The 70671-nt window shown below is 33.4% G+C and overlaps 10 protein-coding genes across 11 annotated transcripts; 6 read left to right on the top strand and 4 right to left on the bottom strand.

Moving 5' to 3' along the window:
• The first annotated feature begins 5255 nt into the window (after nucleotides 1–5255).
• LOC122589171 (acid phosphatase 1-like) lies at nucleotides 5256–6857 on the top strand. Its single transcript, XM_043761423.1, has 3 exons — nucleotides 5256–5752; nucleotides 6275–6484; nucleotides 6572–6857. Exons 1-3 carry the CDS (start codon nucleotides 5376–5378, stop codon nucleotides 6747–6749), a joined length of 765 nt encoding a protein of 254 aa, XP_043617358.1. The 5' UTR covers nucleotides 5256–5375; the 3' UTR covers nucleotides 6750–6857.
• A 15904-nt stretch (nucleotides 6858–22761) lies between these two features.
• On the top strand, nucleotides 22762–25086 carry LOC122589852 (putative kinase-like protein TMKL1). The gene is made up of 2 exons (XM_043762171.1): nucleotides 22762–23360; nucleotides 24345–25086. Exons 1-2 carry the CDS (start codon nucleotides 22868–22870, stop codon nucleotides 24848–24850), a joined length of 999 nt encoding a protein of 332 aa, XP_043618106.1. The 5' UTR covers nucleotides 22762–22867; the 3' UTR covers nucleotides 24851–25086.
• Nucleotides 25087–25113: 27 nt separating this feature from the next.
• On the bottom strand, nucleotides 25114–26034 carry LOC122586501 (F-box protein At5g07610-like; the record flags this gene model as incomplete). Its single annotated transcript, XM_043758483.1, has 1 exon — nucleotides 25114–26034. A coding segment is annotated over one exon (843 nt), but the record flags the coding sequence as incomplete, so codon positions are not given.
• Nucleotides 26035–28260: 2226 nt separating this feature from the next.
• Nucleotides 28261–30166, bottom strand: LOC122589654 (F-box protein At5g07610-like). Its single transcript, XM_043761975.1, has 2 exons — nucleotides 30114–30166; nucleotides 28261–29743 (listed from the first exon to the last, which is right to left on the bottom strand). Exon 2 carries the CDS (start codon nucleotides 29610–29612, stop codon nucleotides 28380–28382), a length of 1233 nt encoding a protein of 410 aa, XP_043617910.1. The 5' UTR covers nucleotides 29613–29743; nucleotides 30114–30166; the 3' UTR covers nucleotides 28261–28379.
• Nucleotides 30167–34160: 3994 nt separating this feature from the next.
• On the bottom strand, nucleotides 34161–35390 carry LOC122588055 (F-box protein At5g07610-like). Its single transcript, XM_043760199.1, has one exon. The coding sequence runs from the start codon at nucleotides 35388–35390 to the stop codon at nucleotides 34161–34163; it is 1230 nt and encodes a 409-aa protein (XP_043616134.1).
• Nucleotides 35391–37498: 2108 nt separating this feature from the next.
• Nucleotides 37499–44604, top strand: LOC122589163 (8-amino-7-oxononanoate synthase). Its single transcript, XM_043761412.1, has 11 exons — nucleotides 37499–37826; nucleotides 38653–38795; nucleotides 38901–39008; nucleotides 39428–39663; nucleotides 39760–39801; nucleotides 40002–40089; nucleotides 40533–40666; nucleotides 41310–41398; nucleotides 42246–42396; nucleotides 42972–43040; nucleotides 44257–44604. Exons 1-11 carry the CDS (start codon nucleotides 37595–37597, stop codon nucleotides 44381–44383), a joined length of 1419 nt encoding a protein of 472 aa, XP_043617347.1. The 5' UTR covers nucleotides 37499–37594; the 3' UTR covers nucleotides 44384–44604.
• Nucleotides 44605–45578: 974 nt separating this feature from the next.
• Nucleotides 45579–52383, top strand: LOC122588664 (ceramide kinase-like). 2 transcript variants are annotated; one of them, XM_043760821.1, is made up of 12 exons: nucleotides 45579–46027; nucleotides 46932–47087; nucleotides 47604–47771; nucleotides 47871–47963; nucleotides 48032–48124; nucleotides 48599–48821; nucleotides 49525–49612; nucleotides 49700–49849; nucleotides 49927–50028; nucleotides 51086–51424; nucleotides 51829–51895; nucleotides 51983–52383. In XM_043760821.1, the coding sequence occupies exons 1-12, from the start codon at nucleotides 45860–45862 to the stop codon at nucleotides 52118–52120; spliced, it is 1785 nt and encodes a 594-aa protein (XP_043616756.1). In that variant the 5' UTR covers nucleotides 45579–45859; the 3' UTR covers nucleotides 52121–52383. The 2 variants fall into 2 exon arrangements, with proteins under 2 accessions (XP_043616756.1, XP_043616757.1); XM_043760822.1 differs by having other exon boundaries at nucleotides 45580–46027; nucleotides 49528–49612.
• Nucleotides 52384–54870: 2487 nt separating this feature from the next.
• LOC122587232 (autophagy-related protein 3) lies at nucleotides 54871–62211 on the top strand. The gene is made up of 10 exons (XM_043759343.1): nucleotides 54871–55242; nucleotides 56868–56938; nucleotides 57816–57932; nucleotides 58012–58178; nucleotides 59358–59443; nucleotides 59615–59666; nucleotides 60329–60394; nucleotides 60995–61122; nucleotides 61486–61589; nucleotides 62012–62211. Exons 1-9 carry the CDS (start codon nucleotides 55082–55084, stop codon nucleotides 61580–61582), a joined length of 945 nt encoding a protein of 314 aa, XP_043615278.1. The 5' UTR covers nucleotides 54871–55081; the 3' UTR covers nucleotides 61583–61589; nucleotides 62012–62211.
• A 1500-nt stretch (nucleotides 62212–63711) lies between these two features.
• LOC122587058 (60S ribosomal protein L15) lies at nucleotides 63712–66031 on the top strand. The gene is made up of 4 exons (XM_043759128.1): nucleotides 63712–63788; nucleotides 63938–64104; nucleotides 64862–65059; nucleotides 65617–66031. The coding sequence occupies exons 1-4, from the start codon at nucleotides 63785–63787 to the stop codon at nucleotides 65860–65862; spliced, it is 615 nt and encodes a 204-aa protein (XP_043615063.1). The 5' UTR covers nucleotides 63712–63784; the 3' UTR covers nucleotides 65863–66031.
• A 1162-nt stretch (nucleotides 66032–67193) lies between these two features.
• Nucleotides 67194–68632, bottom strand: LOC122588054 (QWRF motif-containing protein 7). The gene is made up of 5 exons (XM_043760198.1): nucleotides 68084–68632; nucleotides 67759–67995; nucleotides 67555–67644; nucleotides 67361–67468; nucleotides 67194–67238 (listed from the first exon to the last, which is right to left on the bottom strand). Exons 1-5 carry the CDS (start codon nucleotides 68630–68632, stop codon nucleotides 67194–67196), a joined length of 1029 nt encoding a protein of 342 aa, XP_043616133.1.
• Nucleotides 68633–70671: the final 2039 nt, after the last annotated feature.

Below are 70671 nucleotides of genomic sequence, written 5' to 3'. Positions count from 1 at the left end.
AAACAAGTCGACATAAATTAGTTGAAGAGGTAATATACTAACCTATCTATGCGAGATCATTTAAAAATATGGTTATTTGTTTTTACGAGAGATAGTGTCTGCGCGTTGCAGCGTTGAGATGGTGGAGGTGATATGTCAAGTCATATAATATGATAGCCAAATGCCTTAGCCGTACGGGCTCCGCCATCGGATTTAAAAATTCGTCGAAGATATATTGAATGACATCTCTAATTAAAGAGCATGAAATTTTAAGAACACCCATACAATTTTTATAATTTATTGATATACGGCTTTTGAGATAAATTTTTTTGAATAAATTAGAGAAATAAAATCATTTATGGATGAAAGAGATAAAATAACTGGTTGAGATTTGAGGAAAACGAAAAAAATGAGTGGTTAAGATTTAAGGTTATTATAGATATATTAGGTATAGATGTTTAAATTAGTGAATAAAAAATAGGAGAATTTTTGGTAGTTCAAATCATATTTTTTTTATAAAAAAAAGGTAAAATGCTTTATAAGATAATATTAGATAAAGTCTTTACTCTTTACCTTTAAGCATTTGTATAGTTTAGAAGAGAAGTAAAATAAATTATATATATATATATATATTGAAAAGTTATTTTGAGAACTTGTAAAAAGGCAAGAACTTTTTAAAATCAAGCTTAATCCTTAATTATTGTTTACATGATAATTGTTTTTTGATTGTTTTTGAATTGTTTAGATGAAATTTTATATTTTACAATTATGTAGAAACATAGATTATCATCCATTATGCAATTTTTGGAGACATGAATTTTATGATCACATATGCACGAATAACGTTATGATCACATGTATGCAGATCGATCATATGTATGCAAGTATTTTTGTAAAATAATATTTTCATGAGATTGGTGATGATCAAATGTATATAGATGGTTATATGAACATTTTTAAACAATTATATAACCATTTGAACATGTGTAAGCAATCATATAGTGAATAATTTGAATTTAAAAAGGGTTCTTAAAGGTTCTTGCCTTTTTAGGGTTTTTAAAATAACATTACCCTATATATATATATATATATAAAATTTGACTTGGCTATGTTTAATATATTAATATTAATTAATAATTTTTGTATGCATGATCTCTTAAACATAGGTTGAACACACGATTGATTTATTTCTTTAATGCTATTGCACGCAATGTCAAATTGTCAATAATAATGCTACATTTTTCCGCTTGTGAAACGTCACTAGGTCATAGATACTCTCAAACGCATCCTTATTTTCACATCCTAAACGGGTTCTAAGATACTTAAAAGAATGTTTTTGTTGAACAATGTCAATTATATCTATCTCTGTCTCTATTCCCCAAAAGGGCATTTTTATTTTTATTAAATTATGTCTTTGAATTATCATTTACATTTATTTTAATAATTAACACTTTAAGCCCTTATCTTTTTAAATATTCCACTATCACCTTTACATCAACCTACACCATTTGAGACTTGACACCGCCACTACCAGAAATAATACCGTCACCGACAATATTAGACCGCCGTGCCCACTAACGCCGCCACATTGTGCGGGTACTAAGCTGGTGATATTTTAAAAGTATACTTTTTGTTGATTATATTTATAAGTCGGCTAATTTAAATCATATTGTAAACTTTATTATCACATCCGACCTAATATAATAACTAAACAAAGAGATGAATACAAAAGCGAATTGTCAATTTAGTTTTTAAAGCTATGTCCCCCAACCCTACTTTAATCCACTTGATGTCTACAGACTACAATCATACACATTGTATGATTTTTTTTCTCTCCTAAGTCATCAAGTTGGAAAAAGAAAGAGCCAAACTATGATATGGATAGGTTGTTAGTGAACAACTTAACGATATGTTACACACCAACACATACATCATCATGGGGCCTTATTGTATCTTAAATGAGAGTTTTAAGATATCTTTATTTTTCAAATTACCCATATACACCAGCGGATTTAAGAAGATTCAAGATTAATCGTTACTAGGGTCTTTGAGACCGTGACTCGATAATTTCATTTAGGTGAGGAAAAAAGGAACATGTCGGATTAAAAATACAAACATGAAAATAAATACGGTACATATATACTACTGTATTAAAGAAGGGTTGAATCTAATGTTCATTGTGATTAACTTTGCAGGCTGTTTTATAACTTCTCTTATCATGACCTTTCTTCACTGGTTTACTCACCCTATTGCCTTTTAGGGTTTACAACGAAAATTTTTGTGTTTGAGCTTCTTTGAAGACAGTGTGTAAATGTATATGAAATATAATAGGTAAAGTAAAAAAAGAAAAAGAAAATTATAACCTTTCATGAATATAACTATCAATATATTTAAATGAACTTTTATTCTTGTTATTTTATTTGTTTTATTGCAAATCATCATCTAACATATAACCTAAAAACAGCCTAAAAGGTGAATAATCATTTTAGTGATTTACTAAAAAGTCTTTAAAGTACAGGTTACGAGCAATGTGGGAGAAAAATGGCGACTGGTGAGCAGTGGCGGTACTAAAGGGGGGGCAAGGGGGTCCAATGCCCCCCTCTAAATTTGAATTTTGGCATGTATTTTTAAATTTTTCATAAATTTTTAAAGAATTTCTATAGGTTTTTAACATTTTGCCTCCTTTTAGATTATTTTTCATAATTTTTCTAAGTTTGCCCCCTTTGGAATTTTTTTCTGATACCACCTCTGCTGGTAAGAGCAACGATACAACATGTAAAAAGGGTAGCTTAAGCATTTCAAAGGACATGTCAAATATGTTTTTCATATCCATAAATTGTAAATTATAAATTGTAATAAGTTAAACAGATTATTAAATCAGCTATTGTAGAAGAAGGTATGTTTAACCAAATGAATAAAGAAAAGTATAATTAATATTGAATCTAATATCGACATTCTACAATATGAATATATGATCGAAGATTAATGTGAAATTGTGAACCTTACGTTACAGAAGCCCGTAAGGCCGTAAATATATAATACTACTGGGCTTAAAAGTGAGAAGGCAAGAAAATGATAAACAATATTGCAGGTTTATATATAGGCCATACAGCTTAACTCATTGGGCTTTCAATTGGTTATCTGCAGCCCAATTTCTTTCTAAATGGTCTGCCGTTTCCCATTTATAAGATGATTGATTTTGGACATTTCTTTTATTATTTTACTCGTACCCCGACACCAATGTTTAGAATGAAACTAAGACTTCTTAAAAAATCTACTATCAATTTATCGCATAAATATGGAGACAAAAGTGTATACAGATTCATATTTAGTGGTTAGGCGTAATATATTTTTTCACAAAACATGTGATATTTGATATTTTATAGGTGAATATCTTAGTAGTGGTTCGAAATGATTAAATGATCACAGAAATATCTTAGTCAGAGTTTATATATCCGGTCGAAAATTTTGTAATTCCATATACCCAAGCAAAAAAAAGTCTTTTCCGTTTATAGGTTATGTAAAAGGTGTAAATTGGAAGGAACACTTCGATCCCCAGAAACCGTCATGGTTCCGATACGTACAGACCGCACAATCCGTATTCCATTGAAACCCCTCTACCAAATACCATCACAATGGAATAAATCCTCATGCTTGCAGGCCAAGAGACTCGAACCTGAGCCCCATGATTGTGTAAGGGTAAACATGGTGGGGCCCGACTTTGTAGGGAACGACTGGCCACTGGGCTATTAACCCAATGGTTTTTCCGTTTATAGGTTTTATATATCTATGTGAATAATTTAGAAAAACAATTATTATTATTATTTTAAAGATGTGGATCATTTGCTTGCAACAAGGGGATTCAGCTTACGTTGTCTTAATCGGGTCCGCGCTAGAGAGCCTCCTCACACTCAATACCTAGTAGGAGGAGAAACTCCTAATTAAACCGTCCGAAAGTATGACATTTAATTGGGATAAACCCTGCCCATCTGCAGGACTCAAACCTTATTCACTGAAAGACTTAATTGTGAAATTCTTTCAAATGTTATCTCTATGTCTCGAACTCAAGACCTCCGACATGTAAAACTGATTATTTATTTACTTGTCTTGTACTAAACATGTATTGTTGAGGTAGTAGTTTCCATTATCCATCGTGACATCTCGTAAGATAAAACTCGTATTAAACAACTGTCAACTTAGAAAACCACAATCATGATACGTGTCAAATTAAAGACTTGCCATTTGTAACAACTTAGATTGATCAAAGTCAAAGACATTACAAGTTAATATTTACATCATTCAATTCGAGAATAAATCAAACATGTTAGGACTTAGGAGTAAATCATAAACATAAAAAAACTTTTCGATGAAAATTGAACCCATGACTATTAGTTATTCGGGCCTCCTTATATTACCGAAATATCCACTTGAACCAAGCTATTAAAAAAAATATAAGAATGTGTATATGGATTGAACGGGAAATGGTTTAATATGCCGTTAAACCAACATAATAAATGCAATATCATTATAAGTAACGGATAGCCAATGGGTTAAAAACCGGCATTCTGAAATCCTGCAATGATGCTTAGATGCTGGGAGACCAGGGTTTAAGTATGAGCAGACGATGTTTTACTTCCATTTTAACACCGTGCCTTCTGTAGCGGTTAAAGTGGTGGGTTTTCCCCCATGTGATCCCTGACTTCGTGGGTCGGTCGTTAGTGACTGCCTGCCCGTATGGATGTAACGGCTAGCCATCCCGTGATACGAACGTTAAAAAAATTTATAAGTAATGGTTAATAATATAAAATGTTACTATTTGTTTGTGTTTACACGAGGTCAAAACTAACATTACCATATAATCAAAATTGATTGCGTAAACTTTGGTTCACAACAATTCATATGTTTAGGCCGTTCAAGTTGACCTTACAAGTTACAACCGACATACATTAAACAATATAGATTCGGTGAAGACATTTGTTATAGTTAACATTGTTAAGCAATACTATAAAAGTCTCGATCAACGATAAGGATCTAAAGTTCAAAAATAAAAAACTATGAACCTAATATAATTGTAATAATCCTCTTAACTATAATGACATGTGAAAAAATAATTAGGGATAAGATTAGGAAAGAAAATTAATCACATGTCAACTTCTTAATGTTTTAAAAGGATTATTAGACTATTTAGTTAATATTATTATTAATAAAAACACGCATACATAAAAAAATAAATAAATGGTATATGCGTTTAGCACGCCCATTCATTCTCTTTACCAAAAAGTCTTTCACTGTTTGAAACAAAGAAAAGAATATATTTGCCTTAACAACTAATCCATCTATCCTTCAAATTTTGTTCATAAATTTCTAAAAGCCAATACAAGTTTTATTTCATTGACATGAATTTCATCAACACTTTTATTATATTCACGTGTCTCATTTCATGGGCATGTTGTCAAGAACATATAGACATAGAACAAGTTCCAAGAATCTTGGAACACAAGCAAGAAGTTTGGTTACGTTGTAGCAGCTGGAGAATCGCAGCCGAGGCGAATAATCTAAGTCCATGGAAAACGGTCCCGGAAGAATGTGTTGAGTATGTTAAGGAATATATGTTGTCTAAAAGATATGAGATTGATCTTGAAACTGTGTCCAAGGAAGCTTTGGAGTTTGCCAAGAGTTTTGAGTTGAATGGTGATGGAATGGATGCTTGGATATTCGATATCGATGAAACTTTGCTGTCGAATTTGCCTTATTATGCACAACATGGTTATGGGTAAGTATTACTCATAAATTGTGGTTTGTGAATTTCATTTAGAATGTGGGGGTTTTAATTGATCATATATTGGGGTTTTTTGGGTTTTGATTTTGTACTACTTTTTTTTTGGTCGAATTAGTATGATATGTCCTGTTGTTGTTTTCTTTATGCACTTAGCATATAATCTAACTTATCTAAGCATAGGATTATATAATATGAAATTAGGTTTTTGATTCTGTTGAATTATAAGATTGAATTTGGGTTGGGTTGACCAGCTAAAATTTTTAGGTTGTTTAGTACGATTTGGCAAACTTTGACCCATTTCACCTGATTCCATATTAGCTAGTTTTGTTAGTCTTACCCGTTTAACGACCCATTTACTTACAAAGTTATCAAATTTCTGCATCTAAGTATGATAATCCATGGATAAATAGTGTATGCGGATGATTTCTGCTACAAACCAATCCCAGTTAAGGCAATTGAAAACTAGACTGCAAGATCATGATCTTATAAAAATGATGTCATTTGTTGATGTCACAGGTCAGAGATTTTTGACAGTAATCAATTTGACATATGGGTCCTTGAGGGAATGGCACTGACGATTGAACCTAGCTTGAAGCTGTATGAGGAGGTCTCAAAGCTCGGGTTTAAGATTCTCTTGTTGACAGGACGCACTGAGAGCAAGAGGAGTATTACCGTAAATAATTTGATGAAGGCGGGATTTGAGAATTGGGACAGACTCATTTTGAGGTAAAATTTAAGGCTTTAGTAACAAAAAGTATTATACTATCCAAGTTCTTTCATTCTTCTGTACTAATCATGCTTGAACTTTTACAGAGGTGCTGAAGACCATGGAAAGACTGCAGAAGCATTTAAGTCGGAAAAGAGAAAAGAGATCATGGAAGAGGGGTTTCGAATTATTGGAAATTCAGGTGATCAGTGGAGTGACTTATTAGATTCAGCAGTCTCATTGAGATCATTTAAGCTTTCAAACCCCATGTACTTTATATCTTGATTGTTCGGACATTTTTTATTGTGAGAAATTGAGAATTGTAAAGATTTGAAATGAACTTAATATATATGCTATGTGGGAACGGAATTCCAACTGAAACATTTTCGGTTATTTTGTATGCTAGATTAGCGATCCCCGTATGACAGATACAAAGTTTTACATTATTTGAAAGCAATATTCAAGTATTACATTTTCTCTTTTAAAGTTATATGTTAATGAAGTCGTAATGCATTCGTGTTGGATGAACTATAAGAAACTAGATAGTTTTGGTTCTATCCATGGAACTGTACGAATACTGAGTCGGAGCCTACAGTTATATGAAATTAGGTTATTTAGGTATTGTGATTTCTCCCAGAGTCCCAGTCTGGAAATGATTGAAATCAAAAGAGTATGCTTACTTCTTCTACAAGAGTTTTGACGTTTTATAAGTATTGACTCCCAATCTAAAAAAATATGTAACCTGATCTTTTTTACTTTTGATCAACATGAAAGAGTGAAATTGGGTACCAGCAGTATAGAGTTGAAGATTCGCAATATTGAACCTACAACCACAAGACTCTGATTATATGAACTAGATGTTGACCAGAGGTGGCAAACTGGGTGGGTCGGGACTTGGGAGGCATGAGTAGTGTATCTTAGCTCTGCAATTCGTTAAAAAACAGAAGCAAATGATTCAGAATACCTCTGATAGAGCATAAAAGAGTTACAAACTAGAGCATTTCAGAGAAATTGTGATCACATTTCTGCACATCCCCACACCCACGGCCTCACTAACTACACTAGTAGTGGTCACTACACTAACTAGGAATTACAAAGGTCAATTCTAATCAGAAAAGTCAAACTAAAAATCACCCTACTAACTTGGTTTTACATCACATATTCCGACTGATTGAAATGGAATTGGGTCAACACAGTTACATGGGTTATCATTAGTAATCGACTTGTGTTGGTTTTGTTGGCATATGATCATATTATTATAAGTCGCATGTCCGGGAATAATTTAAGCCTACGGGGTCACACGAAATGACACGGTAACCCGATAATAACAATTGATATATTAAAGTAATATATTAATTAGTTTGATCACGAAATAATTAATTAAACGTAGTTAAAGGATTAATTATATTTAATTAATTAAAAAGGAGGGTTAAAATGTGAAAATTGGAAAGTGGACTTGGACCTAAGTCCATTAGGGGAGGCCGACCATATTAAGGCTTTCCATAGCCTTGATGTTGCTTAATTTCCAAGTAATGTTAACCTAATATTACACTATAAATACAAAGGTTAATTCAAGGTTTTTCATTCATTCAATTCACAAACAAATCCTCTCTTCTCTCTCCCTTCTTCTTGTTTCGGCCGAACTACCCCTCTCTAAGGGTTTTTCGGTTTTCGACTTTAGTTTAAGGGTTATTAAACAAAGGGTTGTTTAGGTTCGTGATCGGGGTACTAGCATACATTATTCGGGGTGTCTAGTGTGCGATCGTAGAGGGGTTTTGCTTTAAACCCTAAGCATAAATAATAATCTTATTATTATTTTCTTATTGGATCTTTGCATATAAGGTACACGTCTCAATTCTCTCTTTGTTAATTAATGTGATTGCATATATGTTTCGATTTCTTCCGTTGCGCTTATTCGTGATCTTGTATGTTTATGTTCATATATTCTAACAGTGGTATCACGAGCCACATATGTGATCTATTAATTACAAAGATCAAAACTTGAAGGGGGGTTTAAGGGTTGGTTGATTTTAATTAATTGTTAAATAATTAAAAGGTTGTTTTTCTTATTTTTAATTAATTTAATCGGATCTTGATTAAATAAAAATTAGGGTTTTTGTTTAATTAAAGTTTTAACCTTGTTCAATGGAGATTGAAACCCTCAAACAAGTTTTGATTGTGAATTGATATAAATTATGTGATGAATTGCATGATTATGTGTATCGTTTATTTAATATTGTTAAATAAATAGTAAAATCACAAGAAATTCATGCAAAATTTTATTGTGATTTTACTGGATATATAAAGAGTTATATTACGCAAAGCATGTTGATCCAATAATTAGGGTTAATTATTAGATAATTATGTGACAATGTGATTTTGCGTGTAAATTTTCTGATGTGCGACAGTTTACTAGAAAAATCATATAAAATAATCTGTAATGATTTAGAAGTTGTGCTTTGGACTGTAGAAGCCCAACACATAGGGCTACAACTTTGTAGTTTTGGTCGAAAGCTGAATCGGACCAGAAACAGGTGTAAACTGGTCATCAAGCTGCTGGAAATTTCCAGACAGCATGTATATGTGTTTTATTTGCAACTTGATTTGTTTAAAGGCTTACGCAATCAAGGTAACTTGATGCATGTGGTCCTCTTCTTCGGAAGGGGGAGCCGGAATTGAACTTTTGTATCAACCATAGTGATCATGTTTAGGTGACCCACCTTAACTTGTTACTTGATTAAATAGTTCGGTAATTAGTAAGTTTATTAATTTTTGTATTTTGTTTATAAGTTGTATAAAGGTGATGCAAAAATTGGTTTTGAAAATAAACTTGACTAAGAACTATCGAAATAGAGATTTCATTAATAAAATTGGAGTCTTGCAACCTTGAGATACACCGGCTCACCCATTTGAACAAACTCTAAGAGAGGTATAAGTCGGAGTGCGCTAGCCTTCTAAAAGAGCGGGTTTTTAAATCGCGTTTATCGCATACCTTTGCCCTTGCGCTTCTTTGTGCGTTCAAATGGAGCTACCGAGCTCTCTTGTGTTATAAGACTATAAAAATGATTTTATTAAATATTATGTTTCGAAGATTATGCATGAGTCTTCAAAACATAAACTTTTGATTCACATCAAATGCATTACCCATTTAAAGTTAAGTCAATGCCACCCACTTTGCTAAGAACACTTGCCAGTGCTTTTTGCTCTACGTGAGACGTAGGTGAATTGTATCTCTTCAAGGTGGATTACCACTCATTGTGAGACAGCGGTGGACTATCTACATGTTCTTAATTGAGCGTCTTAAAACGAGTTAAGAGGTGAGACCTTAACCCGTGGCATAAGATGGGACAAAACATGTTTACAAAACACTTAATACCCCTTTACAGTGTTATTGTAAGTCCCATAAACCTAGGAGTTGCATGAATGCAATTATCGATTACCTTTTGAATTCCGTCATTTCTAGCAGATCAACTGATGAAATGATTGTATGTCAAGTTGGATCCTAGCCTTAGTGAAAGTAATTTGTTAGATGAATTTAACAAGGGTAAAATTACATTTCTTAAGGATAATTATCGGAATACTGATAATTGAACTTTTTGTCTGTTTTGTAGATGGCAACAATCAATACCACTCAAAACATACATCAATCGGCGTTCAGGCTGATGTTGGAAAGGGAAAAGCTTTTTGGACCGAATTTCAATGATTGGTATCGTCAGCTCCGGATTGTTTTGAGAGCTGAGAGAAAGTACCAAGTCCTTGAAGAGCCAAGACCCGTTGCTCCTGCTGCCAATGCTTCTACTGAAGCATTAGCGGAATATGCGGCTGCATATGATAGACATAATGAGGTCGCTTGTCTGATGTTGGGAAGCATGAATGCTAACCTACAAAAGAAATTTGAGCATTCATTTCCGTGTGATATGCTTACTGAACTCAAGTCTATGTTCGAGAAGCAAGCTGGCGTGGAGTTATACGATCTAATCGATGTACTTCATGACTTGCGACATGAACAAGGAACACCGGTGAGCGCTCATATCCTTAAGATGAAAGGATACTTTGAGCAGTTGGAAAGGTTGAATTATCCTTATGCAAAACAAGTACATATTGGTCTGGTTCTCAAGTCCTTATCTAAGGATTTTGAAGAATTCGGACGCAATTATACTATGCATAGCATGGATAAAACCGTTCCGGAACTTCTTGCAATGGCTGTTGAATTTGAAAAGAAGTTACCAAAGAAAACTGCTACTCCCAATTGTCTCATGATAAAGGGGGGTAAGGTCCAAAAAGGCAAACAACCGAAGGGAAAGGGCAAGGCTGACGGTAAAGGAAAGCAAGTTGCTGCTCCTAAACCTAAGAAGACCCCTCCGGCGAAGAAGGAACATCCCGCTAAGAACCTACCTTGTTACCATTGTAATGAAGTGGGTCATTAGAAGCGGAATTGTCCCAAGTATCTTGCTGAGTTGGAGAAGAAGCAGCCCGGTACGTCCAGGACTTCAGGTATATTCTTCACCATTGAGTTATATTCATTTTCTAAGCGGAATTCATGGGTTTACGACACTAGGTGTGGTACTCATATCTGTAATTCTTTATAGGGGCTTAGAAGAGGAAAGAAACTGAAGCTGGGATCTTTACAACTGTTCGTGGGAAATGGCCTACCTGCAGCTGTGGAAGAGATCGGCGATTATCATTTGGTTTTACCTAGTGGTTTAATAATTGTCTTGAACGATTGTCATTATGCACCTTCTATTACTAGAGGTGTTATTTCAGTTTCTTTGTTGAAAAACAACGGTTACGTTAATGTCTTTAATGATATTGGAATTTCAGTTTCTCGAAATAATGTTCATTATTTTGATGGAATTGCTTGTGATGGTATTTATGAAATTGATATGCGTGGTTGTGATTCAAAGGATAATTCAATGTATCAAGTTAGCAAACGAGTCAAGTCCACCTTGGACTCGACTTATCTTTGGCATTGTCGGCTTGCTCATGTTGGCAAGAAACGCATTGAAAGACTTCAAAGGGACGGTGTCTTGCAATCAAATGATGAATCATTTGAAAAATGCGTGTCTTGTGTTTCTGGAAAAATGACAAGGAAACCTTTTCCAAATAAACCGGAAAGGGCTAAAGATCTACTTGGACTAATACATTCAGATGTATATGGCCCATTTAGACATGTGTCAAGGAAAGGTGCTAGCTATTTCGTCACTTTTACGGATGATTTCAGTCGTTATGGTTATGTTTACTTGATTAAGCATAAACATGAAGTATTTGAAACATTCAAGGAATTTAAAAGTGAAGTGGAGAATCAACTCGGTAAAACCATCAAGATCCTCCGTTCGGATCGAGGTGGTGAATACTTAAGTCAAAAGTTTAAGGATTATCTTAAAGCTTGTGGAATAGTTCAACAGCTTACTCCTCCATATACTCCTCAACACAATGGTGTTTCGGAGAGGAGGAATCGAACCTTGTTGGAAATGGTTCGATCGATGATGATTCATACGACTCTTCCTTTTTCGTTTTGGGATTATGCCCTTGAGACTGCTGTTCGCATTCTCAATATGGTTCCAACTAAGAAAGTTGACAAGACACCGCATGAATTGTGGCATGGGAGTGTTCCTCAATTGTCTTACTTAAAGGTCTGGGGATGTGAGGCGCTCGTGAAACGAGATACGCCTGACAAGCTTGCACCTAGATCTGTCAAGTGCATCTTTGTAGGATACCCAAAGGAAACGATGGGTTACTACTTCTACTTTCCTACGGAAAACACTGTCAAGGTTCATCAATATGTTGAGTTCTTTGAAAAGAAACTCATATCTCAAGAAGACAGTGGGAGGATTGTTGAACTTGATGAGCATCAAGAAGATGTGTCAACTTCTAAAGATACTAGCAATCTTCAACTTGGGGGGGGGGGAAATGTTCAAAGAGATGAATCTCAAGATGAACTTCAAGTTGAAGATGAAGCGATTCCACTTCGTAAGTCCTCAAGGACTATACGTGCTCGTGAAAGATTAAATCTTATGATTGAGTCTGAACAACACGTGGTAGGAGATTTGAATGAACCTCCTAATTTCAATGCTGCATTATCAGATCCGGAATCTGAAAAATGCCTTGAAGCTGCGAATGTGGAAATGAAATCCATGAAAGACAATCAAGTCTGGAGCTTGATTGATCTTCCACCAAATGGTAGAACCGTTGGGTGTAAATGGATCTTCAAGAAGAAGACCGACATGGATGGAACCCTATAAAGCTCGTCTTGTGGCGAAAGGTTATACTCAACTCTTTGGAGTTGATTATGAGGAAACCTTTTCTCCGGTTGCGGACATTAGAGCTATTAGGATCATCTTAGCCATAGCGGCGTACTATGACTTTGAGATATGACAAATGGATGTCAAAACCGCTTTCTTGAATGGTTTTCTAGACGAGGAAGTCTATATGGACCAACCTGAAGGTTTTGTCGATCCAAAACATCCCAACAAAGTATGCAAGCTTCAAAGGTCCATTTATGGACTAAAGCAAGCATCAAGGAGTTGGAATAAAAGGTTTGATGAAGAGATCAAAAAGTTTGATTTTGTTCAGAATCCTGATGAGCCATGTGTATATCGCATAGCTAGTGGGAGTAATGTTACTTTCCTTGTCTTGTATGTCGATGACATATTGATAATAGGAAATCACATTCCAATGTTGAAAAACGTTAAATCTTATCTTGGAAAGTTTTTTACTATGAAAGACTTGGGTGAAGCAGCATTCATACTTGGAATCAAAATTTATAGAGATAGAAGTAAACGGTTGATCGGATTAAGTCAAAGTGCGTATATAGATAAGATCTTGAAGAGATTCAAGATGGAAAATTCTAAGCGCGGGAACTTGCCTATGCAAGAAGGACTTAATTTATCCAACAAGAATGGTGCTTCTACACCTGAAGAGGTGGAGCGTATGAAGAGAGTCCCTTATGCTTCGGCGGTGGGTTCTATCATGTATGTGGTTAGATGCACTAGACCTGACATTGCGTTCGCGCAAAATATTGTAAGCCGATATCAGCAAAATCCCGGAGAGGATCATTGGACTGCTGTGAAAAACATTCTAAAGTACATGCGTGCTACTAAAGAATTGTTTTTGGTGTATGGAGGAAATCCGGATCAAGAGCTTAAAGTCACTGGATACTGTGATGCTGGATTTCAGACTGATAAGGATGATACCAAGTCTCAGTCAGGGTATGTCTTCATTTTAAATGGAGGAGCAGTAGATTGGAAGAGCAAGAAGCAATCTACCGTTGCTATGTCTGCTACAGAGTCTGAGTATATAGCTGCTTCGGATGCAGCAATGGAAGCTGTCTGGATCAGAAAGTTTATTTCTGGGCTTGATGTGATGCCATCAAATAATACAACTATGGATCTGTACTGTGATAATTCTGGAGCAATTGTCATTGCCAATGAACCTGGGGTTCAAAAGGGTGCCAGACATTACCAAAGGAGATATCACTATGTTCGAGAGCAAATCGAATCACGTGAAATTAATTTACTCAAAGTTCACACAGATAATAACTTGGTGGATCCTTTTACAAAGGCATTGTCGAAGGGAAAGCTCAACAAGCATGCAGAAGGCTTAGGTCTTAGATATTGCTAAGTTAGTTCATGTAAATCTGTGATTAGTATTTGGATAATGAGATGTTAAACAATTGTTATTTTCAATAAATGAATTTTTATACGCGGTATAAGTGGTTTCATTTTTATAATAATTGTGTCCTATATTTGCATATTTAAATCCATGAATATTAGTTGGATATTCTAAATGTCTATTGTCGATTAATTATATGGGAATATGATTAAAGTAAGACAATTGTGAGAGATTGGTGAAAATATTTAAGGGAATATTTTGAAGATGGTGGATCGTACCAAACTCACATGATATTCAAAAGGTGAATATTAGACTTACCCCACAGAACGAATTATCATTTTATGGATCGGCGTAATTAAATGAAATTCGTGAAATGGTTACTTTATTTATCCTTTGACTTGAGATACAAGTGAGTTATGCATGTGTGGATTGCATTTCTTGATATAGTTCCTAACTGTCCTGAACAAGGCAGTAATAAAGGGCTATTTTCAGAAATGTTAAGAAACGACATGGTCAGACACTTGTAGTCAATACAGGATTTGTTCCTTCAATTTGCAACTGAAGTATGATACCATTTGGGCCCCTCATTAATTAATTAAGATGTTTGTATGGCCGTACCCAAATGAACTCAAGAGGATTCTTGACTAATTTGGTAATCTTGATTAATTGTAGAAATGAGAAACATAATCGTTAAAATTATGAAATGACATTGATCCATATTCATAATTAACAAAGGTATCTGAACAAAGGGATATTAAAGACTAAATTATTTCAACTTGGCAATTTAAGAATCTATTCTTAAATATTTCCGGGAGCATTGGAGTGTTGCTAGACGCCAACCAATTTTATTGCGTTTATAATAACATGCTCAAGTGGGAGCTGTTGGCATATGATCATATTATTATAAGTCGCATGTCCGGGAATAATTTAAGCTTACGAGGTCACACGAAATGACACGGTAACCCGATAATAACAATTGATATATTAAAGTAATATATTAATTAGTTTGATCACGAAATAATTAATTAAACGTAGTTAAAGGATTAATTATATTTAATTAATTAAAAAGGAGGATTAAAATGTGAAAATTGGAAATTGGACTTGGACCTAAGTCCATTAGGGGAGGCCGACCACATTAAGGCTTTCCATAGCCTTGATGTTGCTTAATTTCCAAGTAATGTTAACCTAATATTACCCTATAAATACAAAGGTTAATTCAAGGTTTTTCATTCATTCAATTCATAAACAAATTCTCTCTTCTCTCTCCCTTCTTCTTGTTTCGGCCGAACTACCCCTTCTCTAAGGGTTTTTCGGTTTTCGACTTTAGTTTAAGGGTTATTAAACAAAGGGTTGTTTAGGTTCGTGATCGAGGTACTAGCATACATTATTCGGGGTGTCTAGTGTGCGATCATAGAGGGGTTTTGCTTTAAACCCTAAGCATAAATAATAATCTTATTATTATTTTCTTATTGGATCTTTGCATATAAGGTACACGTCTCAATTCTCTCTTTGTTAATTAATGTGATTGCATATATGTTTCGATTTCTTCCGTTGCGCTTATTCGTGATCTTGTATGTTTATGTTCATATATTCTAACAGGTTTTGGTTAATCAGAAAACTTTTTTTGTTTTTTTATATGACATTAACCTGATAAACAATCACCAATTATTAATATGTTAAATATGATTAAGGAAACACTATTATGCATTACTTATTTAACTTAACACTGTTAATCTGTTTGAGAGGCTTTATGCAGTTGAATTCACTTTTGCAACGTTTGACCCATATACATTTTAGTTAGGTTTTTCCTGGTAAAAGAACTCAACACTATCTAGTTAACTTTATTTTCCAACTTTTATTTTACATGTATACGGATTCGTCGTATATATATACACTAGTATTAATGCCCGTGCGTGATGCATGGATTACTTAATTTTTTTTATATCTTTTGCATAAGTGAATGAATATAGTTATAACATTTTTTTCATTTTTATTTAATGGCTTGTGCCTTACGGCATACATGGTTTAACATAGGGGTGTTCATGGTCTTGTTTTGTGCGGTTTTGACAAAATTTCTATTTACATGTGCGGTTTTATTTAATGGCTTGCGCCTTGCGGCATTCATGGTTTAACATAGGGGTGTTCATGGAAAACCAAAAAGTGTAAATTAATTGTTTTAGATTAGGGTTAAAGTGTAAATCGGTGATGAAAAACCAAAAAGTGTAAATTAATTTGCATTAATATTAAAAGATTAGAGAATTAGGCTAAAGAAGAGGGATTAAGGTGTCAAGTGTACCCCCAACCCTTTTTTTTGTTATATTATAGATAGATAGATAGATAGGTAGGTAGGTAAATTAAATTCGTAATATATAATAGTTTAAACTTATAAGATTATCAATTTAATAATAATATTATTTATATGGTAGTTAGTTTAAAGATATCTACGTAGAACTTATAGTCTATGATCAAATTAGGTATGTTATACTGTTTTTAATTATTATTATTAAAAAAATTAGTATATATGACTAAAAGTATACTTGTCGTTTTAATACAATGCCACGTGTCATTCAATGAATGCTACAATCTTGTTTTAGTTTATTGGTAGATAGACATATAGCTATATTGATTATATTACCTACTAGATTAGACCTCGTGCGTTGTACTTTTATATCTCATTTCATACTATTCCTTATAAGTTATTGTAAGTTATAGAGTAAAAACAGTTATAACATAAATTGAAGTGAATGATTACATATTGTAAAATAAACGTCGGTATATGGATGTGCAGAGGCGGTACCAGGAAAAAATTCTAAAGGGGGCAAACTTAAAAAACTTATGAAAAATAAATTTAAAAGGGGGCAAAATGTTAAAAACCTATAAATTTTTTTTAAAATTTTATGAAAAATTTAAAAATATATGACAAAATTTAAATTTGGAGGGGGGCATTGGACCCCCTTTCCCCCCTTTAGTACCGCCCATGTGGATGTGTTTTTGCAAATATGTCAATATAACAATTTATAGTAATATTTTCTTAATGTATCTATATTATCTAGTAAAATAAACTTTTTTTCCTTAAACTGAAAAATCAAAAATACCTTTCTTCTATAATCATTAATTTTATCATCTTCACTTAATAAATCTATAATATCCTTAATGAAATAATATACAATATAGATCTCTCAATCCTTAAAATAACTATAGTACCATTTTTAAACATCAAAATCAATCACTTTTATATGTTAGGGGTGTTTGTTATTGTGATTACAAAACAGATTTTGCGTTTTCAAAATTAATTATGCGTTTCAAAACTGCGTTTTCATAGGAGATAATTACTTTTTCACACAAACACTTTTTAAAATTATTTGCATTTTACGAACGTAATAATCAGATAATCACTTCAAAATGCATTCCCAAACACCCTCTTAATAAGTTATCTATATGTAGTTAAAATGGATATAAAGAGGAAAAATAATAAATAATATACATATGCTTCAAAATTTAGTAAGAATCTAAAATAATTACAAAATATGCTTAATACCAAGTTAGTTCAAAAACAAACATGCATAGGTGTTTTATAAATTGTGGGATTCGAATTAGCCAACAAAAAATCACTTAGTCGAATTGGTAACTACCAATGACACTTAAAGTAAGGTCGGCCGTTCGAAACTCGTTTTGTGAGTTCCTCTCATATTTACAACATCCATAGATGGAAGCTTATGTGTCAATGTTTAAGAGACCACAACATCCATAGGTGGAAGCTTATGTGTCAATGTTTAAGAGACCACAACATCCATAGGTGGAAGCTTATGTGTCAATGTTTAAGAGACCAACATGATGTGGTGAAAGTAGAGACATGACACATCTATTGGAAAAAAATGATGTGGCGAAAGTAGAGACATGACACATCTCTTGGAGATAGAGAATTATATATATACTAGGTCTTTTACCCGCACGATGTGCGGTTATTTAAAAATATTGTTTTAGTTATATGAATATTTATAATAACTTTTAACAACTATACATTATTTAAACATATACATATAAATCTATATTATCATTAAATGGAAATTTTTACATTTATTGAAATAGATAAATTCAATATATAACTCTTATTATTTATGAAAATCTTTGCATTTATATAAAAACATACGTTATCAAATATTCATATTAACTATCACATATTATACTTCATGCAATACTAATGAACATAAAATGAAGTTAAAATATAAATATAATGTAAAATCATAACGATCTTTTATTTTTTGCAAAGTGATATGTGACTTATTAGAATTTCATCACACTTTTTCAAAGAAAATAGTTTCATAAAACCTACTTCATCAAATAATAAAATTCATAAAAGTTGAAAGCTTTAATTAGATATAGTTAGAAATCAAATTCAAATTATAATTAGATTACAAAGAACAAACCTATGATTCAAATTACGTTGAATTCACCTAGTAATTGATAATAGTTTTTATAAAACGTAAAATTACCACCACGAAAAGGATAAAAAACTATATTACAATGTGATATATAATATTGGTTATATTAGATAGTAAAATTAAGAAATAAATAATTTGAAAACCAAATATTTTCCAATTTTAAAAATAGATTTTAAATTTATACAGTTTATATTATGATATAGAATGTGATTTTTTACTTTTATTTTTGTAAGATTTTGTTTATATATAAATTTTATTTTTATTTAATTTAATAGTTTTAGATAATATAATTTTGTAGATTTATATATTGTAAAAAAATATAGAGATGTCACATAGGATAAAGACCTATGTGGCAATTTTTAAAAATAACTTTAAATTATAAAAGACTTTAAAATGCTAGGATAACTATTGTTTTAATACTTATATAGATATATAGAGATAGAGATGTACGTATACATGTAATTAAAACTTGAAATAATTAAGTAATTGTCATATTGCCATTAAAAAAGAAAAAAAAAAGGGGGAAAAAGAATAACAAATTGTCATACCTATTGGTTTAAGTTTATCTGTTTATGTGTAAATTTTTGCTATTACAATTTTTTTGGAAACAGATTAGTGGTAATATACTAATATGGGACCATTTGCATTGGAGGTGATCGAGGTTTAATTTTAATTAGGTTTTTCATGGTAAAAAAAACTTAACACTAAACTAGTTACCTTCATTCATCTACCTAGAGATGAGCAAAAGCCTGGCCCGGCCTGGTCTTTGGCCCGTTCCTACCTAAACAATTGCTTGAAGTTTTACATTTACGCTGAAAACCATGGAAGAAACCTTAAAAGTCGTTTAACCAAGGGTTTGTGATTACGTATTGAAGTTATTATTTGATTATTATGTTTATAAAATGCAGATAATTTATAAAACTGTTTGTATAAAAAAGTGATTATTTGTTATGAAAATGTAGCTTTGGATAAGCATGTACCTACATTCTTAATAAAAACACATAATCTATTTTGAAAAAACAAAATTTGTTTTATAAACGCAATACAAAACCCCCGTAAGTCGGACAAGAGAAAAGAGATTATCTGATTATTGGAAACTCGGGTACTATAACACTGCAACACTTCTCTCTGATTATATGCATCATTATAATTTGCTTCAAAGTGGCCGGGTCATGTTGAGCTGCATCCCAAAGACTTGTCAAACCACAAGTCATTTAATTAATGACCAAAGTGCAAAGTGCTAGAACTACATCTTTGATTGGGTACATTTGGTTTTTAACCTCACCAATGTTTTATAAATGGAGCCCAATAAATCGGTACCAATGTTTTATAAACCGGTTTTTAGAACATAGATTACCACAAATACATTATTCATTGAAAGTTTGGAAAATAGTAATGGTATCGTAAAGATCAGACAAATTTTGCGACTATGAAACTAGGCGTGCTTCCATAGGTAATTAGGTATTCAATACAATAATGGATAATAGATCATGTAGTTAACTTTTTTTTTTTTTTTTCCAACTTTTCCATTTACATGTATATGGATTTGTCATATATATATATATATATAGGCATATAGTTACATTATATATTACATATATACGTATGCATGTAATTAAAACTTGAAATTCTAATTAAGTAATTGTCATATTGCCATTGAAAAAAAAAAAAAAAAAAAAAAAGGGAAAAAGAAGAACAAATTGTCATACCTATTGGTTTAAGTTTATCTGTTTATGTGTGAATTTTTGCTATTACAAATTTTTTGGAAACAGATTAGTGGTAATATGGGACCATTTGCATTGGAGGTGAGGTTTCATTTTCACCCAACAACCCCATAGTCATAAATTTGTTCATTCATTATATCCAACCACCCATATCAGAGATTGGTTTTGGCGGCCATGTTTAACTCGGTTGATTTTATCAATGGTGGGATTTTAAATTTTTTTTTTTTTTTCATATTTATTTTATAGAAAGAGCTTTTTCAGTGAAAAATATAGTGATAAAAAAATAGAGAAATATTAAAGTACGACGAACACAAAGTGAATCTCATATTAATCGGTGGTGAATAATCCTTTAATATGATGATTAGCTTTACATTTTTTTTATAATAGAAAATTGGGTTTAGGTGTACTAGATTAATGTCTTGATCGTGTTGAACAAATTTCAGAAACACAAAAGCCTTTGTAGCATTATTTTGCGTAATTTTGCAAAACTACTTGTACTAATTTTGATTGTAAAACCACTCATATTATTTTTTATAAATTGAAGTCTTTCAATTACATGTGTTGTCTCAACCTAATTATTTTTTTTTAACTTTCATGACAAGATTTTGTTACGATTTTGTTATGTTGTCATTGATTAATCAATACTCCGTATAAGATACGGCAAGTAATCAATTGTTAAGTTAAAGTATCACTTTTATTTTTGCATTTTTGTTTACATCTAATCTTTACACAAATTACTACATTATAAAAGGTTTTATTTTTATAATTACATGCCATATGCCCATATCACTTTTATTATAAAAGGTTTTATTTTTATAATTACATGCCATATGCCATATGATCTAGTATACCTTGTTAATTACTCATTAACCAAAATACATGTTACAAGCCAAAGTTTAAGGATTTGGGAGGGACTATATGTAAAATATAACATATTAGTACTTGTATGCAAGGTTGCGAAACTCGAATCAGATCGGATCGACGAAAGGGAAAGTCAAAATTTTTGAAAAATAGAACCGGGCCAAAGAAAAAATCGGAATGAGTTTTTATGTATTAAAATAATAGTTTTTTAAAATTGTATGTAATAGAAAATTAAAAATATATTAAAAAATTTCAAATTTAAACGTAATCGATTAGAAACATTAACATAATTCTTCAATTTAAATATCATTATCTAAAAATAATAACATAACTGATTAAATAACCTATTTAATAAGTAAAGAAAAATGTTTGAGGTGTTAATAATAAACAAATAAAAATGGTTGACTTTTGTTGACCCGATCTGATATAGCCGATTATTGACCAATTCCGGCAATTCTTGACTGATACGGCTGAGTTTGACCAAAGTTGACCAAAGTCTGTAATGTTGACTGAAATTAGTCCGAGTATGACAAATTCGTCTCGGTAGCCAGTAGCCACGATACACGAGTTGATTCGGGGAAATCGACTGTACCAGTCGATTATTACAGCACTGTTTGTAGAAAAGTATTTTTATTTTGTAAAGTTAGTTTCGATTCAGACGTGTTGAAGGCAATTTTAAACAGCGATTTGCTAGACCTTCAACCCTTTCTTCATGGAAAATACCTTGAGATGAGAAACCCAAGATTTAAACCCGAAACCTTAAGGAAAACTCACCTCCGGGGCCCACATAATGGATTTACCCATGACCAATCCACCTAAGTGGAGTTGGTATTTCATAACTAAATCTACTAAAATGATACGAGTACATATCTTAAAATTTATAAATCTAAACATGTTAAAAGAATGAAATTTAAAGACACATTAAGATTAAAGGTGAAAACTAGAAAATAGAAAAAGTACAATTCATATGTTAAGGCTATCTCCAATGCTAAGGACACCCTTAGGCGTCCTTGAGCTGCCACATTATATCCTTACAAATCCTTATAAATCCTTTAAATCTTATAATTTTATCTCCAACCATACAAACATCCTTACATATCATTTAACTCCACTAAAAACAAAAAAAAATATAAGTAAGGTACCTAAGAGCATGCATCAAAAAAATTTTAGTTTTGGACAAGCTTCAACCGCTAAGGATATTCAAAAGCACCTAAGGGCACCCAAGGACGTCCAAAAATATCCCATTAGAGATAGTCTAAAAACTACAACATCCATTTCTTCCAAAACGAAAAAAAAAAAAAGAAAAAAAAAAGCAAAAGTTTGTTTCCTTTTACAAGAGAATATAAGTCCAGAATATACAATGACTTCTAATTCTGTCTCTTAAATACTACCTCTTTTATTTATGCCCCCATATCCCCACCACTATTTTTTGGTATCTCGATCACTACTACTTTTTGCAACGACCCTCGCTGCAAAAAGTGAAAAAAGTGCGGCCCCCATGTCTATAATGGTAAATATGCAGAATAAAAGCGGGTCCCCTATCAAGGTCGCTGCAAAAAGTCTGGTCGGATTACCAAAAAAATGGTCGGGTTATTAGGCGCCTTTATATATCAACCCCACTGACCAAACACACAAATCCAAAATATGGGACTCATTTAAACCTGTCTAACTTTGCAGAGGAAACACAGATACTGTCTTGATTCATAAAACCAACCAAATTTCTTCCGTTCTTTAAACTCTTTGTCAACATTTTAATCAACCCAACATGGAGTATAGATATAAGATCATACTAATAGCTACATTATCATCTTCTTTCACTATATTCATCATTATATCATTGTTTTGTATCTACACAAGAAAATGGTGTTCAAAAGATGAAAAATCTTGGGATAAAGAATCAAATTTTGAAGTCAAAGAAATGGAAAACAAAGGAGAGTTGGTCAAATTTGAAGGTGGTGAAGATCTCACTTGTTTTGATGTATTAGATGCTCCCGGTGAAGTTATTGGCAAGTCAAGTTATGGTACATTGTATAAGGCTAATTTGGTTAGAAGTGATTCTGTTGTTGTGTTGAGATTTTTGAGACCAGCTTGTAGTATGAATTTAGTTGAAAAAGATTTTATGGATGTTGTACAGCTTCTTGGGTCCATTAGACATCCAAATTTGGTTCCACTTTGTGGGTTTTATGTTGGGCCTAGAGGTGAAAAGCTACTTGTTCATCCTTTTTATAGGAGAGGAAATCTTGCTCAATTTATTAGAGGTGCACAACCTTTCATCTTTTGATTTTCATCTATATAAGTTTTTTTCTTTAGCTAATACTAAATGATAATTTTACAATAACTTTTAGCCATTTAGTCATTTACAATAATACATGTTTTATACAATTATACATTATAATATGTATAATTGTTATGGATAGCTAGAAATTGATGTAAATATATAACTACCCATATCTCATGCGCAGAAAAAAAGAAAAGAAAAATAATATTCTTTTTGTCGCAAAATAAATATCTATACAGTCAATAAAATGTCTCTTTTGATTTTACAGAAATGTTTTGATGGGTTAAAACTTAAAAATCACACTTATTTAAAAGACAAACAAAAATAAATTATTGTTCTGAATAATTTATGTTTCTTTTCTTGTATAATGCTCTACCAAATCGGTTAAAAAGCTTTGTAAAACCATCATTAATGGTTTGTTGCTTACTTTTTATCTACAAAGGTTTGATCTTTGTATAGCTGTACATTATGCTGATTTTGTTGTACATTGCTCAATCTAAGTAAGTTGAAATATTTCTTAGCTTTAGCAAATAACCACCATTTATGGCTTTTTTGACTTTTTGGAAACAAAATTTGATCTTTCTACAGGTACAGGGTCTTAATTTCTTACTTAAAAACTACATTATGTGATTTATGTCATTATGCTGCCAAGTTATAAATTTACTATCTTTAACATAGAATTGACCCACCTCAATGATTTTTGAACACGCCATTACATAAAAAAAAAGTTATCACATCATCAACCAATTAGCAACTACTCGTATATCACATTGGTACCAATGTAGTATTTGATGTTTTTTTTTTGAACGACAGAAGTTTTGTTAGATAAAGACCATCTAGTAAGATGCTAGAGGCCAGAAAGTAAAAAAAAAAAAGAAAAAGAAAAAACTAAGAACACAACATGCTAAGAATCTTGAGGTACAAGAAAAACTAGAAGTGTAGTTGATTCTGTTTTTTTGGACAGATGGAAATGGTGAATCTCAGAAATGGAGTGTGATTTATATGATATCAATTGGCATTGCTAGAGGATTAGATCATCTCCATTCAAACCTCCAAAAGCCAATCATTCATGGAAATTTGAAATCAAAAAACATACTTTTGGGCCGAAATCAGCAGCCTTTTGTTTCCGATTTTGGTCTGCATATGCTCTTAAATCCATCTACATTTCAAGAAATGATTGAAGATGCTGCTGTTGAAGGTTACAAACCACCTGAGTTGATTAAAACCAATAATACAACTTTTGAAACAGATATCTTCAACTTTGGAGTGATCTTATTGGAATTGGTTTCTGGTAGAGAACCGAATTTCAATGACAAGCCAAGCCCATATCGAGAATTTACGTCTAACACAACTTTGGATCACCGGATACTGAAATTGTCACAGCTTGCAATAGCTTGCTGCTCACCATTGCCTTCTTTCAGACCCGACATAAAGTTCATTTGCAAGAAGCTACAAGAAATCGGATCATGAGTGCCAAAACCATGATAACAATTGTGTCTAACTGTTCAAATGGTCTTGCTAAAACCAAATTTTACCAGCGATTCGTTAGCCCAAAATCTTGGGGAAAAAAATATGTTGTAAATTGTAATGTCATCATCCGATTTTTTGAGTTTTGGAAGTAGTTAGATGCATTAGTGGGCTTAATGTAACTAGAGCACTTTGTTCTTTGATTCTTAGTACAGGTTTTCTAGATTCATTGTGTTTTACATTTGAATACAACAATTTAAGCCACAAAGATACAATAAGTAGTTTGTATCATAATCACACATTCTGATTATGCACAAAAAGAAAGTTTTAGAACGACTTGAACATTAGAAAGAAGACAAGGATTCGGTAAAACGATGAACATATTCATGCCCAATTCTTCGATGATGTAAAACGTTGGGTAGATCAAATATCTCTTTGAAAGTTTTCTTCAGAATATCATACCTTATAATTTTCTGGGGAATTTTCACTACCATGAATGCATCTTCCTCTTCTTCACCTCTAACCACATCCAACACTTTAAATTCATAGTTCAATTGATTTTGGTTGACCAACAAAGGGTAAATGAGCGGAAGCTCATCAAGGTCTACTTGGTACTTGAGAAACCACCCAGAATGATCACTCAACGCTTCATAAACTTTTAAGTGTAAATTGCTTTTATGTGTCGCCCGCTCTACCAAATGCAGATGGCCTTGAGATTCCCCAAAGTAAAGTGGCATTGCTATGTAGTCATACCCTCTAGAAGATGCAGCCCTCTCGGGCAATAGCAACCTTTGTAACTGTTCTACATCAAGCTTAAAGTACAACGGATCAAGACTAGTGTGGGCCCAATGAATCGCTCCATTCCAATAAACCCCAGAGCCGACAGATAAGAGATAACATGGTGAAGAGAAAGATTGATTTAAAATCTTCCATTTCCCAGTGTCAGAAGAGTATATTTGAATCTGAACAAGATTTTGTCTAGGCTTTGCCTTGCGGAAACAAACAATTTTGTAATGAACAAAATCTAGTGGATGAAATGCCAGACACATAAAGCGGATTGTTCTACTAGCATTTGGACCTCCAATGATTGATGGGATGACTGCAAATTGCTTGGTGATGGGATTGAATACATAGTATTTACGTTTATATTCCTTCCCTCTATCGCTGCAGCAGAGCAATAATCCGTTACAAGATTATATATATAGGGTAACACTCCGGTGAGATCAGCTTTAAAATAAGAACGGTGAGAACACCTTAAAAACATCATCTTGATGCATTAAAAGTCCATAAAACTAACATAGTGCAGAACTAATTATCTTTATTTAAGTGTTTAACAACAAATTCATCCGTCAAAATCGAAATAATCATGTTTTTTGTTTTGTGCATCCAACAAAAAACGTGATTTTTTCGATTTTGATGAATCAATGTGTTGTTAAACACTTAAATAATGATAATTAGTTATGCACTATGTTAGTTTTATGAACTTTTAATGAATCAAAATGATGTTTTTTAAGTGTTCTCACCGTTCTTATTTTAAGACTGTTCTCACTGGAGTGTTACCCTATATATATATATATATATATATAATAAATAGGGACTAAAAGTGTAAAATTTGTATAAATATCAAATATGGCCGTTAGGGACCAAAAGTGTAAATTTTTTTAAATTTTGAAAACAAACCGTTACATTGTAAAAAGGAAAAAAACAAAAAACAAAAATGTGAAACACTCGTTTGTGGAGAGACGGATCACCGAGAACGAGCCCAGGGACAAGCCACACCTAACTGTGTGCGCTCGTCCCTCATCCGAGAACGAGCCGGGAACGGGTGGGAACTATCCCACTGTGAATGCTCTTATAAGGTTTTAAAAAAATACACAATGTCCTACTATATTTTTAATCTACTACATTATAAAGCATTTGTTTCCTTCAAATTTTTTCAACTTTTCAACAATGTATACTTACTAATGCATAATGTACAATACATCTATATACATCTCAACCATTCATTTTTCTTTCTAATCAAATCTCAACCACTAATTTTTCTCTTTTCTTTATAAATCATTTTATTCATCTACTTCATTCAAAATCTTTTATCTCAAAAACCATACATCGATGAATTATAAAATCTATATGGGTGTTCTTAAAATTTCACGTTTTTTCATTAGAGATGTCATTTGCTATACTTTCGACAAATTTTTAAATCCAAGGGCGGAGCCCATACGGCTAAACAATTTGACTATCACACTCTATGACATATAATCTCCTATAATCTATCACACTCTATGACCTATCACCCCCACCATCTTACCGCCGCAATGCATAGATACTTTGTCTCGTATTTTTAGTGAAATGAAAGTCGTTAGCCACTTAGCCGTATGCCCATATACCGTGTCAAAGACTCAAAGTTGAAATGTTAAAAAAAAAAAAAAACACACACACACACTCAAAGTTGAATAATGATCCAAATAATTAATCCAGGATCTGAAAGCCCAAAGGTTGCAAAATGTCAATTACAGTTAAACCCAATAAGAAGTAAATAACCCATAAAAAAACACTAAACTTTATTGTTTTGGTTTGAAAATTAACTAGTTAAGTTGTTGATACTTATAAGTTATAAATATAGTTTCTGGTTCATATTAAACCAAAATAAATAAGATAATTTTTTTTTATTTATAACTTTTTTATATCATGAAAATCTTCATACATTAGTTATCCGTGTATGGTCTTTAAAGCATCCACAATAGTACTAAGTCTTTTATGACTTTTTTTATTTGCCACACAAGTATTCCATTAACTTTAAATATTACGAGTAAAAAGCTTTTACTACAAGAATAAGGTTTTTCTAAAGCTTTTTTTTAAGACTAAGATAAGAAAAAACTTTTACTCAAAAGGTTGAGATTTCTCAATCTATTGATCAAAAAAGCTATTACACCTAATAACATCAACTTTTTGAAATACTTTTTTTCTTTAAAAAAAAGTTTTTCATCAATCTCCATTGGAGATGCCCTTATTTATTTTGTTATTATCTATGTATTTTAGTTTAATACTGGTTATATAATAACATCATAGATCTATATCTTTCTCAACTTAGGATATATATGTATTTTAATTTAATACTTATAATATAATACATCATAGACCTATATTATTCTTGGAAAGCCATTAAGTATAACAAGTCAACTATTTACGGTTGTCAAAAATGGAACCAACACCACGCAGTCACGCCACGAACCCCTCAAGTTAATACTAACTTGAGGGAATTCCACCCCGATATAAAATACTCTGCAAAATATTGCATCTACTAGTAAATACTATAATCATATTTGTGTGGAAACACACTTGAAGACACATTGAATGTCAGTTCACATTTATTTAGCACAATATATTGGAAATTCCATATGAATCTACTCATGTTTCAACCTTGAAAATCAGAAATTTTACATTTATTTTGTACAAATCTTGAAGACCAGTAATTTCACCTTTATTGTTATTAACAAATACGAGTACATGACAATGGGATATTATATATCCTTCAGAACAACGATAAGGTTTTGATATATCGATGAACTTCCGCATATGAAACTCTGTTATCAGGAACGTCAGGGAAATGCAATATCAGCTTGAAACTCTTGTTAATGACATTGTAGCTTATGATCTTATTAGGAATTCTCAGCACCATAAATGTATCTTCCTCTTCTTCACCTCTAACCAAGTCTATCATTCGGAGTGTGTAATAATTAGGGTGTGATGGATGTCTGGAGTAATCAATAACCTCCGGATAAAGAGTTGGAAGCTCATCAAGCTCCACTTGGTACTTGATATACCACCCTGAATGATCACTCAACATTTCATACACGTTCAGGTGTAAGTGGTATTCAAGATGGGATCCTGCAACCAAATGCAGATGGCCTCCAGACTCCCCAAAGTAAAATGGGACAATGCCATCGCAATAGCCTCCAAAGGGTTCTACCCTCACTGGCAACGGGCAGGGCAATGGTAACTTTTGCAGCTTATTTGTCTTGAGATTTAAGTACATAGGGTCAAGACAAGATGGAATCCAATGAAACGCTCCCTTCCAATAAACCCCAGATCGCAAAAATGTATAATGAGGCACAGAGAAAGATTCATTCAAAATCTTCCATTTCCCTGTATCAGACGAGTAGATTTGAACCTGAAGAAGGTCCTCAAAAACCTTTGCATAACGAATACAAACAACTTTAAAATGAACACAGTCTGTTATATGATAGGCCAGACCCATAAAACAAATTAATCTACGATCTTTCCTGCGTCCATGGATTGGCGGGATGATGGTGAACTGTTTAGTGGTGGGATTAAGTACGGAGTATACAAATGCATATTCATCCCCTGGATTTCCACGGCAAAGCAGTAACCCGTTACAAGATTGCACAACTTGGATATTATGGTCAACAAGACCAGAACAAGGTGGAGTCGTTCTGTCTTCACCATCATCAAATGGAATATACGAAGAATCGTAAAAAAGACCAGGAGATTTCAACACTTTATCATAACGGAGGGTAAAACACTGGTGGCTCAAAAGGGATAGCCAGTGTTTGGATACACACTTGAATCGAAGGATAGACTTAGCAGGGAGCCGAAGTAGGATTTCGGTTATTATGTCATCGTTGGAACCGATTAAAGCTCCAGAATCGGTGGATTCTTGATTGTACTCAAACCTGGAAACCTGTTTGTATAAGTACTTGAGGGGGTCTTGGGTTTTCCTGACTTTGGATCTAGTGTTCATCATTTTTGGAGTGGGTCGTTGAGAGTGTTGAAGCAAGTATGCATTTAAGGTGTGTTTTTACATGGTGCAAGACTAGATTGCTGTGGAAGCTTTGCCCAAAACTTTTAGGAATCTTAATTTTCCTTAAATTAGTGCTAGTTATCATTAAAAAAAAAAAAAAAGATAGTTAAAAATCTGCTTTGACATTTGGTATAAGTACAACAGAACAATGCATTAAACGTTAATAGTTAGAAAGATTCTTTATAGTTTTAGTTGGCCCTATGACAAGTTTTGACAAGTCAACTGCACTAAAATAACACTTTTGGGAATCATTGTATTTGACTATAGAGATCCACAGCTGTCAACCGGGAATCAACACCACAAACACCTCACCATATTCCTCTACCTTCGCTTTGGGTTTGGTAACATCGAAATGGTGATCAACGGAAAGGATTTATGGATGGTTATCTAACATAGTCTACAATGCAGAACTAATATGGAATAGCTGGATACAAGTACACTTACAAATTGTGAATCCACTAGTACAGATTTTTGGTGTATTGAGACGTAAGCGTATCGTTGTCATTTTTTGCTAGCTCGCACCACTCTTCGGGGCCAGAACTGATGCGTTTAGAAGACCATGAAAGGCTTATGAAGATGGCTTCTGTGATAGAAGGAAATGACAAAATCAGACAGTCCTTAACTCCTTATTCAACAAAAGCAATGAAAGACCCATAACAATGTCCAAATCTTCTCTTTTTCTTTTTTTTTGTAAATACCTAATAGGTAAAATATGATTACAAAAGTGATATTCTTTGGAACAATAATCCAAATACTGATATTGTAGTTGACCACGGTTCTATTGGAAGTTTGGTGAAACATACGAGTATACGACCTAAATTGGACAAATATAATAAATAATCTCGTATGTGTTATTATTTACCACGGACCACGGTTGTGTGCATCTATATGAAAGGATTGCAACGAACTAAACGGTGTCCAAATCAGAGTTAAGATGAATGAGATATCGACACTTAAGTTGTGAGTATAGAAATTGTCTATTCATGCAGGGGTCCCACATTGCTAGATAATAAACGTTTGAGTGCTTTAGTGCAATTGTATATTCCCTAATAACCAGACACGCCCAGTGGTGGCCAGGCAGCTCGCAAAGGGGGCGAGAGTGTGTGCGTCTTGGGCGGTTATTTTTAGACTGCTCCATTATGGCCAGGTTGAATGCGTCATATCACTGCTTTCTTCCTATTAAATTTTCATTTTGTTAAAGGCGTTTGGTAAGATGAAATGTTTTCAGATAATTGAAATAAAAGGAAAGAGAATAATTCTCATTGTTTGGTAACATAATTAGAGATTGGAATGGAAATTAGTTGAACTTTGCTACATTAGTTTTATTTGCCAAAGATATACAACAACCTGTAAAACCTTTTTTTGCAGTGTAGCTACATTCCATACAAAGACGTTGTAATCCCCACCTAATTAAATTTTAAATCTACCGGGAAAAAAAAAAGGTCAAATATATATAAGGAAGAATATTATACCTCATGGAGCCTTGACTAAAATCATGAATATACGCAACACCGGAGAACAGTGGTGAAATCGACGACAAAGACGAGCTGAATCGAAGACGATGATGTTGAGTTGTGAGAGAAACCCACAGGTATTGGTAATTTGGAGAGAAAATAGGGAAAGGATTTGTAAAGCTTTTTCCTATTTAGGCTAAAATGTGCATATCACGTGACTTCTTAATTTATACCCTGTTTTTTTTGGGTCCAGGCTTTAACCCCACGGAGAATGAAGTTACTAATTTCCCACCCTTCCCTCAAAGAATGAGAAAATGGGAAACGGAAGGCTAAAGGGACGTTTTTGTTGAAAAACACTTTCGTTTTTTATTTCTCTTTTAAAAAAAACATTAATTATAGTTTAAATAAACTACTGAATAAGAGAAGCATTGTTCTTTCCTTGAAAAAAAGGACTTTAGCGTCTCATTTGCGGAAGCAGAAGTTCAATAATTCCTCATTCACTTCTAGGGCTTGGGTTGGAGACGGGGGAATAGATTAAATAAACTCGGAGTGAAGTTCCTAGAATAGAAAACATAATCAAATTATAGTTTTCTAACGCTCTATTCTTGAGTTTTATTTTGAAAGAAAAGAAAAGATAAGATTAGATATGGAAAGAAAAGATAGGGAAAAAATCTTTTCCATCCAAATCAGGTCATATTGGCCAAAAAGTTTTTGAGTGTAAAAATCATTATTTTTCCTTTTTTACACTTTTTTTTCTTGTAAGAGATAAAACTCAAGAATGTAAAAAGATCAGCTTTCTTACCTTTTCTTTTCTTTTCTTTTAAAACAAAAACTCAAGAATGCAGACTAAAAGTATTTTTTACAAAAATAAAAAAACATTATTTTTTATTTTTCTATGGGAAATTAGAGAACATTATTTTATTGTTTTCGACTTTTCAATTTTCATTTTCTAAATCTTAAAAGTCTCAAATTGTTTTATATTTTCTAGTTTTAATGCGTTTTCAAAATTTTTATTTGTTTTCTAGATATGAATAACTCCTTTCATTTTCTAAAAAGTTAGAAATAAAAAAACTAAAAACATTTTCCACAACTTAACGCACCTAAAATATTCTCACTATCAATCCCCGGTTGCAAACAAACACAAGATTTCATTCTCATTCCGTTTCTCAGCATTTCAAACATATCGATGGCTCAACAGTAATGGTGGGGCTAGGCAATTGCTTTAGACCCTCCGCTCCCCAATTTTAGATATATTGGGTTTTTTCTTTTAAAGCTTAATTTATAAAGCAAACGGTAAAACAGTCGCTACTTCACTTGTTGATATAGCTCCTACTATTTTCTTGTCCACAACTGGTTTTTTAAACCTTGTTGTCACAACTCACAAATGAAGGGTATTATTCATGTTTTGCAAGCATTTCAAGTTTGAATTATATGAAAAGTATTTCGAGATTTAACCTTAAAATCTCTTCCAATTAATTTGTATTTTAATGAATTAGACTCTCAAAATTAGTTTTGCATAAGCTCACTAAAAAGGTTAAACTGGTTCTGTCCATCCATGTTGCAATTGTATATTATAATTCGAATAATATTATATTTTATGAGAACAGTGTTTCTACACGTACTTACTAGTGAGTTAATCATGGATAGGTGAAATTTTGACACTTGAAAAGCCGGGTGTGCCTTCCTACTAATGCTAGTAAGTTACTAATAGTTATGGTGCACGTGTAAAGTTAATGTTAAATACACTTTGATATATAGTTTGTTGCTGATTGTGTATATCTATATATTGTTTATGAAAAGTTGATATTTGGAACATTTGATGAAGGGGTCTTACCAGCTCATGAGTTGTGTAGCATGTGAGTATGTCAGTATATATGCGATATCAAGGATTAGGGTGTTCTTTTTATTTGGGATATATAACTATTATCAAATCAAATCATAAAGTACAGAGCGGAATATAAAATCTATGTAGTTAATTAATTAACCAAGAGAGAATACGTGTACCTTAAATTGGAGAAAATAAAGCAAGAAACATTTATAATAAGGTTTAAATTAAACCTCTCTACAATTGCACATTGCACACACAATGTTGAAATGTATGTATGCTAGTACTTGATCACGAACTCAGAACGTGTAATACTCTCTAAAGTTGAACCTCAAAAACAAAACCCCTTTTGCTTGAAAGTTACAGCCGAACCATATGTAAAAACCAAAACCAAATATATTGTAGTCTAACAAATTATATTCTAGTTAATGCTAAGCATTAATTATAAGCAAGATTCATATAGATAGTAGAATTATATGAAACCGTAAAACTTTGGTTTGTTATCTATGGCCGATTGAACAAGAGGGAGAGAAGAGGAGGTTTTTTTCTTGTGTGTATGATATTAAACCCTTAGATTATAACCCTCTATATATAGGGATATATTTAGGGTTTAATAATTTGGTGACCAAATTTAATCAAAATCCTAAAAGATTTCTCAAAACCGGCCCCCTTTAGGGAATTAGGGTCCAACACTAATTTCCTAATTTCACATTTAATCCTCCTTCTAATTAATGTAAATACAATTAATCCTTTAACTTATTTAAATTAATTATTTCGTGATCAAATTAATCAATAAATTACATTTAATATATTAATTAATTATAGTTACATTCACGTTAAGGTGTGACCCCGTAGGCTTAAATACTTTTCGGACATACGTTCATTTTACGTGATCATATTCTAACAACTCCCACTTGAGCTCGTAATGAATGAAGGTAATAACATTGGTTAGCGTCTAGCAACACGCCAATGCTCCCGAAAACATTTAAGTATAGTTTAAACGGTTAAAGCATTTATTATCCCTTTGTTCAGATACCTTTATTAAATATGATTATGGTTAGCATCTAGCAATACTTTCCGGACATACGTTCATTTTACGTGATCATATTCTAACACTTTTCGATCTACGCTTTTCATATTAAGTTGGTTACAGTTTGGCGTCATTATCCCATATTATTATAAATAAATACATCAAGAATTGAATATATTGTTTTAGAACAAAGTTAAAGTCTTAATATATCGATGGACTTGCTTGTGCTCAATTCTTTCACAGCAACCGTCGTTGAAATCAAGTATCTCCTTAAAACTCTCGTCAATAACATTGAAGCTTATGATCTTATTTGGAATTCTTATCACCAGGAATGTATCTTTTTCTTCTTCACCTCTAACCAAATCCAAGACTTCGAATATGTAATAATCAGGGCTTGATGGATGTTCTTCGCTATTGATCATCTCTGGATAAGCGGTTGGAAGTTCATCAAGTTCCATTTGGTACTTGACAAACCAACCCGAATGATCACTCAACATCTCATAGACAATCAGATGTAGCTGGTTTTCAAAATGGGCTCCCTCAACCAAATGCAGATGGCCTGCAGACTCCCCAAAGTAAAATGGGACAATGCCATCGCAATAGCCTCCGCAATATGCTATCCTCACGGGCAACGGGGAGGGCAATGGTAACTTTTGCATCTTATGTGTCTTGAGATTTAAGTACAATGGATCATGACAAGATGGAATCCAATGGAACGCTTCCTTCCAATAAACCCCGTGTTGCAAAAAAAAGTAATTAGGCACAAAGAAAGATCCAGTCAAAATATTCCATTTCCCTGTATCAGACGAATAGATTTGAATTTGAAGATGGTCCTCACTAAGCTTTTTGTAAGGAATACATACAACTTTAAAATGAGGAAATTCTGTTTTATGATAGGCCAGGCCCATAAAACAAAATGATCTACAACCTTTCTTACGTCCAGGGATCGGTGGGATGATTTTGAACTGCTTAGTGGTGGGATTAAGTACGGCGTATTCAAAAGCACTACCTAGATTGCCATAGCAAAGTAGTAACCCATTACAAGAATGCACAACTTTGACATTATAGTCAACAAGACCACGAGAAGGTGGAGTGGTTCTGTCTTCAGCACCATCATCAAATGGAATGTATGAAGAACCACAAAAAAAACCAGGAGATTTCAACACTTTATCATAACGGAGAGTAAAACGCCGGTGGTTCAATAGGGATAGCCACTGTTTGGATACAGATTTGAGTCGGACGATGGACTCAGTAGGGAGCCGAATAAGGATTTCTGTTAAAATGTCATCGTTGGAACCGATCAAAGTTCCAGAATCGGTGGATTCTTGATCGTATTCGGACCCAGAAGCCTTTTTGTATAGGAACTTGAGGGGGAATTGGGTTTTTCTGATTTTGTATCTAGTGTTCATCATTTTTGGAGTGGGTTGTGAGATTTGAAGAAAGTGTGTATTTAAGGTGTGTTTTTGCATGGTGCTAGACTAGATTGCTATGGAAGCTTTGGCCCAAGACTTTTAAGAATCTTTATTTCTTAAATTAATGCAAGTTATCATAAAAAAAATGATACTTAAAAATCTGCTTTTAAGTTTGGTATATCAGAACAATGCATAAAGTATTGATGGATAGAAAGTTAGACATTCTTTATAGTTCTAGTTGGTCCTATGACAAGTTTTGCTTAAATGTGGCTGGAAAGCCATTGGATGTAGCAAGTCAACTTCACTAAAAAAAACATAAGGATAACTTGGATGATGTTAACATTATTTTGGTTGGATGATGTTGCTCTCACAAACCATTAAAATTATGGGGGGCTTTTTGACATGTGTAGAAATTGATTTAAGTGAGTTTGTAAGAGCAACATCATTTTCCCAAAAAACATTTTTCGGAATCTTTGTATTTAACTATATATCAGCTCCCTTATTTTGCTATTAATGTGAGCATGTTTGACATCAATCTCTGCCAAATCTACCAAGAAAAATGAAACCTTTTAACTAGATCCAGGCTTGCTTATACATCAGCAATTGCCCTATAGAACGAATATATCATGACATTTCGATTTGAACCCAAAGCTCTGACATGTAAAACAGCTATTTGAATCCCCAAATATGATAACTAATTATTTATGGAAAACCATCGTTTTCACACTACTAAATTTGATTATTGTTCTTCATCGGATGTTTAATTTGTTCTCATTACAGTTGTTGCAGCTTCGATATGGCGCTCCTTCAGTATCTTTTGACCGGCCGTAAAATGCCCTTTAATCTTCTTTGTATGGATAACGGGTTACGGAATGAATGTGTCGAGATGGATTTGATAATGGATTAAAACATATATACGGTACTAGTAAAGTGTAAATCTATGCACTTTCTAGTAAGGGGTGTAAATGAGCTCGAGCTCGTTTCGAGTGGTATGGACAAAGTTCGAGTGTGGCTCATGAGTTTATTTTGAGTTTCAAGCTCGGCACGTTTATATTAGTAGAACCTATCTACTAATTAACTTATTAGATTATTTTGTATGAATTGAATTAGATGCTTGATTACACTCGTTTAAACTTGTGAGCTTAATCGGGCCAATTGTTGTGTTGATATTTGACTCAATTTCTTAATAGCCAACAAGTCAACTAGTAGCCGGCCTAAACAAACTGAGTCAAATATCAACCAACCAAACCATGTACCTCTAATCTTTTATAAAAATTCCATGCCTCCTCTCATTTTAAATAGGGAAGCCCTATTAGTACCATTGATTTTTATTATTGTACCATTTATTACTATCAAAAAAGCAGGCAGTGCAAGTATGATATACATAGAACTGGTAGATCAATCAAAAGTTTTGGTACGATTATCAATTCCCTTTTAAAAATAGTTACAAGAAAGTTACATTAGAAATAACCCAAATGTCGTTAATGAACCTCTTTGAATGGAAAAAGTTATTAAAAATTACTCAATTTGCTCTTAATGAACTACTTTACACCATAAACCTTTTATGTTACTAATTTACGCTCTAAGTCTTTATTTTCTTAAATATATCAACTTACACCATTCGATACTGTCACCACTAATCATCTAGTGTAACACTTTATTTCAATTTTTATCAAACTTTCAAACTTTATTGATAAAGAATAGCTAACTAGGAGCAACTGATACACATTCACATATTATAACTGAAAAGAAAAAATAAATATATACAACAATTCATTTTAATTATTGTTTTATTCAATAAAAAAATATTTTTCATCATCTATTACAATATTTAATATCTACTCACGTAAGTCAAGAAACAACAAAAACTTTCTCAACTATTTTTGTACACATTTCGTATGATTAAATATGATATGATACAATTACTATAAGTCAAGGAATTATTACTCAGTTATAATATTGGTAGGACTTATTTTAGTAGAGTCCCAACAAAGCTGCGCCCTAGTGTTATAACAACCGAAGAATCCCAAAAGTTATACGAGTATTACTTTATCTTGATATCTCCGTCTAAAAAACAAGTAAAAGATGCTATAGTTACATACATACATTTATTTATTTTTTTGTATCTATAGGTTTTTGTTTTAAAAGGGGAAGCAGCTTTTTCAACTAAATCTTCACATTTTGTCAAAACAAAATATAAAAAAATGTCATTTTGGGACGAATGGGTTGAAGAAGCACTTACAAGACTTGATTCTAAGAAAGTGTTGAGGTCTCTAAGGCCCATTCACTACCCACCAAGTAACCACTCATTAGACATTAGCAATGAGGATGCATTCCAAGTGTTTGATGGAATGCGCCAATGGGATAGAGCTTCTGTTGAGATACAAATTGCTGAGTCTACTTTTCAAAGATGGCTTCAAGATGTTCCTAGCTCTGGTTAGTATCATCCTTTTGAGTTTTTACCATATTTAAAGGTAGCTTCAATTACATATATTTGTGTTTTTTGTAAGTTGTAGACTGACCAAGATGGTCTAGTGGTCAGGCGTCTTGATGTCGTCACAAAAGTCTCGGGTTCGAACCTCCTATATAAACATTTTGGGTTGTCCAGGGACATAGTATTGAAATTGTCACAGGGATACCTGGCTAAGGGCATACATTTGAGTCAAAGACTCTGGATAACCCGAACAACTGTTTACCCGAATATTAGTAGTTGAATGTGATATATTCGTTTAAGGGAATGCTGTTTGGTTAATGATATGGGTGAACATAATGCATATTTGGAGTTTGTTTCTTGAAAAAGTTGCATTATATTTTGAGTTTATAGACCCAAGTGACCTATGGGTTTCTGTATACTGGTGTGTTTTTTTTTTTTTTTATCTACAGGTAGTTATATGATCAGTTCCACATGAAAAAGAAATGATTTTATGGTAAATACTGATGTTTTTTTTTCATAAAAAAAAAAAAAAAGTAAGGAAAAATCCTTTGTAAAAGGTTGGTTCACAGCAATCTTGACTGGCCCAGTCTGTACTGACTCAGACCCATCACAGTGAGAGGTAAATCAAACACCACCTGAAGAGCTTTTTAATAAATCAAGCTCCTTCTTGGTTCCGGCTGGGAATGAACTGGGGATTTGTGAATGCCTTCTTCTGTAGAACAGGCCAGGCTATATGCCAGCGCCCGACCATATTTCAGGAAAACCTAGCAAGTGCGTATTAGGCATATTAAATACTATAATCATAAAACAACTCTTTGGGTTCTACAGGTGATGATGAACTTTCATTGGGCGACGAAGTTTTTGGTGAGGTGGGCCCATGCCGTAAACCGCTCAGAAAGCTGCTTCTATTCTCTGGGAATGATTACTTAGGTCTAAGCTCACATCCAACTGTTGCAAAGGCCGCAACAAAGGTGGGTGCTTGATGCCAACTCATTTTTTTGTTTATTGTAAGCCTAACTATTTGTATAAATTTTTCTATTCCATGATAACACTGTGTTGTTTTTTTGAACAAATAGGCGGTTCAAGAACATGGGATGGGTCCAAGAGGTTCTGCTCTAATATGTGGATACACAACTTATCACAGACTACTGGAATCCTGTTTGGCAGAGTCAAAAAATAAAGAGGTCTTATCTAACTCTTTTATTGCATAGTATTGATTGTTTGATGGCCAAAGTGCTGACTTAGAGACAATCAGACAACCCCTAGCCTTCTATTTTGTTTAAAATATAAAGATATGTATGAAAATGTATATTTTATATGCTGGGTTGGATTACAAAGCTTGTATATTTCCATTGTTAATTATATATTTCTGCATAAAATGTCATAGGACACTTTTATATACTAGACGTACACTCTGCTGGACCTTGTACCTGTTTGACCATTTCGCTTAAAGCCATTTTCTTTAATTGTACCTGCTAGAGATAGAAATATAACTCAAATCAACTCACTTCGAAAGCAAATGGTTCCAAATCACCACATTGGATATATGATTCCCATAATCACAGAATTGGAAGCTGACAGTCTCTTATTTTGGTTTCTCCAGGATTGCCTGCTATGTCCTACTGGATTTTCAGCCAATATGGCCTTCATGACAGTACTCGGATATGTTGGCTCACTATCAGCTATAAATGAAACTTCTTTGAACGATGGTGTTGCAATATTCTCTGATGCTCTAAATCATGCGTCAATAATAGATGGTATACGGCTGGCAGAGCGGCAAGGAAGTGTGCAGGTTTTTATATATAGGCATTGTGACATGGGCCACCTTAATGGATTACTGTGAGTTTGCCATATCTTATGTATTATCTAGTATCTACTATCAGATATATTTTTCTTCTTCATTATGTCTTGTGGTTAAAATGTTCTGTTTGACAGGTCAAGTTGCACAATGAAGAAAAAAGTAGTTGTGACTGATAGGTAAGGAGTTCATATTTGTTTCATGTTACCAATTCCATTTTAAAATCTGTACACGTATATCAGTTCTCCATGTTATACTATCAGACGTAAGAGACAAAAATTCTGATTTAGAAAAATCAAATGGTTAATCATAAGTATTGACTTGTATCTGTGTATATGATAGGTCTATTAAGGGGATGTATTTTTGTGACTTTTATCAGCTTGTTTAGTATGGATGGAGACTTTGCCCCAATGGTCCAGCTTTCCAAGCTTCGCAAGAAGCATGGTTTCTTGTTGGTGGTGGATGATGTAAGTTTTGGTTAGTAATGCTTGGTTATTTATATCTTCTTGGTGGTATAACTTAGGGTGGCTAGGGAGGGTGGAAATTCACTAAGGGTCAAGTCAGGTTTGGTTTGGGTTAACCCACAGATAGTTTTCTGTTTGTTTTTCTATGAAGTTTCATTAAGTATGCAATGCATTAGTTATCGATACAATAATTATCTTAATTCTCTTTTTGACTTGCTTCAGTTGTTTGACCACTCCCCCTTATCTAAACTTTGTGATATAACCTATTTGACATAAATAACAACTTAAATTGGCTTATCTATAAGTAAATGGCTCAACATTGCAACCATAGTCAAATGTTGTTCATTAGGTTTTCTCTAATATTTAATTGCATATGATTAACTTTCTGGTCAATTTTCACTGTATGGTTTATTATGCTTAGCGATTCATGGTATGTTGATCCCTAGGCTCATGGAACACTTGTTTGTGGCAAAAATGGTGGGGGTGTGCCAGAAGAGTTCGGTTGTGCAGAGGACGTTGATATATGCGTAGGCACTCTTAGCAAGGCTGTAGGTTGCCATGGTGGCTTCATTTCATGCAGGTTCTTAACTACTTATGCTGTGTAACAAGGATTAATGCATGCAATTCTGTATATGAGGCAAGAGGGACGGGTTGGGTCACAGGTCAAAATGAGTTCGGGTTGAAACATGTTACTTTTATGGGCTAAGAACTATTTGCCTGATACATATTTTTTGTAACTTTTAAATCTTATAAGTAGTTAGGATGTTAAGTATGGTAAACCAGATTGCTACATATATAATTCGGTTTTCTTTTTAATAAAATATTTTAGGAGATGTTATGCATCAAATATAAGCTTTAGACACCTATTGCCTTCTAAGCAAATTTATATGTTGTCACCCATTTGACCCATTAGAGATGAAATGCAATCCTAATCCAATTTCTGAAATAATCTTTTTGACGTTTTACGATTTCTTTTTTGTTGCTGTTGTGAATACCCGACCCCTTCGACGTATGTTGACATAGTGATTTTTGTTCAAACCTAAAAAAGGGATACACGAAGTCTGGTAGTTTCCAAGTCCTATCATGTTCTTGTAATCTTGCATATAGGTGGTAAAATGAATGGGTCGGGTCGGTTTAGTGGCAAGAGTCTGTTTTGACCTGTTATTATAAAAGGGTCATGTGAATGACAACTAACATTTATCTTTAAATTACAAATTGAACAGCAAAAGGTGGAAACAACTCATACAATCAAGAGGCCGTGCTTTTATATTTTCAACTTCCACACCAGTACCGATTACTGCTGCTTCACATGGTAACTGTCAGCATTTTATTGAGGGCTTACAATATTTCTAGGATCTGTAGCATCAAAAGTAGTACCAATTTTGACCCAATTGCATACAAACGAGTTTACGTTATGGTTTAAAACCTCCTGAATCATTTTTATCCTAAAACTTTTGATGATTATGATATTGTTGGTATATTTACCACATTAACTATTCATATTAATATAAATGGACAAAATGGGCAAAAACAATTGTGTGTGGGTCAAGTGGACAATTATTAAAACAGTCCATTTTAGCCCAAACCCTTTTTCTTACACATAGTGTGTGGCTGTGTGCTGTCCACTTTGCCATTTCTCTGTTTAAAAGTGAATTTTTTTAGTAGTTTTGGAGAATTGGCCATTGTAGTTGGTAGTAGAAGGTCATGCTTAAAAAGTTTGGGCTATGATTGTATTTATGTTACAGTATTGGTATCTGGCTAGGATTCTGTATATTTTGGTTACAGCAATTGCTCATATATTGGACTATTGGTACATGAACATGTCATCATGTTATCTGCGTCTGTGTGTTTATTTTTCTGGTCACTGCTAATCTTCAACATATTTTACAATTAGCTAGCATACCTTTACAATGTTATTACTCTCTCTGATTAAGCTTTCACATGTAAGCCTTACATGTGAAAGCTTAATTCCTCTTTCTAATGAGCTTTCACATGTAAGCCTTACATTCTAAGGAGGTTTATATATGGTTCTTGTTGAGCATATGCCCTTGAATTAATTACAAAGTAACAATAGTCTTCATAAACCACTGAAAAAAGTTTATATAGTAGCATTAAAGTTACTATCCATTTTATTTTGCCAATCATGTTTACCTATGTAGCTGCTGTGGTTGTGGCAAAAAAGGAGACATGGCGTAGAAAGGCTATTTGGAATCGGGTGCAAGACTTTCGCACTCTGACTGGAATTCCTATCACAAGTCACATCATTTCTCTTATAGTAGGAAGCGAAGAGCAAGCACTGAAAGCAAGCAGGTCTCTTTCTTTCCTCCTGTTCTTGTATTGATGCTAGAGTTCTCAGATGGGTTGGGTAAATAAAGTGTTGAATGTTGAAACTTTTATTAGTCTGGGTCACATTGGGTTGACCTGCAAACACTTTTTGTGTCCATTTTATAATTAATTTTAATGATAACTTCTGTGTTAGTTATTTTTGAAAAAGAGTTATGATTACGTTGACATTATACAATATTATTACATGAATGATCTGAATCTTCGAAAGAAAATGATTTATGAAGTCATCTGTTAAATTGGTCTTTGGGTGACTGTAGGATCATTTGACATGTACTTCCTAATAACTCATTTATTACATTTGCCTCGTTCGAGAAGAAACACAGCCCAGATCAACTCATTGTTAGATGAATGGGTTGATTTTGTCAACCTCTGATTGCTGCATGTTTCCATAATTTTTTAAAGTTTATTGCCAAAGACAATTAACTCTCTGGGACCTCATTGGTTGTGATATTGATCTTACGGGAGCACAAATTCAAAGAATATATAGACTGCTGCTGTTTCTAAGTGTTATTTATATTTTTTAAATTATCATGATACAGGCACATGTTGAAATGTGGCTTTCATATAACTGCAATCAGGCCCCCTACGGTCCCGGCTAACTTATGCAGGTTTGTTGCTTTCATGTCCTCCTCTCTTGGTAGCATTTATTGTGTATGTTACTCTGTCTTTGAGGTGGCACAATGGGTATTTCTGTTGGGCTTGGTTGGGTAACAAATGAAATGGATGAATGTCAGATTGACAGTTTGGGTTCTGGTTGAAACAGGTTGGGTTGATCTGAAACACTTTCTTTTTTCAAATCTCAACATTTTTTTAAATAACTTTAATGTCAAATATGACATACAAAATTATACTTTTGGAAAGGCGATATTATTTGTCCCATTTGACTCATTCCCTATTAAGCTATTGTACTTGGTTAAATGCAATAGCCCTGTTAGAGATGAAACATGACCTGAATTGACTTAAAGATGTCAAATTGTACCTCTACTCCTTATAAATACACTATGGATTAGCTTAGTGAAGCCAAGAGAGATTATTGTAAATTTCACGCTTAAAAGAAACCTATATCAACTTTTCCACGCTAGATAAGTTGTCCTGTCAAAAGGCGAGTATATCATTTATCAGTGTGTTGGTCAATCCCTATTCTTACCTGTACTCTTGTTGTGTGCATAAGTCAATAGTGGTTCTTGGACATGTCTGCTAATAATCTGTTGTAGTGGCATTTCGCTGGTTTTCCGCCGCATTTCCTTAGCTTCAAGTGATTTTTGAAATGATTTAGATTTGAAAATAAAGATCTTTGTTTTTATGTTGAATGAAATTTCGCCCTTCGATAAAGATCTTTGTTATTTGGATACTTATCGTTATCTCCAGGTGTCCATTATAGAGGTTGTAAGATGGACGTGCTGGGTAATAGGTTATAGGTTCCTACAACTCGGGTTAGAGTTGACCCGAATTTCTTTGTGTTGACCAGAAGTGCTTTATGTCCAATTTTCAGTACCAATAGTTCGTGTGTTATGTATGATTCCGAATATTGTACTATTTAGTACTCAATAATGATCTCTTTTGTAAAATACAACAATATAGGAGGCTCGATGCATTAAAATTACACTATGGGACCCATTTCCTTTTTAGCTAATTTTAACTCTATTTTACCCCTTGGGAATAAATATATCCAAAATCAACCCAGTCATAAGTATAAAATATGTACAAGTTTTCACCTCTAAACCATTGTTTTAAAATAATACATGAGTTCGGGTAGTCAAAGCTTGCTTACCTTGCTTTAGGTCTTCTGAGTATATTAAAATTGGGTTATTTTTAAACTTGCAGGCTGAGAATCGCTCTTAGTGCAGCACACACTAGAAATGATATACGAAAGCTCACAACTGCGCTATCTCAATGTATAAGTTTAAGAGAGAGTGGATATTTCTACACAAATGGCGCATCCAAACTCTAGCATTCAGTAGATGGCCGTTACCTATGGACCCTCAACGACCATTGAAGACCCCTACTCTGCAAATTGAATGTCAAGGAGCATGGAGAGTAATAGATGTCGAACCTGACATTCTGTGAAAACCATTAGTTAATATTCTTTTTCGCACTTTTAGAGAGATGCTTTTGACATTTGACCAAAGAACAATTTATACTAACCAAGACTTGAGATTGTTTTTACATGCATTTCAGTTATCATTATCTTCCTAAATGTCATTAGAGTTCTTATGTTTTAGGCATATCCTGAAAGGCATTTTCGTTTCAGGAATTATAATCGTAATCCCCTGGTCAATGATGCAATATTTCTAAGTTAAATCTTTGGCAATTTTGCAAGTATTTGATCTGGGAATCATGCATATTTGATTCTTTGTGTCACATTTTGCTGTCTTCAAGATATTCTATATATAGATTGCTTAGTGGCTGATTTAGTATTCTAATTCCCCTGGTTTTTGACTTTGAGTCGATGACTTAACAATGGCGGGATAATAAAGAAACATGAAATGGGGCGGGACAGAACGGGTTGGGTCGGTAACAAACATATAAACATAAATTTGTATTCAATAGTATTATTAAAGTGACAATTCTTAAGAAATATTGGCCAACGATGTTTGAGACCTTCAAAATGCTTCACAAATCAAAAATAGAGAGATAAGATTAAGAAAAATCAAAAATAGAGAGATAAGATTAAGAAATAGATTTAATAGAATCTACAGGTCTCCATTTTACGGTTTTAGAATGATTTTTAGATCACTTCCATATGATGGGATAATGTGAACTTGAGAAATCTTAAAAAAAAACTGATAATAATCTTTCTAATTATACGATCATAACATTTGTTGAAATTAAATGATGAGATTAAGAGAGAAAACTAATGAATTATACTTGTCATGTATTCATGATATTAGGAAGATTTATCATTTTCCAATTAACTTTATACATGTGCTAATATTAAACTACATACAGCCTAAATATGAGGGTACAATACGTCCAAAACGTATATATGAGCTTGGTTGGCGATGGTGGCTTTTTGAGTTTTCAAAACCGAGAGAAAGAAACTAGGTTCTTGTCGGGTGGGAAAAGTTTACATATCATTAACTACAACTGTTTCATGTCGGATAATAATCTTTTATTAACGAAATTCAACATTTATCACACGTCACAAACATTTTAGCCACCACCCCAAAGGCCCAAAGAAATAAAAAACATAAAAATCTTGATATCGTTTCGCATCAAAACATTAAATCTTTTGATCCACAACAAGCTATACCTCTCTTTATATAATCCCTAAATCAAATAATCAAAATCAAGACAACCCCATTAATAAAAATCCAAACTTTATCCATTTTGACTATTGAAATCCTGAAAAAAACTTGATTAAAATCTTTCCTTTTTTAGAAAGTTTGAAGCTTTTATGTGATATATTTTTTGGGGTTTATGAAATATGGAGAGAGACACAGATTTTATAAGAGGGGATGATGATGGTGGTGGTGGTGAGAAAAAGTCAATATTGACTTCAAGTTTTTTCATGGGTCAAGTTGGGGAGGTCAATCTTGGGCTAAAATCAGATGGACTGTATTGGGAATTGATTGAATCATTTTCAGATGTAAATGTTAGTTTCTTCTGCTTAAGTTAAGGTGCTTTAGTTTGTAAAAGTTGGTTTTTTGTTATGCATTTTTGTTATGATTTACTATGGGAAGAGGTTGCAGTTGAACATGCTAAACCACTTTGTATTTGAACCCCATTATTTTATCCACAAAGCTTGATAATTTTGATTATGAACCCAGTTGATTAATATTCAGGCTCCCTCACTGTGATTCTGTTGATTTTTGTTGATATTAGTAATTTGATACTACTATATTAGGGTGTCTCGAATAAAGCTGCTATAGCCATGGTTTTTAGGTTACTTATGATTTACTATTGTTCATGTTATTACTGTTGATATTAGTAATAGTAATAGTGATTGAATCTCGATGAGTGTCTCGAGTAAAGATTTGGTGCTTTAGGACCCATATATTTTGTAAGGTCCATAAGTTTTATATTACATAAGATTGAAAATGTCACGGGATGATGAAATGGCTTGTATGTGTTATCATCACAAATAGACTTATCGGATCAGCCTTGCTAAAATTATTGTTGTTTTAAGATATAGAGGAATCCAAATGCGCGAATTTGATATATCTAATATGCGCTGAGCAGGCTTAGATCATGATTGAGTTCACTTCAGTTTATTATCACTTTTTTGTCCCATTAGCTTAACTTAGATTAGAATTCGAGGGACTTTGTGAGGGAGTAAAGATCTATTAGTACAAATTTATCTAAGCTTGTTATGCACGCTGCCATATTGGGTGATATTATGATGGATGGAAACATGTCAACTTTATTGTTGTAAGTAATATAAAGGTGCAAATTGCAATATAAACATCTTGCAGTTTAATGATTTCCATGCTACTACAGTTATAAGCTAGAAAAGTTTCATATTATTTGACCTTTGTATCTTTTATCTTGAATAACAGGAGGAAAGCACAAGTTGTTTTGGGATATGGAGTGCTTCCAAAACTGATACTTACATAAGAATTTCTGATGTATATGATATCGAGTTCATTGATTGGGGTTTGGTACATGAAACTCGTAAAGCAAACCCAGGCTGCTTGGTGGGACATTTAACTGAGGTTTGTTCAGTGAATAAATGGTTTTCTTTTTGAAAGTATAACACTTCGGTCCCTTTAAAAGTGTCATTTTTTTTTATAGAGGTGGTACTTACTGTGCATCTTCTTATGGATGGTCGATTTAGGATATGTTTTATCTCGAATGGGTTAAATGGGTAAATTAGTTCAAGTCAGGTAGAAAAGAAATGTCATAAGTTTCCCAGAGTGAATTTAATCCATGAAACCTCCCAAATCATTCTACTAAAAATTACAGGATTCTTGAGATGATATGCTATTTGTGAACATACTTGACCAATAACTTTTTTTTTTTAACTTTTTGGACAAAAAAATTGTGGTGTGACTATGTCGACCCATTTTGACCAGCACCAATAATTTCACCTTTGACTAGTTACCGAAGCTGCTGTGCCATCCATTTTGCCATCTCTACAATCTTTTGAATGTTAAAGATATGTTAAAATGGGCTCTTTCTTCATGGTGAGAACTTGAAGTTGATTGGTTTCTTGGATATTATATTTGTAGATGTACCGGTTCAGAGTACACGGTGTCCAGAGGTCGAAGGCTCAACCTTGTCTTTGGACTCCAGTTGCTTACACTTTCGGTCATGACGATAAGCAAACATGTCAGTTGTGGGTTAATCAACTAAAAACATGTCTTGGCATGGAAATTGATAGGCCAAAGAGTCTTTTGGTATGTTTAGTTATTCTTTAAGTAGTCATTCTCAAACTTTCTTTATAGCAATAAGGTAGCAGAAGGATCGTTTCTTGGATTTTTATTAAGCTTGATTAGGTTTTTGTTAATCCGAGGAGTGGAAAAAGAAATGGACGTCGAATATGGGAAAATGTGTATCCTCTGTTTTCTCAAGCCAAAGTGAAAACAAAGGTATGTGTTCAATAAAGATCATTTCCACTTATTTGGTATGTTGAATCTGAATAAAGTTTCTTTTATAGGTTATTGTGACAGAGAGGGCTGGACATGCTTGTGATGCAATGACATCTATTACAAGTAGGGAGCTTAATTCATATGACGGGGTTGTTGCTGTTGTATGTTTCATCTTTCTAGAATGCTTCTATTTTAATATAATCAGCTCTTTTATAATTCTGAAAACAGTCTGGACTTAATTTTGACCCAATCTCTATATGACTGGGTCAATTCGGGTTACTTTTTATTCTATTCCCAGTGGGTCAAAAGGGTAAAGTACAAGATAGTTGACCAAAAAGGAAAATGATTCAACAGGTTGAAATTTGCTCACCATGTATTTTTAGTGCCTAAACATCCAAAGTTGTTTATGCGAAATATATTGTTATTGAAATAATAGAATTTCTATCATCTGACAAATTAGTTTTTTATGATACAACTTTTCAATTTTTTGGAAAAATGGTGTTTTGGGTCAATTCAATCCAACCTTATCCATTCCAACCCGCACCAAACTAATCGTTTTGATTTGTTGCCCAGCACGTCTATTTTTCAATCTCAGAAAAAGGTTTAATCTTTTCTGATTAAATAATGTGGTTCAGGGAGGTGATGGCCTTTTCAACGAGATCCTAAATGGTCTTTTGTTGTCTAGACATAAAGCTCCATACCCACCCATGCCTCCAGATAATGGTCAAACGGTTAATATCCATAATGACATAGAGGAACTTGGTCCAATCGTCACTATGGCTGAACCATTGGTTTCTGGTGAGGATGAGTCACCTCTTCTGAGTTCGTCACTTGATGATACAGAAGTTGCAAATCCAAGTACGTTTCCTTTAGTTTCGATTTTCCATATGCTATTTCTTTTAATGGGCGTTTGGATCTGCAATCTAAACCTGATTTTCTGATAATCAGTGTTTAGTGTTTGTAGTTGTTAAAGAATTCTTTGATGAAAACAATATATTTGTTGGAGTTATACATAATAGCTTTTTTAATATACTGAAAAATTTATTAAAAGAAATTAGATATCATTCTACTTGATAGAAAATATAGTTCCATGTTATTACTTATGATCAGACTTTGCCAAATACTCAAAAAACTATATACACATCTAACAGAATTCATGATTGAGAGAGGAAAATGGGAAATTTGTTGTATATTTCAATTGAATTGTAAAATGAAATTACAATACATATTATATACAGGAAAAATAATAACCGCCTAACAACCCTACTTTCATTATGTACGTGACTGACCCCTCTACTATCTAACTATATACAAACTCATACGAATCTATCTAATTACATTGTATTACATTGCCAAAGACATTTTTCCAATATATGTTTCATCTTTGTGCTTGATTTAGCTGAGATATGAACAGCATTCACTTTGGCTGCTGTTGTAGTAATATTTCCAGATTCATTAGTTTTAGATACATGATATGTATCTTCAACATCTAAGCACTATAACAGCATGTTCACACATGCTTATGAGATTCTGATTGTTCAGTATAAAATTATCTTTTAAGCAGACCATGATTCTGAAATTTCTTTCCCGAATGAACGGTTTCGCTTTGGACTTATCCCTTCTGGTTCCACCGATGCTATTGTTATATGGTATTTCTCACATTAATTTATTAATCTGTAAGTTATTCCAGTTTAAAAGAATGATTTAAATTTTTTTATGATTATCTGGTTTTGTAGTACAACAGGCGCTCGTGATCCTGTGACATCTGCCTTGCAAATTATTCTGGGCGAGAGATTGCGACTGGATATTGCTCAAGTTGTTAGATGGAAAACATTACGAACGTCTAAACTCGAGCCCCTTGTACGATATACTGCTTCGTTTGCTGGGTAGACCTTTATTATTTCTTCTCCGTGTGATGTAGTTTTTGTTCTTTTATATTTCTGAATTTGTTTTCTTGTTGAAGGTATGGATTTTACGGAGATGTGATCACAGAGAGTGAAAAATATCGATGGATGGGCCCAAAGCGATATGATTATGCAGGAACAAAGGTGTTTCTTAAGCACAGGTATTTGTTGATATGGATTTGATGGGTTTTTCATATTCTCAAGGTTCACTAGACAAAACAGGCTTGAGGTGGGGTTTGGGACTTTGGGTCATCATTGCTGTCAGAGGTAGGGAAAATTACATAAAGTTGTGTAAGGTACTTGCATTAGTGTTCCAAATGGCATATGGTACTTTGTCTTGTGCTGAGCTGCTCGTTAAGTATGATTTGTGTTCCATTAGATCATTTAGTAAGATGATGTTTAGTTGACATACTGATGTGGTGGTTACATTCTAATAATAATAGAAAACGAGACCTTTCAATGACCCAATTGGAACGGTTGATTTACTTTTTAATGGTATACAAGACATACTTTCATTAACCGGATCGGAACCGAAGACTTTTTTTTTTTACTGTTTAAAGGTTTAGTCAATGACCAAATTGGGACATAAACCTCATTCTAATCACCACATCAGAACTTTGCAAGCTACAATGACCCATATGAAACATTTGTGCAAGTAAGTTACCACATATGCAATATGCCGTTAGCAATAACATAAATCTTTGAAATTTAAGAATATGGAGTCTTAAAGATAAATGACATGAGAAATGTAGATAGAAATTTTATCATTTAAACAAAACTTGTGTTCAATCATAAACATTCATCAACCAGAATTTCGTACATTCCAAGGTTATTGCTCTTACTTTGTTAATCCAAATCCAATCCAACTAATGATATAAGATTTCAAAATAATTGGTAGCTTGTAGATGTGGAACTTTTCAACCATCTACTTATAAATGTTATCAAATTGGGTTGTATCTTCATCTCAAGTTGGTCAAATAGGTTTTAAGTTGTCCTGATTTTATTTTCAATACATACAACCTTCTAAATCATTTTACTTAAATATTAGTATTGTAATGTTGGTCTTGTAATCATAATAAAATGCATCAAATATCATATAAAGACGGTGGACAAAACGTTTACCTGGTGCTGCCTGTTTCAACCCGTTACCTGATCCACCTGACACAATCATCTTTCTACCTCTACTACGGAGTAACTTAAATATGTTTGTTTTGTAAGATCATACGAGGCAGAGGTAACTTATATGGAAGTCGAACCTGAGAAAACAAATATAGGGGCCAACGGAAGACGAATAAAGGCATTTTGGGGCCTGTCAAAGGATCCTGAAAGAGTGCCATGTCGAGCCAAGTGCAGCATATGTAACTCAAACATAACATCTGATGCACAACAAGAATCAAAATTAGTGAGAGTTAAAGGAAGGTTTCTTAGCATTGGTGCGGCTGTCATCTCATGCAGGAATGAGAAGGCACCCGATGGTCTGGTTGCTGATGCACACCTTTCTGATGGGTTCCTACATCTCATTCTGATCAAAGATTGCCCTCGTGCTTTCTATTTATGGTAAGCACTGACCCCCCAACCCCATCAATGGGGTGATGGTTTCAACATTATTTGTGAATGGTTTGAATCAGGTTATGGTTTATCTTTAACGGATCAAACAGATTTACAAAAAAAACAATGCTAAACAGGTTGAAAGTAATTCAAGGTGAACTTATAATACGTACTCATGGTAAATCGTTATATTCAGTTTGTTTAGATTATGTTATGGAATAAAATCATTTTTTAATCAAATTTTACAATTAAATTATTTTAGAAATAAGTATTGGTCCAAAGTGTTACGGATCTTTATGGACTCAAATAGATGAATCACCTGTTTTACCCTTTACCCAACCCACTTATTTTGCCACCTCTATCACATGCACAATGCATACCTGCTCTAACTCATAATTGATTGTGACATGTAGGCACCTCACGCAACTTGCACGAAAGGGTGGAACCCCACTAAACTTTGATTTCGTGGAACATCATAAAGTACGGTTCTTTCAGTACTATATTTGTTGAATATATACTCTTATTTATTGATGTGAAAATGTCACTTTTTTTGCCTTATTTTAACAGACTACAGCCTTCACATTCACTTCATTTGGCGAGGAAAGCGTGTGGAATGTTGATGGTGAGGTTCTTGTTGCACACAAATTATCTGCACAAGTCTTTCGTGGGCTTATTAATTTGTTTGCTTCTGGCCCCGAAACATAGTGCTATTGAATTGGAAAATCACAACATTACCGTTCTTTATTCATGCCAAATTTTGGTAATCTGTGCTTGTAGATGCATGTTTTCTTGGCTATTTATGTCTCCATGTTCAGTTTGGTACAACACTGTAGACTTAATTAACTACACCATTATTGTTAATCAGTAATCAGATTGTGTAATAGGTACAATCGTCATGGATACATCTGTCTGACCTGTGAATCATCACTATCTGTATGAGTTAAAGAATGCTTTAATTTTCTCAGTAATTCATTTTTGTCAAATAGTATCTGCTAATCAAGTTGTAAATGATCATATTGACTCAGAGGAAAGTCTTGATCAGTTTCTGTACATAAAGATCATCTAGAAAACTGCTGTATATAGCAGAAGTTAGATGACACAATACATATGCATATACAAACATTACAAGTTATTAAATTAATATGAAAACAAATTTCCTAATCGAAGGTGTAGCAACCACTAAAATGGTGGTGTGCCATTTTAAATTTAATTTTTAATTAATAAATAATATTTGCTTAAACCATGTTGGCATATCAGTAAAAAATAACTGTATCCAATCTCGTCTTTCACTAGGTATAAAAAGGCCCTGTGCACGGAGTGAAACCATGTTGGCACATTATTTATGTATTAATAACAATGGTGATTAGTTCAAGTCAGCATCAAGAAAGTCTTTACCAAAGCTTCTAAGTTCCATCACAATCTTTCATCATGAAAAATGCAACCATATTAGGTGAGTAGAATTATCTTACTCCATATGGAAAAATACAATCAATTACTCAATTATTGACACATAATATGAAAAGACGACACTACTATAACCAAGTCGAAACCATCTATAGGCAGTTTTTGACTACCCATAACTTTCGAGATTCTTGAGTTTTTTAATCTATACATAAGACCACAAGCACAAAATAAATATTTATTGCAAGTGTGCAACGTGATTCAAAATTAAATCAAAAACATAAACTCTTTTATGAAAGTGGTCATTGTGACACCATAGATACATGCGGCCAATAATCTGGAAAGTGATTACACAATTCAGTGTGATACCCAAGTACTGAAATTTCCGCCTGTTCTAACATTTATCACCAACAACAATAAGATCATAAGAGTCAATGTTGATGAACATAGTTTCAACCATATATTGGATCTACGGAACAATTACAATGAAAGAACTTGGACGTTCTTCATAATATTGGAAGTTTAGCTTCTTTTTAAACCAAAACGCATGCGTAGCTACAGTTTCTTGAACCCAAAATGAATTTATGACATTACAATTCGCAAAACATTTGTTTACAAGATTTTGGATAAACAAATGCACCGACCTTCATGAATCGCAATATCAACAAGTCTTCATGGTTATGTGTCACCACACTGTCAGCAGGGATCAATGTCAAATATGTGTCACCACACTATCAGAATGACCTAAAAATTCTTCTTACTATTAGATGGAGATATGTGTCAAAATCAGGGCAAGATTAGGAAAAAGAATTAATAGATAACACATGTCATCTTCTTATACTTTTAGGAGAACTTTTAGGCTAATCTTTAAGAGAATTTATCATTTTCCAAAAAAGGTGTTAAAACTCAAGTTTTGGTCTACTGTATTTCCGCAAGCCGTCCATAGGCCTATATTTGTTATTGCTCCTCTCCTCGCATATCCAAACCATTTCAGCCGATCTTCCTTCAACTTGTTAATAATACTTGTAACTTCAAGCCATGTTTTAAAAACTTATGTCGGTATCATATCAAACATGGTTTATCACATGTTATCACATGTCCATCTTAGCATCCTATTCCATCATGTTTGCTTGTGCCTTTGTATCGGCCAGCACTCAGACCCATACAACAAAATTGGTCTAATCTGTACTATATATAACTTCCCTTTTGGCTTTAACAAGGCTTTTTTGTTGCAGAAGACTCCAGTAGCCGCTCTCCACTTCAACCACCTTGTTTGTATTCGGTAAGTTATGTCTTTGTCTATCCTCCCTAACTTGTGTAACACCGAGACCAGGTACCCGAAAATCGTAAGTTTTGTTCCGCAATATAGATTACCTGTGTTGCTACGTGCATTCTTCTTCTTATCAAATTCGTACAATGAATAGTCAGTTTTCTCTCTACTAAATACTAATGTGTAAGCCATTTCTTCTAAAGCCTCTTCCACAACTCCATCACATAGCTTAGCACTTTCATGATATCTAAAGCAAGTTCCGAATGCCAACTTAAGCATTTATGTAGCTTGAAATTCCTAAAAGCTTCCAACCAAACATATCCAATATGTTATTTTATAAAAATATATTGTTAGAAAATATAATGCACCATATTATGTTTACACTTTACCTCATCAAGGAGTGGTTACAAAAAAAAAATACGTGTTATTGTAGGATAATTATTGATGTAACCTTATTTCAATTAAGAAAAGGTAAGGTAATTAAGAGTAACAATAAAGTTTAGATGTGAGAAAATCAAGATTGGGATACTTATGACTCGGGCTCGACTCGGTGAGGGGGGAGTCAAAAGTTTTTAAAGACTCAGACTCCACTCTGGGAAAGTTTATTTTGGGTTAACATAATAATCCAAATGAAAAGTAAAAATTAAATTAGTTGATAGATTCACGCAATAAATAAATTGGCGAGAGAGAAGTTTATTTTGGGATTCGTCCGACTTTGGGAGTTTTACAAACCTCGGAGCAAAATATAAAAATAAAGAATTTATTGATGCCAGCGTGGGTCGTTAACATAATCCCTATAATCACGACGCAAAATCGCAAACCCCCTTTTATATAAAGAAAAAGAAAAAAGTCCCAAACTTTCTTCTTCTTCTTCATCTTCATAATGATAAAATCATTAATTAATTAATTAGGGTTGGTGATTTGATCCATCTTTTCTTCCGAATCGCCATAAAACAAAACAAAACAAAAAAATTTTTTGAAAAAATTGAAGGAAGATGGTTTTAACACAAAAGATACATGAAGCCTTCAAAAGCACGGCAGAGAGAATAATGAGCCATAGAACTGATACTGCTTTCAAAGATAAAGGTGTTTTATCCGTCACTGAATTCGTCGCTGCTGGTGATAATCTTGTTTCCAAATGCCCCACTTGGTCCTGGTATATACATACATACATCTATATCTATATCTATCTGTTTTATTAAACTTTGTGTATCAATATGATTAAACTGTGTCGTTTTGATTGTTGTTGTTAGTGATTTGAGTAGATAGCTGGTGCTATCTTGCACTTATGCATAGTGGGTCTCATTTAAGATTTTGTTTTGAGTATACTAGGCATATAAAGATTGAATCTTTAGAGAAAAGCGAGGTTTTTTTTTTTTAAATGAGTATTTATGTATCTATGATTAATCGGTGTTGTTCAGATTGTGATTGTTGTCAGTAATAGTGATTTAAGTAGGCAGATGGTGTTATCTTGTAATTATACATATTGGGTTTGAATTCTGGTTGAGTTTTTGTTTTGATTAGGCATATAAAGATTGATTTTTTAGCCGTTTTAGAAAAAAGATTGAATTTTTTGGGGTAAGAATGATCCTTTTTACTTTAGAAAGTAACTATTGGGGAGCTTGGAGAGATTGGCAAATATCGTGTTCGGATTCGTAACCATGTTGCCACTTAAGCGGTTAGAACCAGTTTGTCGGATTGTTGGTGCAAATCTATAGTATTGAACTAGTTCTCTGTGGTGGTATCTGGTGGCCTGTAGTGATGTATGAGAGGAGGAGAGAGAACGTGTGGTGCGGTAATATGGATATAAAGAAGTATGGGTAAAACATGACATGAGGTTGTTAACATGGTATAAGTAAGTCATGGAACCGTGACCTTATGCTAGAGCATTTATCTGGCACGAATATAAATTGCGTTCATGAAAGTTTCTGTGGTCACTAACAGTTGTTTATAGGCTATTTGAAGAAGATATTATTTTTGTTATAACAGGCACTACCTTTTTAATTTCTTGAAGCTATTGTTAGCATAGAGTATTATTTTGTCTTTAGAAACATCCTAGTTCACAGAAGTAGATCAAAGAACTGCATAACATATACGGAAACCTTATGCCCAGGACCGTATAAGTTTTAGGCTTAGTTATACTTTGTACTTTCAACTGAATTTTTGTCTGATTTACTATGTTCTACAAGCTGATCTTTTCTTTGTGGCTTGTGATATTTAAAATATATAATAAATTTCGTATGTTACTCTTATCAACCAAAAGATCATGACACATGCTTAATGGTTTATTTTTGGAAAGTAAATGTTTTTCACCCTTGTGGAAGTGCTTTCTATAGTACCAAAAGATAGGAATGGTGGACCTTTGAGCATCTGTAGTTACATCTTTTTTAGTCCATAACTCCATATGTCACTCTCTATGCATATGAATTAATGAATTAATCATGTTGATGGAAGAAAGGAAAGTATTCTTTACCTTTGCTAATGTCAATGTTGTACATATGGACCATATATTAACTTGTTGGAAGACAGGAATGAGGTACATCTATAGATTAGTTTGTGACTGGTGAACATAAATACATTGTGGCTTATACCCTATCATCTGATTCATGTAGATTTCGTAACATATTTCATTATGACCTGGGTTGAAAAATAGAATGAGTAAACGCTAGCTGACAGCCAGACAGGACACTCAAAGTCTTCATAAAAGAGGAGACTCTGTGTTTCTTACCTGTTATTTAAGTTTACTAATCACTTTGCCTTTGTTTGGTTTACTTTTGTTAGGGAATCTGGCGATCCAAACAAGAGGAAGTCATATTTGCCAGCCGACAAACAATTTTTGATCACTAGAAATGGTAAAATAGTTTTGTATTTCGATTTCAGTTAAATAAACAAATTGTTCCTCTATCATAAATAATATGATTAGTTCTTATTAAATTTTCATATTTTCTTTTTCTACAAAATGTCTCTAACTTCCAAAATTGCGGATTTGTATGGCTATGTAACTGATTTGCGTGATTTGTATGGCCACGTAATTGATATGAAAGGAAACGCAAATGAATACCTATACCAATCATTAATATATATGATTGGACCCTAACAGATGATTATTTTTTACTCAAATGGACAATAAGAAAGGCAAGTTGCTTTCGAGAGGCAGCCATCTCTTCCCCTTTGGCTTACTTTTTGAGGTGCTGACTCTCTAATGACGCCAGATAGGAACCCTATCCAAACAAACAATTCGGGACATACTTCTATAGTAATCTCAGACTCCTATAAATGGAGCTATATAGTCAAGGAGACCATAAAATAATCTACAGAGGGGTTTGTGTACCGAGATAACCCCCCCCCCCCCCCCCCCTCTCCGTGGCATGGTTTGTCCTTCTAGGGTTTATGCTCTCATCTTTTGATTTGTTGCTTCTTCCCTTGTCTCTCTCATAATAGCTCATCCATAAATTCATTGCTATATAAGTATGTGGCCTTTTTAGATGGAGTTGGGAGTCTTGAGTGTGACATACTAATAAGTGTCTGGATTTTCTTTTGGTATGCAATACTAGTGGAGGACATTCACAAATAGAATGATTGAACATTCATCGTAGATAACAGGGGATGAAAATTTAGTTAGAATGGCCAGCTATTTATTCAATAATTATCATTGTTTCATCTTCCATTGATTGTCGCATAGCTATTTTGCATTTAAATCTTTCTATGTTTGTCATGAACTTTATCCAGTTCCTTGTTTGCGAAGAGTCGCTTCAATACAAGAAGAATATGAGGCTGCTGGAGGTGAAATATTGCTTGACGATGAAAATAATGACGGTTGGCTGGCTACTCATGGACAGCCTAAAGGTATGTGGCAAGTCAGAAATCTTTACTATGAAATTTGTCTATGTTTTGATTTTTGAACTTGGTTAGACTATCTCTGTAGATACCAGGGGTAATGAGGAGGAAAATGTCCCTTCTATGGAAACTCTGGAAATAAGCAAGAAGACTAACATCCAGACAATTTCTTCACATTTTGGCAACGATGATGAAGAAGACATTCCAGACATGGAAGAGTTTGAAGAACCCGACAACCTTATTGAGACAGATCTGGTAAGATTCTCACAGTATGTTGCTGTACCTTTATAAGATATTTTTCCAAGATTATGACATCTATCAGCGATGTTACGATGATTAGTAGGCTGTGAACCATGTAATATGGTATGTGAGTACTGTCTTCTAGAATCTTGGTTTGAAATAGCGTGTGGCGACCCGTGGCGATAAGGTCCCTGAGGCAACAAGTGTGGCGTTGCGAGCGCGGCGAGCGCAACACGTACTCGCGGCGACAGTTTCTACAAATATGCTAATACTCTACATGTAACAATTGAATACCAAAAGATAACATTCCATATCATAAGAAAAGACAATAGTTTGTGACTTCAAATCACCAAATCATAATAGGTTGCGATTCTACGACACCAAATGTATAGTAGAAAACAAACCATAAAAGTAGACTAATAGACTTGAATTTGAAAGTTGAAATCAAAACAATGGGCCCAAAAAAGTGAAAACATAACTTTGTACATGTTGCGACGCAACGAACGCAACACGCAACGCTCACAACGGCTCGCTACGGGCATGTTGCGCCCGCAACATGTAACATGGTCGCCACACCCTTGGTGTTGCGCCCTAGGGTCGCAACACGCAACGCAATGCCTGTTGCATGCTATTTTAAACCAAGTCTAGAATCAAAGCAATTAATAGTGATGAAACATATGGTAAAAAGATCTCAACTGTAAAGTGATAGAGTTGCAAAATGGGTTGGTTAAAACCAGTACAAATCGTTGCGTACCTTGAAACAGGTTACGTCCACCCGAGGCACTTTTTGGTTCAACTTTATTCTTGATTAATAATTCGTGTGTTAAACATGTTTGTAAAAAGTATATTGTTACAACAAGAATATGATGTTTTAAAAAAGAAGCTTTGAAGGTTGTCTGCATTAAGTATTCACGTTGGGTGAGTTTTGACCTGGTTGCGTTCAAGTTAATTTTTTTGTTTTACCTATTTGACCCTCTGCCGATAAATGAGGCACGGGCACAGGCACAGGAACATAGCCTACATCGACCTGTTCATAAGTGATAGGTGAAAATTGCCACCTAACAGACAAAATTGGTTAGGTTTTGGACAGTGTCCTGTTTAATGCCTAGAAACAATTAACAATATAATCGTTAGAAAATATGTACATCTTGACCACTCTGATATTTTTTGGTACGTGCATATTGCAATTTTCAGGCAACCCTTCAGCCTACGTATCTCGTTGCTCATGAGCCTGATGATGACCATATTTTGCGAACTCGAACTTATGATGTCAGCATCACGTAAGTTCATACCCACTTTTTTTGTAGTTTAATTTCAATATACATCTCTACTTTTCGGCTGTTTTAGGTCTTGTGGCTCTGCTGTCTATGTCGAAAATTTTATTCATTCACGTTCTTGTTTGTCGTTATTGATGCATTGCTTTCTTCTTTTTCTTTCCTTATTTTTTCCAGGTATGATAAATATTATCAAACTCCTCGTGTTTGGCTTACTGGATATGATGAGGTCAGAAACATACACCTTGATGGTGCAAACTTGAAGTTAATTATGAAATTTCTGTGTCTGCACAAAATGTTAGAAACTGGTAGGAAGGCTGAAGGTCTTAGGTTATTCAGTGCATTGCTAGTTAGTAGATTAATTGTTAGATTAATAATTGCAAATTAAAGTTTGATGGAATATAAACAGACAAAATCTATATGTAGAGTAGGTTGTATCCTATTAAGATCTGCATCTCACATACAAGGATGGTTATAGATAGAAATACTTCTACATGAGATGAAGAATTACATACTTGAGGTACAACAAGACAATATTTGTTGACATTGGCAACATAACTTGACTGAAGCCATTTGGAACCCTCCAGTTAAGACATTATTTATCAACGTTGACTATTTATATAGAGAAGGTTTGAAAGTTAGCACACTTCATGAACTTGGGTTAACATTTGACTAGATGGACTGTTCGAATTTAGTGGCTAACAAAACATTGCTCATACACCTTAATTGATCATCTAATATAGATGCAGTGGAAATGTGTAACATCATATCTGTTCTATGACATTCAATGAAAACTCAAAAATATCTATCCGATATCTAGGCTAATGATTGGAAGCTGTTGTTTAAAACTTCAAATTTAACCTCTTTGATTTTACCACTTTTCTATTACAGTCTAGGATGCTTCTCGAGCCAGAATTAGTTCTTGAAGATGTCAGTCAAGACCATGCTCGCAAAACTGTAAGTACATGCTTGTTAGTTTGTATACTATTTGTCATATTAACTCTCAAGTCTTTATGTTGATATGTTTTAACGATTGACAGGGGGGTAATGGGATTGGTCGGGTTGATGCGAACAGCTTTCTGTCATTTTATGGCTTTTAAAATAATTAATCTATTTTACAAAATCTAGATAATTAGAGTAATATTTTTGTTTAAAATATTGATTTAGGAGGCTGAAAACCTTCTACAGGACATACTTGATTTTAAATGGTTCCGCTAATACTCATTTGACCCTTTGAAAGTAAAATATGACCACTTAAGTGAATGAGTTGATATGGCCACTTATTTACTGAGTTAACACATTGACCAAAGTTCAAGCATGATGACACCAAAGTGTTGTCACTACAATTGCTAACTACTTTAAAAGCCTATATTTTGTACTCTCAGTGTACCTTATTATATGTTTTGCTTCACAACACATTTTGAACTTCTAAAACCGTAAATGTTAATTTGGACCACTGTTTAGCCATGTTAATTTTAACTTCTAAAACTGAAAATTACTTATAGTCTAGTTGGATATGGGAAGATATTTGATGCTATTGAATTAAATATTTATCAGGTAACTATTGAAGACCATCCACACTTACCGGGGAAACATGCGTCTGTGCATCCATGTAAGCATGCAGCTGTGATGAAGAAACTAATTGAACCCCTAATAGCTGGAGGACTTGAACCACAAGTTGACAAGTAATTTTCTTCACTTCTCTTTTATGAATAGTTGTGGAATCGCCAATAGATTTTAAATCTAAACTTCTGAGTTAAATGCTGTCACAAAATATTTTAATAAAAATTGGGATGATAGTTGTGATACAAGCTGGTACATCTTACATGTTCTCTTTTTATTGGTTATAAATTTGACCTTTTTGATCATTTCTTTAAAAGAAAATTGACCTAATTTAAGCAACCGTGTTAAAATTGCATTTCTGATCCAGAAGGCTTTTACATTGCGATAAAATATGGTTTAAACGTGGTACATCTTGATTTTTTTGATTGGTTTGCTGTGTTATATCGCTTTCTTTCACTACTGAAATTAAACATTATCTGCTGCAGATACCTCTTCTTATTCTTGAAATTTGTTGCCACTGTTATTCCAACCATCGAATATGATTACACCATGGACTTCGACCTGGGAAGCTCCAGTAGCTGATTTCAAGGTGAATCCCTCTTGCCCTATGAATGAATTACTTGAAAAGGTTTTGTTCTACAAAGTTGTCAACCGTGACTGATTTACTCATGAATGAGTTACTTGGGGTTGTGTTTTATTTCTATCAGGTAAATCTGATTAAGAAAAATGGCTTTGAATTCAATGGATCTTTAAACTGTAATCTGTATGCATAAAATCTCATTTATCATTTTCTTGAGAAATAGTCCAGTATTATTAAAATACTACTAACTTGTGTTATAATAAACTAAACTTTTCTTCTTATGACAAGTGTTATGGGTCAACTGGGTATGTTTTGCGCATGATTCCCAACCAGCCAATTCTATCACGTCTGGTCACCCGATAATCCGATACTTTTGTACTTGTGTTGTCATGTTTCCTTAATCCTGCTACCATCGTCTTTTCTTGCTTTAGGTATATGCCGATTTGCACTAAAAGGAATGGTCTGAAGTTAAAGTGCATTATATCGTTGTATTTCATTTAATCCTATAAAGTATATGGGACTTCGTAAATATGATATCAGTTGCAAAAAAAACCCAGCTAAAATGACATCTGGTGTGTATCTTACCATGTAAATTTCTGGAAACATTATATTTAATCTATTTGTTTTTTGACGACTGCTTGGAAGTTCGGCTATATCAAGTGAGCAAATACTTGTTTGTTCAAAGAGTCTAGTGTTCTGTTTTAGAGTTTTGTATGATGAATGAAGAAGACGTGTCAAAGAAATAATACTCGGTGTGGTTGCAGGTTAACCCAAAGCACCTTGCCTCAACCAAGTCTAATCTATACTGCAGTGACACCTTTTTAAATATGTTACTCAACTTATCTAACTCAACCTAATGACATGTCGAACTGATTTTTCAACTTCCAACCTCTTGTCGGTATGTCTGATTAATCTGAATAGCTAGAATAGCTAAAGCTTTTCCTGGGCTAAGTTTTTTTTTTTTTACTCCTGTAGGCTTGAATCTTTGTGTTGTGCCTTTGTACTAGAGTAAATTTGCTCGAAAAGAAAATCGGTTTTTTTTAGTTCACAAATGTGTTGCAGATCTATGTTTTAATATTTTTAAATCCCATAGAAATTTTAATATTCTTATTGAACTATTAACAATATTGGAAAAATAAAAATAAAAACTGTTGATACCAGCAGTTTTTTAATACTAATGTTCAAAAGCCGATCTTTTTGCATGTTGTCATACCTTTGCTAATCTACTAGGTTCGAGTTTAATGTCACATAAAGTTGAACCGAAAAAAGATCTTCCAAAGTTAGACTGAATATGCTACACCAAGGTTGTAATTTCACTCCATCTTTTAATCCAGTTTTAATTAGTAACCATTTTGGCCATCTTTTGGTGGTTGAAATAGATGTGCCAGTACCAGGCTACATGAGCGATGAGTCCATGACTACAACTATCATCGCCCCACCAGCCTCCCTTCCTCGGATATGCCATCTTGCTTTTTGGATGATTGATGGCAAGTAGACTTCACTTTCTTTTTAGTATCAAAGGCGGGTGGGACATGTGAGAACTATAAAATTATACAATTTTACATGGTCTGCAAACAAACATTGATAGCAAACTCAAGCCTTAAAATCACATCACACAAATTCAAAAGATGGCAGTTTATTGAATTTATAAGTGTGAAAAAGCATGTCAAACAATCATTTCTCCAAAAAACATATGTAAAATACATCAAGACAAACAAGTGAACGGAAACATAGTCACCTTTCAAATATGTTGTATTACAAACGTGAGTTATCTATTACTTAACATGTTTTAATTGTGAAGGGTCTCCAAACTTATACGCTATCTACCTTTTAGGCTTTTAGCCCCTTATTCTTCACCCTTTTCGCTACAAACTAACCATAATCATCTTTCTAAATCAGGTTTCATTATACCTTCGACATAACTTTTTTAAAAATTCGTCAAATAAGGCACAACACAACACAACACAAATCAAATATTTTATTTTATTTATTTTTTTATTTATTTTTTTGGTTTAATGTCATAAAGCAACAAAATGAAGCGTAAGCCCAATAAAATACAAAACCCAAAGCCCAATATCCAAAAAGAAAGCCCAAAAGAGCTCACTTATAAGTTAGGCTCACAACGTAAAACCCTAGTTTGTTTCTGCCATATATCTCATCAAAAGCCCTAGCCGCTCACAGAAACACAACACAGCAGTAACAACATGGGTATGCAACATTCTTCAAATCTCTTCAATTCCTTCTTTATTTGTATCTAATTAAATTTTATTATTATTATTATTATTATTATTATTATTATTATGAAATGTTAAAGTTTTTGTATATATATATATATATATATGTGTGTGTGTGTGCAGGTGCGTATACGTATGTTGGGGAGCTATGGAGGAAGAAACAGTCAGATGTGATGAGGTTTATGCAGCGTGTCAGGTGCTGGGAGTACCGTCAGCTTCCATCCATTGTCCGTGTCACCCACCCGACCCGACCCGATAAGGCTCGCCGCATGGGCTACAAAGCCAAACAGGTCATTAAATATCTCATCCTCTTTTTTTTTTTTAAATTAAAAATGTATGCAGATTGTGTTTGTATGTATATTTTGTATATATGATAGCTTCATTGATAATGTATGCATATTTATTGTTTACATATTGTATTTGTATATATATAATAATTATATATAAACAAAATGTATGCGAGTTTGTTAAATGTTAAGTTGTATGTTTTATTTTACAACTCTTGAAAAAAAGTAGCAATTTTTTGATTAAATGTATACTTTTTTTTTACTGGTTTTGTTAGTTGATGAATGTTTTGTTTTGTTGTATATTGTAATGTAACAAGTAGGTGAATGCTGGATTTATGCATTTTATAAGTCTAATTTTGTTGATGAATTTAATTTGCTATTCTAGCAAGTTAAGGATGTAATTTAATTTTATATCGAAACTTTTTTTTTTAAGTTTAACTGCCGATATCGTTTCTATCCTTTAAATTTGGTGTGTTTCTTTATTGAGGTAGAAAGTCTTTTTGATATACCTAGAAAATGCTTTTTGTATCTAACAGAAGGAGATACATGTCCATTTCTCTGCACGATATCATATCAACGTAGAGTACACATTGATCTAGATGTTCATTTTGTATAAAGTGGTTGACTGCTAATGCCCCTTTAAACTTTTTAAACTATAATATAATATGGTAGAGATTCATTTTGATGTGTCTGTTTCGTAAGTTTGAAGTGTACATTTTACATTTAGAAGCTGATTTGAGTTTTATTTTAATTATTGAAGGGTTATGTGATTTATCGTGTACGTGTGAGACGTGGTGGAAGGAAGAGGCCAGTGCCTAAGGGTATTGTGTATGGAAAGCCAACTAACCAGGGGGTTACTCAATTGAAATTTCAACGTAGCAAGAGGTCTGTTGCTGAGGAACGAGCTGGAAGGAAGTTGGGCGGTCTCAAAGTTCTCAACTCATACTGGCTGAATGAGGCAAGCCAATACTTTTCATATATGTTAAATCTTTTATTATACTTGTTTTGCTCTCTAAAATCAATCATTAGTTTACAGATGAAACTTCAAGGTTGTTTTTAATTAGATGTTGTACAAATGTTTTTTGTTTACCACTCTTCTCTTACACATAATTCTGGCAACACGGGCTAGATGTCTGACGAGTTAAATGGGAAATTTTGCTAGATTTGCATTGTCTTCTATCTTTATATGTTTGTAGAGGTTGCATTTTAGGTCTGTTTATTGGTCTGCTTACTATATTCTAGAATCTATATGATGACTGGAATCATCAAATTTGATGAATACATGTTTTTGGAGGTGGTTTGGTATGGATTATGAAAATAAACTCAGCTGGAAATGGGTTTAAAATTGCTCTGCCCATTTGACTAGCTGGAAATAAAACATTTGACTTGTTGATAACCAAATGTGTTGGAACAGTCCTACTTCAACATGTTTTTGAGGCAAAAAGCGTATATAGTGCTATCCTTTAAAAGTTGTTTATTTTAGCCTTTTTGTACTAAGCAAAGTCTTGAATGCAGGATTCTACCTACAAGTATTTTGAGGTCATCTTGGTGGACCCTGCCCATGCTGCTATCCGTAACGATCCACGCATCAACTGGATCTGCAACCCGGTTCACAAACATAGAGAGCTTCGTGGACTCACATCAGCTGGTAAGAAGTACAGAGGTCTCCGTGGCAAGGGACACTTGAACCACAAGCAACGACCTTCAAGGAGGGCAACCTGGAAGAGGAACAACACTCTGTCTCTACGTCGTTACCGTTGATAACTTCTTGCTTTATTATATGGTGGTATCTGGTGTTCTTTCTGTAGTTTTAAGCTTCTGTTTTGAGGATATTAAATATTGCCGTTATAGGCACCAGTTGTTTTTGGTTAAGGATGGTCAGAACCAAGTATTCAGTTTGATGTTTGAGATATTTGATTGCATTTCTGCATTTACATGTTGTCATATTTTGTTTATCTAGCTATATGCTGAATGATTAGCTCAATTCATGGCTTGTTAAGGTTCAGGTCAGACCTTAACAACTAGCATGTTTTGAGCTCATGCTGTATGTTCTTATAACCTGGGAAAAATCATTGATTTTTTACCAAGGACAATCAAGCTGAACCTTAGTTTGGCTTGAGGACTCTAGATCAAGTTTTACACTGGAATAGAATAGCTTGAACAGAGCATATATTAGTTTAGATGGTTTGACCTGTACAACCACCATACTGTATAGTCATAAAGCTGGAAATTGATTGAAAGTTATATCCCTTGTTTGGAAGAAAATATGAGTTAACAATTGGCAGCTGATCGAATGGTCAAGGTTGGTTTGTGAATAAAAAATATATATAAAAAAGTAATCATATTCATTCAATAATATGCCCAAATTTATGTGATCGCCTGGAAATGTGCATAACTGCACATTTGGCATAATAGATGAAAATTTTCTGCATAGAAATACTTGTTGAGCTTGTATAATTCAGTCAAGCATTTGATGTGTTTGCAAGGCTTAGTCTGGGTCTTTGTGTGTTTGTGTGTGTGTAACACGGCAAATTTGCACTCCCTCTGTTTACACCAAATCAAGCTACTGGGAAACTTCATTAGATCTTGCTTCTCACGAAGCCTGAACCCGCGCCTCCCTAGAGGGGAAACCCTTTTGACCATCCCTACTGGGGTGGAGACGGCCTAAAACCTGGGTCTTATTTGATGTGTTTGCAGCCTTATTCTCAAGTCTTTAATGGTTGCAGATAGTGAAATGTGAGATTTGGTGGTTGCTCAATATGCAAAGTGGTTTAATCAAGCTTAGACATATTTACTTGTACTGTGGTGGATAGTATACTCGTAAATCTTAGACATTGGGCAGTTGTGTATAGTTCATATATGTTATGTTGAGATGGATAAAAGATACGCTTGTTTGAGTCAGGTCAAAATCAAGAATAAAAAATGCATCAAATATACATCCTATCAAAATCTTTCTGCTTTATGCAGCATTGTATTTGAAGAACTATCCGTGCAGGTATAACCATATCGTGAATGAGTTCACTGGGATTGGCGGGCATTGGTTGATGGTGGACAGAAGATTCATTGTGATTCCAACTAGTGTATTTAAAGCTTTAGTATGCTTGGATTAAATGAGCTCTCAAACTTCTTTCTTTTTCCTGTATCATACGCAGCTTGAAATCAAAAAAAAACATTTAGTAAAGAAGGATTTTTCTTGATTTGTGCATTTTGAGTTATGCACGTGCTAATTTTTCAAAAAATCTTGAGTTGATATGTTTACCTTCAGTGACTCGACGACAGTCATCCATGTCTGTAACTCTGCTAAGGATTCTTTTTCTTGCTTAGCTATGATAGAAAGCTCTGTTAGCAGATAACATGACTTCTCTGCCTGTATCAATTAAAAAAACAGATTGTCAGATGCAACTCCAAAAATACTAGTAGATAAGCTTATAAAGGTTTAATTGTCCACTTCACCTGATAAGATGACGCTGAGATCGTGGATTCTATATCTTCCAAGAGTATCGTGGCCGTGTCCAACACATTTGACACTTCTAAAACATCTCCCTATGTACCACGAATATGATTAGTTTTGATTTTTGTTAGCATTATCAAACATGTTACGCACGATTAGTACTATAAGAATGTTAATCAACACGTTTATTCAGAGATGATGTCTACCTTACAATCATGGACCAAAGGGATATTGATTGATGCCACAGACAATTTTCTAACCATTCGACCAACGGCTTCAAAGTTTTTAGCTTCCATTCTTGACCACTTTTCTAGCAGGAATAGCTGAGAATTCATGATATGATATAACTTGATGTTGTTTTTGAGCTTTTGTATTTCCATCTGCTTCGACATATTTGAATTTTGTATAGCAAGTATCTTGAGCCATGCATTAAACACTTTCCTCTGCATAAAAACAATACTATTAATCAAAAGATTGAAACAATAACTCCTAATTGAGTAATTAACCCATTTTCTTCTGCAATGTACATACCTCTGCCACTGTTTTCACGGTGGACATAGTGGCTTCAGCTCGAGCATTTGCGAACCTCCATTGCAATAATCGGTTATTCATCACTTTAAAACTATGGTGATCTGCTTCTTCCAAAGATGTCGTTTTCCTCTGCCTAAAATACTTTAAAACTCCACTTATTCCACCACCACTGGTGCGTTCACCACCAGTCTTGCTAGCAGGACTTGGTGCCTTTGCCTGGATGGGTGTAGGAAATGGCGCAACTCTCCCAGGTGACAATGCCCAAGCAGAAGGCGAAGTAGGTTTTTTTCGTGGCAAAGTTATTGCTTTCTTTTTGGTAGCCGGGCTAGTAAGGCCGGTGTTGATAGTAGTCATTGGACTAGGAATGTGAATAGTTAACTTATTCACTTCTTGCTCCCTATAACTTCTTGTTTTCGTAGTTGATTTTGAGCGAGATTTCGTTGGAGATGTGGGTGGATTTTCGCTTCTTGAACGTATAAGGCGGGGGAGAGGTTGTTTACCGGTGGGTGGTGGAGTGTGACGGCTGCCGGAACGAGATAGGTGATCCATTTTGGACTACTTGTGTGGGATTTTGGTAGATATATATAGTTGGTGCTATGTATCTATCTTTCTGTATGTTTATGGGTTGCATGGCACTTAAGCTTTGACTTATATTTGGTCATGTTGTGTTATGTTGAGAGCACGTCTAGTGGTTCTTAATTATGTGAAGTCAACTATTGACTTACCATGAAATTTTGATTGTTGAGATCATGTAGTGTTTTATTGTCAAATTTTTTCACAATCAAAATTCTTTACGTAGAACTTGAAGTAGACTTTATATTCTCGATCTCTCAAGTTCTCAACCTCTCAAATATTGTCAAAAACGATAATATAACTTATAACTGGTAAAAAAAAAAATACTGATAATTATTTAATAAATGTTTATGCACTTAATGTCTAATTAAAACCAAGGGTATATTTGACATAAAAGCACTTGTTATACATTAAAAAAAATACTATATTATTGTTAATGAGATTAAAACTTAAAAAAATGAACTACCGTTTAATATATCAGAAAAACAGATATATATCTAGTTATTAAATAAAACACAAGTCCTAAAACATCATCTTTTTAAAAAAATATGTTGGCAATGGCATCATCAGATTTTTTTTTTTTGTTATTAAATATATTTCTTTTCAATTTAATTGATTTATGAAATCATGTTTAGTTAAATTTGAAATTTCATGTAAATTAACATGTAATGCAATTTATTTTCTCTTTATATTTGAGCTATATGTTAATTATCAAGAATAAAATCTTATTATTTTTATTGTCATTCTCTTTTAAACTTAATCATAATCATCTCTTTTCGCCTTTATCTTTTTAATCCATCTCAAATATCATCTAGATTGATAAGCTAATATAAAAATATAACTAGATTTTGGGCCGTGTCTAATACATGAGGCTTACGACGTTATTAATATTGGATAATAGTTTATTATAGTTTAAAAATTAATATACTATTTTGAGTAATAAAAACTTGATATACTATTTTGAGTAATAAAAACTTGATCGATATATCAACACTTTAAGTTTTATATTGAAATACTTTTTAAAAGTTGTGTTCATTGAAGTCGTTTACTTAACATGTTTAGCGATATTTAAATATCACAAAATATATTATGTCGATTAAAGTTGTAAATTATGACATATTTAATGATATTTGAACATTAAAAAAAGTTGTAGCAAGTCACAATCATTTTATTTTTTTTATTGTTAAACATGGTGTATTACATTCTAATTTTAAATTGTTGAAATAAAATATTATCTTTAGATGAAAGATATCTTAATCTTTTATTATACTAAAACACAATTGTTCTAATAACTTATCAACCAATCACAGCTCTCGATTTTGTAATGTTGACTTTTGTTTTCAATTTTGACTTTAATTTATACTTTTTTGTTTTCCATAAAAAATTTACACTTTTTACCCAAAAATTTTAATGTAATAAATAAATAATAGTAATAGTTAATATATATCCGATAGAATAATAGTTAATATTTATCCAATAAAATAATAGCTAATATAAATCCAACAATATGTTCTATCATATATATATATATAAATAATTAATTAAAAATAAATTATATCTAATGTAACTATATTAAGATTTTAATAGCTATATTTTATTTATATTTATATATATATATATACTAAAAGACAATTGAACTTTTATTTAATTAATAAACAAAATAATTAAAATAATTATTTTTACAATGTTATTAAAATTGGTTTCTATCTACAAAGTCCGGTTGTCACACACGAATTGTACATTGCAGTATCTCGAGTTAAGTCGATAAGGAGCTTTAAGGTGTTAATATGTGACAAAGATGAGAAGACAAAAAATACTATAACAAATTTCTTCTATAAAGAAGTTTTTCAAATGATGAAGGAGGGTATATGCTTCCAATATTCTTTTATTACATTAGTTTCTTTCTATTTTTTTCGAACATTCAGTCGGCATACGACATCGGGGAAACCTCACGGTATAATGGTGAAGCCATGTATGTACCCTACATAACGAGATATTGACCATGGGTCATTACA

The sequence above is a fragment of the Erigeron canadensis genome, chromosome 2, assembly GCF_010389155.1.
Source record: "Erigeron canadensis isolate Cc75 chromosome 2, C_canadensis_v1, whole genome shotgun sequence".
Classification (NCBI taxonomy): Eukaryota; Viridiplantae; Streptophyta; class Magnoliopsida; order Asterales; family Asteraceae; genus Erigeron; species Erigeron canadensis.
This window is presented reverse-complemented; position numbering and strand designations above follow the sequence as displayed.

What these genes read in the sequence shown, in the direction of transcription:
- LOC122589171 (XM_043761423.1), top strand. Translation starts at nt 5,376, where the DNA reads ATGAATTTCATCAACACTTTTATTATATTCACGTGTCTCATTTCATGG. An exon ending in TATGCACAACATGGTTATGG is followed by an intron (nt 5,753 to 6,274) that starts GTAAGTATTACT and finishes TTGATGTCACAG; the next exon opens with GTCAGAGATTTTTGACAGTA. An exon ending in TGGGACAGACTCATTTTGAG is followed by an intron (nt 6,485 to 6,571) that starts GTAAAATTTAAG and finishes GAACTTTTACAG; the next exon opens with AGGTGCTGAAGACCATGGAA.
- LOC122589852 (XM_043762171.1), top strand. Translation starts at nt 22,868, where the DNA reads ATGGAGTATAGATATAAGATCATACTAATAGCTACATTATCATCTTCT. An exon ending in TCTTGCTCAATTTATTAGAG is followed by an intron (nt 23,361 to 24,344) that starts GTGCACAACCTT and finishes TTTTTTGGACAG; the next exon opens with ATGGAAATGGTGAATCTCAG.
- LOC122589654 (XM_043761975.1), bottom strand. Translation starts at nt 29,612, where the DNA reads ATGATGAACACTAGATCCAAAGTCAGGAAAACCCAAGACCCCCTCAAG.
- LOC122588055 (XM_043760199.1), bottom strand. Translation starts at nt 35,390, where the DNA reads ATGATGAACACTAGATACAAAATCAGAAAAACCCAATTCCCCCTCAAG.
- LOC122589163 (XM_043761412.1), top strand. Translation starts at nt 37,595, where the DNA reads ATGTCATTTTGGGACGAATGGGTTGAAGAAGCACTTACAAGACTTGAT. An exon ending in TTGCAAAGGCCGCAACAAAG is followed by an intron (nt 38,796 to 38,900) that starts GTGGGTGCTTGA and finishes TTGAACAAATAG; the next exon opens with GCGGTTCAAGAACATGGGAT. An exon ending in GTCCCGGCTAACTTATGCAG is followed by an intron (nt 43,041 to 44,256) that starts GTTTGTTGCTTT and finishes TTAAACTTGCAG; the next exon opens with GCTGAGAATCGCTCTTAGTG.
- LOC122588664 (XM_043760821.1), top strand. Translation starts at nt 45,860, where the DNA reads ATGGAGAGAGACACAGATTTTATAAGAGGGGATGATGATGGTGGTGGT. An exon ending in CCTCGTGCTTTCTATTTATG is followed by an intron (nt 51,425 to 51,828) that starts GTAAGCACTGAC and finishes TGTGACATGTAG; the next exon opens with GCACCTCACGCAACTTGCAC. An exon ending in ATTTCGTGGAACATCATAAA is followed by an intron (nt 51,896 to 51,982) that starts GTACGGTTCTTT and finishes TTATTTTAACAG; the next exon opens with ACTACAGCCTTCACATTCAC.
- LOC122587232 (XM_043759343.1), top strand. Translation starts at nt 55,082, where the DNA reads ATGGTTTTAACACAAAAGATACATGAAGCCTTCAAAAGCACGGCAGAG. An exon ending in ATTTTTGATCACTAGAAATG is followed by an intron (nt 56,939 to 57,815) that starts GTAAAATAGTTT and finishes AACTTTATCCAG; the next exon opens with TTCCTTGTTTGCGAAGAGTC. An exon ending in TACTCATGGACAGCCTAAAG is followed by an intron (nt 57,933 to 58,011) that starts GTATGTGGCAAG and finishes CTATCTCTGTAG; the next exon opens with ATACCAGGGGTAATGAGGAG.
- LOC122587058 (XM_043759128.1), top strand. An exon ending in TGGGCTACAAAGCCAAACAG is followed by an intron (nt 64,105 to 64,861) that starts GTCATTAAATAT and finishes TAATTATTGAAG; the next exon opens with GGTTATGTGATTTATCGTGT. An exon ending in ACTCATACTGGCTGAATGAG is followed by an intron (nt 65,060 to 65,616) that starts GCAAGCCAATAC and finishes TCTTGAATGCAG; the next exon opens with GATTCTACCTACAAGTATTT.
- LOC122588054 (XM_043760198.1), bottom strand. Translation starts at nt 68,632, where the DNA reads ATGGATCACCTATCTCGTTCCGGCAGCCGTCACACTCCACCACCCACC. An exon ending in CTTTGGTCCATGATTGTAAG is followed by an intron (nt 67,645 to 67,758) that starts GTAGACATCATC and finishes CGTGGTACATAG; the next exon opens with GGAGATGTTTTAGAAGTGTC. An exon ending in CTGTCGTCGAGTCACTGAAG is followed by an intron (nt 67,239 to 67,360) that starts GTAAACATATCA and finishes CGTATGATACAG; the next exon opens with GAAAAAGAAAGAAGTTTGAG.